We start from the raw sequence: 65,578 nt of genomic DNA on the forward strand, positions 1-65,578 counted from the left end.
TCATTAACGCAGTAATTAAATCCTTCCCGTAATTAACACACCACCCAGCAGAGCGGTCTGGCTTCGCAGCCCCGTTGCACCGGGGGAGAGGGCTGCACGGGGAGCGGGGACAGAGCCAAGCGTTGCTGCCCCGGCGCCGGCGTTGAGTCCCCCCAGCTCACCACGGCCGGTGGTTCCCGGTGCCCGTGGGGGGGGCCGGGACCCGCGCCCCCCCTTCCCAGGGCCACGGCACGGCTCAGCCCAAAGCCCGCGGCGTCGGAAGAGAAAGTCATTTCTCAAAAGCAAGGGCCTCACACGACATTTATTTTTATTTTATTATAAAAAAATACAGAATCCAAATGGGGCGGTGATCCGGTTACCATCAGCACGACGTCGAGGACGAAAGCGGCGTTGTCTAAGGACGAAGCTAGGCGGAATGGAGACCAACACGCAGAACCAGCGCCGACGATGGGCTGCTCCCGAGGGACAGCCTGGCCACAGCAAAGCACCCCCAGCCCTCACCACCCCCTCGCCTCGGCTGCCCGCCCCTGCCTGCCCCTGCCAGCCCCGCTGCCGCAGCCGCCCTTCCACTCTCCCACAGTCGCTGTACACAATATAGATATTTATATATATAATCTATATATATATAAAACACAGACCGAAGGCCAGGTTTTGCAGTCGCCGCTCCCCCAAGAGCCGGCACCGTGACGGCGGGCAGGTGCTGCCGGCTCCTTGCCGGAGCCTGGTGGGTGCTCAGCACCCGGCTGGGTGGGTGCCCTCCCTCATTCCCTGGATAAACACAGTGCTTTCACTCGCCTTCGAGAACCACGACCTGGTCTGGACACACAGGGACGGGACAGGAGGGAATGCAATTTTTTTATTGGGTGGTTTTCTTGGTTTGGTGGTTTGGTTTTTTTTTTTTTGTATTTTTTGGATGGTCGAGATGAGCTTATTGCGAGATTTCAGCTTCCTAGTCTAAAAAATAAAAATAAAATAAAAATAAAATAAACCCTTCCATAAAATTCATTCTCAACAATACATAAAAAAAACCGCTCACAGTATAGCGCTGTATGTACAGGGATGGAGCCCCCACCGGCCCCCCCCCCCCCCGCTGCCGGAAGGGTCTGGGGTGCGCTTGGAAAAGGCGCCTGCAGAAGGGGCTTTGGCCGGGTCTGAGCCCATCGCCGTCATCCCCCGGGACCGCTGACCCCCCTGGAGTGTGGGGAGGCTCTGCGGGCCCCCCCCCAGGGTGGGACAGCCCCAGATTTAAGGCGAGGAGGGGTCGCTGCAGGGGAGGGACCCCTCCTTGGGGACCTGCCGCCCCTGGGGTCAGGGCCAACCTCGGATCAGGGGCTTGGGCGGGTTTTTCTTATTAATGCAAAGAAGGAAAGGGAAAAGATCCCCAAGCCCAGCCCGGAGCCCCGGGGACACTGGCAGCAGACGGGGGACAAAGGGGCAAGCGTGGGAGCGCCGCGATGGTCCCGCACGCGGCTGGTGGCCCCCTCGGGGGGGGGGCTTTCGCACCTTCAAGGCATCGGGGGGGGGGGGGGGCGCGGTGCAAAGCAGAAGGCTGCGGAGAAGGAAAACCTGCCCCGTGGGCGGCCGGCACGCTCCTCCTGTCCCAGCGAGATCAGCCCTGCTGAGGACGGGGACTCCAGCCCCAGCTCCAGCCAAATGCCTCAGAGCGATCCCAGCTGCCGGGCGAGCCCGGCCCGCCAGCTCCCAGCGCCCGGCGGTACTCCACATGCGTCCGGGCATCCCCAGCGTTCCCGGCACCAGCCGGGGCGCCCCATGCTGATCAGCCATCCCCAGTGCTCCTGGCAACAGCCGGGATCCCCGGTGCTCCCCTCGGGTATGTCCGGTTTGCTTTGCTGCCTGCGGAGCCGCCTCGGGTTCCCGTGGGGACAGCGGTGACATCCATGGCAGGAACGGTGGGGACAGGGTCACCCCAGTGGGTGATCAGCGGGGGCTCACGTCCGTCCGGGCCCCCTGTCCCCGCGCCTCCGCGGCACGGGCGTGGCAGGGGAAGCGCAGCGGGGCTGGCGCCGCGACGTCCTGCTGCCGGGGTGAGGGCCGGGCTGAGAAGGAGTCTGGGACAACGGAGCCGTTGGCACCATCGCTGGCGTCTGTCTCTCCCGGTGCCGCCCGCGGATCTGCCCGTGGCCGGGCGAAGGCAGGGTGCTGCAGCCACCCTGGCGAGGGGCTCTGCAGGAGGGGGCTGAGCCCGGCCCCGTGCGGGTCAGTCTGACACAGGGAAGCCCGGACTGAAACAACTTGACAAATAAAAATAAAAATATTTTTTCTTTAAAAAAAAAGAAAATAAAACCAAAAAACAAAAAAAAACCCAACGAGGACTCTATATTTGGTCTAGAAATGTAAAAAGCGACATCCGACGGGATGGGCTGGAGCCCAGTGAGCCGCAGCGCAGGGACGGGAGCCTTCAGGGTGCGCAGCCGGGATCCGTCCCGCGGGGCAGCCCTTCACCTTTCCCAGCGCAATGCCCTGGCGCAGGCGGCCGTGCGAGGATGGTGACTTCACACGGCGGCAGGATCCGGGCAAGCTTCTTGCCGGCAGCGCTGACCCTCCACGTTGGCGACCTCCCCCGGACGCCGTCCCGCTGGCGCAGGAGCCACGGCTCGAACGTGATTCGGGGCGGTCGGGATCCGTTCCCAGGCTGCTCCTTCCCCACGGAGCCGCTCCCCGGAACGTCGGCATTGGCACTACGAGGCCAGGAGCGTCCAGACGACCGGCACCACCACGAGCACGGTGTGTGGGACCCTGAGGCTGCAGCAGGAGTTGTTGCTGGTGAAAATTGGCTCTGGGGACTCGTAGAGGGAATCGTCTGCAGAAGGGGAGGAAGAGAGGGAGGCGTGAGAGGGAGGCGTGAGCCGGCAGCAGAGCCGTGCGGGACGGCCATGGTCCAGCGTGGATCCTGCTCTGGCAGAAGAGGGGTGAGACTCAGCACCCTGGGGAGGGAGGGTCTGGATGCTGCTGATGCCACAGCATCCCCCGTGGCAAAGAGCCGGGTACCAATCTGCTCCCAACCCCTGGCACTGTCTGAAGAGTAATGGGATTTTAAAAAAAATAAAGGACTCGGGGACTCCTGGCTTCCCCGAAGCAGGGACACCGGCGTGCGGTTCCGGCAGCCCCCTGCCACAGGGGTGGGCAGCACCGGGACGCTGCGGGAAGGGGGGCTGCGGGTGCCCTCCGGCGCTGGAGGGTGCTCCGGTTCCTGCCCTCTCCATGGGATTAGGCAGCGTTTCATCCTGTCCCGTCCCCTCCTAAGCTCCCCAACAGAGGGGTGCTATTGTGCCTCGGGGACCCCCCAGGAAAAGCAAAGCCTGATCCTGCCCAGGGACTCTCCGTCCCCCCCCCGGGGGATCCCTGCCTGGGGTCACCCGAGACCAGGGTCCCCCTGTGCCACGCGCTTCCAAATGAGATTTCAGGGACTCGTCCCAAGGGCTGGACCCAATCGAGGGGTGCCCAGCCTGGGACGGCCCTCGGGGACCCCCTGGGGCAAAGCGCCTCTCCCCGAGCAGCACAAAGGCAGCCCTTCCCCTCTACGGGGCATCGGCGTAATAAAATCCCGATATTATTAAAATACTAAAAAAAAATATCGGGAGAGATTTTTTTTTCCCCCCTATTATGCCCTAGTCCTGAACAAAACAGAATGATTTTTTACAGATGGTTTCATTATATTGGGTTTTATTTTAAAGCCGTGCAAATAAAAAAAAAGAAAGACATCCTTTTAAATGGTGACATTTCACAGGCACTCAGCCCTTCCCCAGGGAGAGCTGCTGCCATTTGCTAATTACACGTTAACAGGAGAAGAAAATTATTAATTTGTTTTTTTAAATGGCTGAGTTATTTGATTCTGAAAAGTAGCCACTGTGCAGAGATTTTTTTTTTTTTTTTCCTATCTGAAACTCAGCAGCCAACGTCCACCACGCCAGCGACGCACCCGCCGCGATCCAGGCGCTGCCGGGATGGCTCCGGCAGGGCTGCGGGCACTGTCCCCATCGGGGTGCCACGCGAGTCTCCCTCCATGGTCCCCACTCGCCCGGGACCACCGGCCCCCCCAGAGCATCACCCTCGCCCCGTGGCCCCCCGGGGCTCCCCCCAGCCCCAGCTCACTTACTTGTTGGCCGAACATAAACCTTCAGCTTCAGGCAGGGCCTGTCCACCATGTTGGGGGGGGAGGCGGCTGCAGAGAAGCAAAGGGGAGAAAAGGGGGTGGGTTAGGGGGGGCAGTGGCTCGGCCCTCACCGTGGGGATGGAGCAGAGCCCGGCGCAGGGCGGGGACCCACCTCGGGGTCCCCCCAGGGTCCCACGTATGCCATGACCCCTTGCGGCATCGCCGAGATGCCCAGGGCGCGGCGGGGAGATGGGCGGCCGCATCCAGCCCCGCTGCACAGGACTGGTGATGGCGGGGGGGGGTCTGAGCCGGGAGGGGTCCAAGTCCCTGCATGGGGTTTTCCAGCTCATGGCGTCACCAAACCTTAAAAGCTGCCACGGAGGCCGCCCTGCCTCCGGCAGCAAACCCTGCGTGCCGAGCTGCGCGCCGAGCCCCGTGTCACGCCTGTCACACCTGTCACGGCAGCGGGGGATGTCCCGTAGGGCCGAGCCGGGTCCGTGTCCCCTCCCGGGGTCACCTCAACTAATTGTGGAAGCAGACTGAAACGCGGCTCCTAAGGCTGCTCCGCCGCAGAGGATCCCCGGGGGTCACCGGGGGTCCCAGCACCCGCCTGCTCTGGGGAGAGCCCCCTGTCCCGAGCTGGGGGGGGTGCCCACATCCTGCGGGGAGCCCAGAGGAAACGGGGGGGCGGTGAGTGAGCTGCCCCGCAGCAGCCCCAGCACACCAGAGCCCTCACCCCCCCACAATCCCCCCCCTCAAATTTCTAGTGGGAGGGTGGGCTGGGGGCAGCAGCCCCGTCCCAGGGAGCCCCGTAACGGGTCCCTGGTGGTCCCAGCACAGCTGGAGCTTCCCTGTGGGGACAGGGGACAAGGGCTCGCGTGGCTTTTGTCCCCTCACCTGTGTTGCAGAGGGCTGTGCGGCTCTCCCTGAACAGGCAAAATGAGGATAAAGGCACAGAATAAAAATAATACTCATTGGGAGAGAGAAAGGGAGTAATTGCAATAATTATCTTGGTGAAAGTCCCCTCTCAATATGAGAAAATGTGATTTTTATATATATGTTTTTAAAGGAATTTAATTTTCTTTTTTTTTTTTTTTTTTTTGAATTAAAGCAGGGAAGAGAGCATTATTCGCAATAAAGTTTAATTTCCGATAGAAGAAGGAATTGGCAGAGCCAGGAGCAAGGGGCCAGCCCTGCCCGGGCACACGCAGTCCCCTCCGGCCGCACCGGGCCACCACCGCCCCCCCACCTCTGGCACTTAGGGAGGGACACGGGGGGGCCCTGGGATGGGTGGTGACACGGGGGGCCACTCCCCGCTGCTCCACAGGACCCATTGGATTTATTTTTACCAAAGAAAACCATGGGGCAGCTGCTGAGGGTGTCCCCCCCCAATCTCCACTGGCCCCTTCTGCACCCCAGAGCCACGCACCCACCGTGCACCCCAGCACCCACCCGTGACGGGGATCCCTCGACGGCTGCATCCTGCCCCTGCACCGGGGTCAGAATCTCGCCCACGCCACCGGCGCTCCCGCGGGAACGCTGCAGCCCCGGCACCGCTGGGCACGGCCATTTTGGGGAGACGGCCGGGGATGCTGCAGAGCCTCTGTCATTTTTTAAATTTTTTTTTTTTTTCACCTTTTTCTTTCCCTCCCCGGCTCCGCACCCCACGCGGGGAAGCAGGAGGCGACGCCAGCTGTGCCCGCCACCCGCCGCGCCGTACCGCGGGCATCCCGCTGCGGCTCCGTCCGCCGGCTCCATCCCCGGCTCCATCCCCGGGGCCAGCCCGTGCCCTTGACCCCGCATGGGGAGCACGAGCGCGTCCCCGTGCCTGCGAGGTTAATGGCATTCCAATTTGCGAGCTCGAGGAGGAGGTAATTTCTTTTCTTTCATGTCTGCTAAATACGGTTCCTCAAAGAGGCATAATTTCTAATGTTCCGCATGACATGAATTCTAACCGGTTTAGCAATGATCAGCTTCACCATTTACTTCTGTGTAATCTCTCCCTAACGACATTAAAAATAAAAAAAAAAAAAATAAAAAAAATAAAACGGGGTGGGGGGGGGAAAAGAGAGAGTTGTAGATGCAGTTATTTCGCGAGTGACATTTTACAGGGGGAGAGGGAGAGGGGGGAAAAAATGGTAATTTAATATAGATAAAAGGAACAAATTAAGTGGGCTGAAAACAGATGCTTTAGGAAAAAGGGGGAGAAATAATAAGGAAGATAAGCGTGCCGGCTGGCTCCTGCGTGAGAAGAGAGGCGTCCCTGTCTCCCTGTGACACCGTCGAGTGCTTGGGGGTCATGGTTTCTCATTTTATTTTATTTTTTTTTTTACCCATTATCGATTGCCAGACTCCCAGCGCCCGATCCGAGCCCCATTAGCTTATTTTTCCATGGCTCCAGCAGGCTCCCGAAGAAGCCAGCCCGGCTCCTCTCCCGCTCCTCTGCCCCGGCCCCCGCGCCCAGCCGCTCCGCAGATGGAAATTCAGGAAGGGGCCCGACCCACCCATCCCTGAGGGACCACGTCCTGCAACCAGTGCCCGGGCGCCCGCAGGAAAGTTTTCCCCGGAGTGGGTCGGGCAGCTTGGGCTTCACGTGTTGGGTGAGAAAGGGGAGCGCAGCCCCGGGAGAGCACGGGAATGCATGAGGGAACGCGCGGGAGTGTGCAGGATGGCACGGGAGAAGTGTGCAGGATGGCACGGGAGGAGTGTGCAGGATGGCACAGGAGTGTGCAGGATGGCACGGGAGCAGACAGGGCCACTGCTTGGGGCTGTGCCACCGCTTCGGTGCAGCACCTTTACCAGTGCCTGGTGGTGGTCCCACGGGGATGAGACCAGTGTCCCCATCATCCCACAGTCCCTGCAAAGTCCCGGTCACTCTCGTGACCACCCACGGCTGTGACTCAGCCCTGGCTTTCGACACCAAGCGTGCGCTGGCTGGGATCTCCACCTTGAGCCGGAGACACCGGTGCCGCCAGCACGAGGGCACGGCCGAGTTTGGGGACTTTGCAGTATTTTGGGTCACCGATGCAAACCGAGCCTCAGCTCAGCATCCGGGTCCGGTGCGCAGCACGAGGCGACGCCGGGGACGCCCAGACCCCCGCGTATCCGCACCCCACCGTCCCCACGGCGGCCCCTACTCACAGATGTAATAGTACTCGTGGCCGGGTCTGAACTCGAAGCCCAGCGAGAAGGGGGTGAAGAGCTGGAACTTCTCCGAGAACTTGAGGGGCCCGTTGGGGGAGTCGGGCCGGTTGCACTCCCAGCGCTTGAAGCCTCTCTGCCGGTAGTCGCAGGACGCGTGCCCCTCGTAGTTGACCATGTAGAGGATGTAACGCTCCATCCGCTCGGGCAGCGGCTCCTCGTAGTGCGGGCAGTAGATGTCCAGGTAGTCGTTGATGCTCACCTCCACCGTATAGTCCCCGCGGTGAAACCTGTGGGAGAAGCCGGCGTCAGTGGGACCACGTTTCACCGTATCCCGCCAGCAACCCCGGGCACACCGAAACCTTGGTTTGACTGTGACCCGGGGCCTGATCCAGCCCAGCTCAGCCTCGCACCGCTCTCCTCTCCCCATCGCCCCCCCTGCAGGCACCCCAACCCCCTGCACGCCCCAACGCCCCCCTGAACCTACAAGATTAACCCAGAGCCTCTTTGTTTTACACCCGATAAACCGGCACCATTTGGTAGCAATTCACAAAAAAAATCATTATTCACGGCGATACCGTCGAAGCATTGGCATCGCTGCAGCTGTGCGCTGCAATCCCAGTGTAATTTGCGTTTCTGGCACTGATTATCTGAGAGATTAAGGGATTAGCGGCGTTGGAGAACGCCGTGGCGCACGCCGGCAGCTCCCGCCGGCAGCCGCTCCCCCCCGGCTCCTTGGGGCGACTCCTGCGACCCCCCCCATCCCCAAACTGCCCCCCATGGTGGGACATTGCAGACCCCTGGCACTCCTGGCGCTACCAGCACCGCAGCCGATGAAGCTCGCCGGCCAAACTCCCCAGGAGCCGACCTAGCAGCTCGGCTTTTTTGCCTCCCCCCATGTCAAGCGCGTTTTCTTTGCTAATTAATTTGAGGCTCCTGCGGCACGGCCAGCAGAAAGCCCCCCCTGTCCCGGGAGGACCAGGGCTGGGGGACACCCCGCGGCTCCGGAGCCAGCGCTCCCAGGCCCTGCAAACATCCCTGCGGCTCGACCCCCGGAGTGGTCAGTGGCTGGAGGGGTCAGGGCGACCCTGCGCGGGATGGGGACGGTGGCCACGGCCCCCCCCAGCCACCCCGAAGCAGCGTCTCGGGGCTCCCTAACACCCCCCGCGCCCGCCTGAGTCTCTGGCAGCTGCGAACAGGGCTGAGGCTGGCTCAAACTCATCACACGGGACGCCCCAAGCACGCATCCCCACATCCCCGCATCCCCAGGGCGGCCGAACGCCGGCGGGGCAGGTGGGGACAGCAGCAAAGCACGGTGACCCGAAAGGCACCCAGCACCCAAAAAGGGAAGGGGGGGACCGAAGACAGGAGGCGGGCGGGAGGGGAGCACACTGGTCCTCCAGCCTCGCCGGAGCAGCTGAGCATCGTTGTCCAGCCCCCATCCAGCTCATTACCTGCTTCATAAGCACTCTGATCACACAGGGAAATACGCTAATTAAGGAGCAGGGTTTTTCTCTCTCTCCTTCTCTCTCCTTTCCCGAGTCAGTTGTGCCAACCCTGCCCCTGGCAAGGTAACATTTTAAAATGTAAAATTAATACAAAGGGCCGGGATTTACTGGGAAACAATTTTCAAAGGCATACAAAACAATAAAAAAAAATTAACACCCCCCCCACTCTTCTGCCTTTTATTTGAAAAAATTATTTATTTTAATGATTGTTATTAAAGCCCAAGCAAAGGCGATTGTAACAGGAAGGCCCGAGCTTATCAGGGGAATAATAATAATAATAATAGTATTTTTTGGAAATAAAAAAATTTAAAAAAATCAACTAACTCCAAGGGCCTTCTCCAGACTGACAAATTGCTGAATTAAAGCTGATTAGCTGTGATAAATGGCACAGACGGAGACGGGCACTGGCGCGGGCTGCGGGGAGGGGTCACCCTGTGCTGAGGTGGGCGGCAGGTGCTGGGGAGCCACGGGGACCCCTGGCACGGCACCCCAGCCCACAGCGGGTCCTGGGCATCCCCCAGCCCCGGCGAGCAGGAGAGAGACCCCCCCCGCGCCCACCCGGCACCCCCGTCCGATGCCCCTTGGCATCCCCGTCCCCACCATCCGTGAGCCCACTCAGCCCAGCACTATCAGGGTCACGAGGCACGAAGTTGGGTTGAAAGATAAGAACAGGTTTTGGGGGGATGCACATGGGGCAGGGGTCTCCGGAGGTCCTTGCAGCCCTCCCCCCCCACCCCGGCCGGCCGCCCCCCAGCAGGGCTGGCCAAGGGACGGTGGCACCCGCCACACCGATGCCCTGTCCCCTTCCCCATCCCTGGAGACCCCTCGCCGGGGCCGGGAGCGGCAGATGGTGCCCAGGCGGCTCTGAACGGATGAGCCGGGGTCGGGGATGGCGCGAGGCGTTACCTGGCCCCGGGGGACTCTGAGCCGGAGTCCAGGACAGGGCTGGACCGGGCATCCCTGCCGTCGCACAGACTGACCCCAGCGGGACGAGACGGGCAGGGGACGTCCCTGCCTGCCATCGTGAGACGCCCTCACCGCAGCCTGGACCCTCCCGCGTCCCCTCGAGCACCGGGGAGGGCACCGGGGCTGCCCAGACCCCACGTCTGGGGAGCGGGCAGGGGCCAGGCGCTGCCACCCCCGGGGCCGCGCTTCCCCAGGCACCGGGTGACTTTGTCTCGGCTCTGTCCCGGCTTTTCGTTGCCGACGAATCTTTATTTATGTCTCCGTTTCCCCTTGCTGATTCACCCCCTCCTATAAATATTACATTTCTGCCTGATCAAATATTCCCTCCCGGCAGCTCTGCCGAACACCGCGACGCGTGCGACCCAGGGGCCCAAAGCAGCCTCTCAGCGGGAGCGTGGCCATGCCGCGGCACCGGGCACCACTGCCTCAGCGCACTGGGCAAAGCCCAGCGCAGGCGGCTCCATTGAGGAGGGAAGGGGCTTATTTGGAGGTGCCGCCGCCTCATCCCGGCCAACTTCGGCTTTACATCCCTCCACCACCATTCTGGTAACCGCACCGACAGCCCAGATCTGGTGGTTAGCGGGATGGGGTGCTCCGGCTCTCACACCCAGCCCCCATCCCGCCGGTGGTAACCGCTTGTAACCAGCTCCGGCGGAGCGGCCGGCACTGTGGTGCTGCCAGGACCCTGGCACCAGAGCAGCAGGGATGGAACCAGCACGCACCACCCCGAAAGCCACCCCCCCCCAAAGCAGCAGCGCCTATCTGAGCACCGGCCGGAGGCACAGGGCACACCTCGGCACAGAGCGGCCAAGCGAGCGGGGAGAGGTGCCGGCGCTCGGACACGCTCAGATAACTGAATTTGCTCACAGAGGCGCGTGGCGGAGGCTCACACCGAGCCAGCCCCGCGCGCACGCATGGAGCCGTCTGTTAATTTGTTATCGTTTAAGTCATTCAGTTCACAAAATGTCAACAGCATTTTAAAAACCCGCCACCTGGAAAGCGCGCTGTCGCCCCGTGTAATACCCGCAGCAGGGCTGCCAGGCCGCGCTAATTAAAATGAGTGGGATTTGAACTGTCTAAACGAGGCACATCGCTAATTCGTCTGCTTCAAAATAGAAAAAATAAAATACGCCTTTCAGGCGGGCAGGGAAGGGCGAGCGGCCGGGGCTGAGCCGGGTGCCAGTGCCCCTCTCCCGCTCCCCGTTTCAGCGCGTTCCCGGCGAGCGGCGGCACGCTGGCAGGAGCCGCAGCTTTGCAAACCGCGGCCGGGCGCTGCAGCAGGCGCCAGGGCAGAGCCCCGTGCCTGGCACATCCCGCTCCGGTGCGGCACACACTGCTCCGTGCCCAGCCTGGCGCACCTTTGCTCCACGCAGGGTGTGCGCCGCTTGGGCCGGTGCGTGCTTGGAGTGCCCGTGCCCGCAGACCTGCGCCCGTGGCTCGGGGTCTCCCCTTCCCTACGGGTGCCGGCACAGGGCGAGCAGGACGAGGAGCCCTGTCCCCACCTCCGCTGAGCCCTGGCGTCCCCCAGACCCGGGGACACGAGGACAGGGCCAATCCCCGCAAGGGTCCACAGGGAATCGCGGGAAGCGAGAGGAGAGACGGCACTTTGGCACGCCAACATACGCCAATTCACGTTTTCAAGCCAAAGGAAAAGCTCAGCTTTGAGCAAATCCAGGTTCCTGTTACTCCGACTGGAGACGCGCAGCCCGAGCCCTTCTTGGCACAGGGACCCCGCGTCCCCCCGCCGCAGAGTCGGGCAGGTCCCCCCCGCTGCAGTGCCGGTCCCGGTGGCAGTCAGTGATTCTCCACCCAGCACCCATGGGGTAATTACCGTCTGCTCAGCAGCTCGCGATGAAACGCTCAGGAAAACAGAAACCGTGGCTGTGCTCCGGAGGACGTGCCGGCGGCAGGGCTGCGCCCCGGGGCTCACCGCAGCACATCAGGGGCCCGTCGGGGACCAACAGCGGCATTCTGCACACTGCGCCTCTGCAAGCTGCACATGTCCGGCACAGAGCGGCCGCTCGCCACGGTACAGCTTTGCCGGGAGGGGGGGCTGGGGGCTTCCCCTGCTCCCCCGCCAGCCTCCAACGCTGGATTGCTCAGTGAGGGGGGGTGGTTTTGCCGGTGGGGGTGGGAGCCCACCCCATGTGCGGGGCTGGCAGCAGCTTCGGCTGCCGTGTCTTCATGCCCTGCAATGCGCAGGAAAATAAAAGAGGAGGGTGCTGGACCGCACAGGGCTGGTGGGGTGCCTGGGGGTCACCATGGTATTGGGCGCAGGGCAGCCCCCGCCCCTCCAGGACAGACGCCAGGTGGGTGCCGCAACCAGGGTGATGCACGCCATGGGCCACAGCCGATGCCATCATCGGGGCCGATTCCATCGCTGGGGTCGATGCCACATGCCGGGGCCGATGCCATGGCCCACCACGGCTGCCGGGGCCGCACAGGCGGGCACGGAGCTCGCCCACCGCCAAAGGGGTTAACGCGGGAGCTTTGTTTTTCCCTGACAGAGACGGATGGAGCAGCGTCCCTGCTCACCCCGGCGGGATGTTACACTTGACAATTGACTACTCGCAGCTTTCAGCTCTGTCAGCTGCTATTAAGGCTGGGATCCCGGCTAATTGGGTGCTTCATTAGGGGCATTCGTTACTGTTAGCGCTGCCTGACAGCAGGGTCTGCTCCGCCGGCAGGGCAGGGGACAGGCAGGCTGCTCGGTGGGGTCGCACGCCCCATGGCCCCTCCGCTGCCCCCCATGCGCGGGGGCTCTGGCAGCGGTGCGGAGGAAACCCCCCCGCGATGGCCACGGCTCCCGCCGGACAGCAGCACCGCAGAGCCAGGGGCGGCTGTGCCACGCTCCCACCCCCAGCACCGGCAGCCGCCCCACTCTCCCCTGGCTCCATCTTGGTTTGCGTTTAATTGATAACTTTCCCAGCGCCGTCACGTGCCTGACCCTTTGCATGACAAGAGCAGGAATCCATTGGAGTGAAATTGCCTGGAATAAAATATCAGAGCTTGTGAAGCTGCTCCGCCGCCCTCCCCTCCTCCCACACCGCGGCAGCACCCAAACCCTGCCCGTGCCCCCGTGCTGCACCCGGCAGGGCGGCATCTCCGTGCTGGGAGCCCATTGGCTTCCAAAGTTTTCAGCTCTCGGATGTTCACCGTGGAGGATAAACCCTTCTGACAGCCTGTCCTGCAAACCCGGGCGCCGGCGGCATCCTCAGCCTGAGACCCCCGGTTGCCGCGGGGCAGAGCCAGCCGGGAGAGCAAACCCTGCCTGCGCCCAGACCCCTGCAGCTCTCCCGGCCCCGGGTCTGGCTGTTGTGAGACCCCGGTCACCCCCACCACGGCCAGTGCCTCAGTTTCCCCTCCGGGTAGCAGCAGCCTCCCCTCAAAACTCCCCAACAAGGGCAGCGACCCGGTGCAGGAACAAAGCGTGTTTGTCTCTCGGTCTCGCTACACCCTGCAAGACCAGCCAGTGTCCCAAGGGTTAAATAATTCAGATTTTTCTTTCCTGAACAGCTTGAAAAGAGATATGATTGCGCTCGCCGAAATACGTGTGTGTGGGGAGGAGGTATTATGGATGGAAAAGAGCTATTTAAGCTGAAGAACAGTGTTGGCACATAAACAAATGGGTATAAAATGGCCATGAATAAATTGAGGTTGGAAATTAGGAGGTTTGTAACCGTCGGAGGAGCGAGGGGCTGGAAGGGGCTTGTGGTGGCAGGGGCAGGAGGCGAGGAGGGGGTTTGGGGCAAGGTGCTGCTGGCGCAGGGGTCTCGGGCACAGGGGTCCCCCACCTCCAAGGGCACCCGTCCTTGTGGGGCCAGGCACCGAGATACTTAAAATCTCCCTTACGCTTTCATCTCCTGAAATCTCCTTCATTCAAATAGTCACAGCGTGATCAGGAGTAATAAGCCTATTACCGAGCAAAATAAAACACAGCAGCCCCCCCTCCCCGCCCAAACCAGCCCCCAACCTCGCCTGCCGCCCTCTCGCTGTATTTTAAACACAACCTGATAAAAATTCAGCTGCGGAGCGGCCAACGCCAGTCCCCCGCCAGCCTCCGGCGCGGTGTCGTGCCCCCCCCACCTCGGGAAATAGGCACAAAGCGGCTCCTTGGCGCTGGGGGGGGGGGGGTGGCAGGGAATGGCCCCCGCGGGAGGAGACGTCCGCCCGACTCCTTTCAGTGGCGTTACGGCTCTTTTCTCCATTAATCCTGTTGCTCGGCTGGCTCCTGGCATGTCGGTAGCCAGCGATGGACTTCACGCCGGGAACGTTTCAGCTGGTTTTCCCATCTGTTTCTCTTTCTCCTTGGACAGCCGGCGCCAAGCACCGTCCCGCGCGGGATGCCGAAGGCAGCACTGGGCACGAGCGGCAGGAGCTGGATGGGGCCGTTAGGGGATTTTGGCCACGTGTTGGTCACAGCGTCCCAGAGGCAGACTCCATCTCCCTGCTCGAGAGCAGTCGCAGCGCTCCGGGCAAAAGAGGCAAAAAAGCCGCTGGTGGGGCTGGGGGGGGATGGAGCTGGACGCGCCCGGACGCCTGGCTCCATCCAGCGTTGGTCCGGCAGGGTCGGGCATCCCCCTGCCCTGTCCCACCACCCCACCAGTGCCGAGGTTTATTTTAACTGTGTTGGTAAAATGTTTCGTGCAGCCGGAGAGTGAGCACAGCCACCCCGGCAGCGGCACCAGCACGCTTTGCCTCTCAAACCTGCGCCGGGCTGTGCCAGAGGATCCCAGCATCCCAACCCGGCCGAGCCCCGGCACTTGCAGGAATGAGATGATGCTCGGGGTTACGGCAGGAGCCACCCCGTCCTCGGCCTCGTCTCTCCCAGCCCCACAGAACGGAGGCGGCGATGAGCCCCAGTCCCGGTGGGGCCGTAGAGCACCGCGCGCGCTCCAGCAGCGTCCCCAGCGCCACCGCGGCGGGGCAGAGCGGGGAAGCGCGTCTCGGGCTGCGGCTCACCGTACGCCTGTAATGCGGTCCTGAGGGACCCGCCGTACACACGCCACCTAAATTATTTAATTTCTCCAAACTGCTGCACCTTTATAAATCATTAAAAGCTCCTTTTGATCTGTGTTAATGAGGTTTCCTGAGTGCGGTGGTTGGAAACGCACTTTGGCGCCAGATAGCGAATCAGCTAATTAAAAAAATAAAGAAGGAGCGAGCAGGAGCGCGGCGGGGCGGGAGAAGGGACGGGCACCGGCACGGGGCGGTGGGTGCCAGGGCTCCTGGCACGAAGGGCTCCCCAGCCCCAGCCGGGCGGTGATGGGGGGCAGGGGGTGCTTTAGGGATGCCCATTATATTTTTCCCTTTTTCTTTTCGCCAGGGACAGGCGAGTCGGCGCTCAGCTCTCGCCGCCCGGCCCCACCTTGCCACGTGCCCCAACGGCCGAGCAGCCAGCCCGGCAGAGTAGTAAAGGCGTCGCCAAGCGAAAATCGGCAGGAACAAACCGAAAGGCAGGGGTGGTGGCAGAGGGATTATATTCATTTTTGAGTTTCCCAAGTGTTCGAGCCCCGTGCTCGGTGGCTGCTGCTGTGCCAGGTCAGCCAGGCTGCGGGTGACACCCCATGGGCTGCAGCACCCATCACCCGCTGCTCCCCCTTTTTTATCCTTAGCAATAAACCTCAAGCACATCCAGGAGCTTCCCAGCCAAGGTCTGGTCCCAGGAGCAGCCACGTCACCTGGAAATGCCGGTGCTGGCAAAACACGGCCAGGGCAGGGGTTGTTGGTCCTCCTGATCGCTGCTGCGGGGTGTGCAGGAGCTCCCTGACCCCCCAGGGTCGGGCAGGCGTGAAGAGAGGGACGCGGGGACTGTTTCGGTTGCGGGTGCCATCCCGGCACATGCTGCACCAGCCCGGAGGCTGAGAGCCCGGGGTCGTCCCTTTGCTTTGGCGATGAGCCACCAACTCGGACAGTGCTCCGGGGGAAAATGGGCCCCTCTCTTTGGGGAGCGGTGGGATGGGATGAGCCCCCCGGGGCCGCCAGTGAGAGCCAGGGCCGTGCAGAGCCGTGACCGGCAGGAGCTGACGGGTCAGGCAGCGAGATACCGGCGGAGCGGGTGTCAGCGTCACTTCGCCAGCCCTGACAGCTTTAATATCAATGTTTATCTCAACTACAAAACTCCAAGCCCAGCTACATATTCAGCAGCTCGATTACAGTTATCTGGAGTGACGGCGACGGCTCCCACGGATGGGAGGTTAGTTTGGGCTTAATGCCGTTTGACAGCCCCGGCGCAGCCATGGCCAGCAGCCGCGTGGCACGGATGGGGACTGGGACGGGGATGGGGATGGGGACCAAGACGGGCAGCACCGCCTATCCCCATCACCTGAAACAGAGAGACCAAACTCGAGCCTAGAGCTGCCGGGCCGGCAGCAGGACGTGCAACCAGCCGAGCGCGGTGTGAGCGCCCCGGGCGCCCCGCAGCCCACCGAGCCCCTTGGTGCCCGTTCTCCCTGGCAGCAGCTGGCACAGGGCAGCACACGCGTCCTGCCCGACCCTGCCTGCCCCGACACGCCCCCGCGGCCTCTCTCCACACGCGCTCGCCTCCTTAGTCACCGGGGTCCGGCCCGGCATGCCCCGACTCAGCTTCGGCATCAGCCTCCATGAGTCACCCCCAGCCACGTCCCGTGCAGCCCACGGGGACATCGCGTTCTGTCATCAGCAAATTGTTAATGGATTCATCATTAGTGTGTTTTTCCACCCAGCATCCGAAGGATGCACAACCTGCAGGGGAAGACCCTGAGAACCAGGTGGCTCTGTTATTTTTTTCATTTTCCTTAAAACCCTGGCAAACCACGGGCTGTGAGCCTCTGCACCGGCCGCCGGTCTGCAGGACCGAGCGGCGGTTTCACCGAGCGGCGGTTTCACGGCACAGGCGGTTCCCCGGCGGGCACCGTGCCCGTGGCACAGGGCCAGCTCTGCTGCAAACCCCAAACTTGCTCCTTCTAAAACCTGCTTTTTTCCAACTTTTTGGGAACGCCGCAAAGGCCACTGGCTCGCCCACACTGGCACCACGCTGTTATGGCAAGCCAGAGCACGTCGCAGGAGGACGAGCCAGCACATGCAGCCTCCCGGCAGACTGGGGAAGGCAGGGCTTTGTGGGTAATGTATGCAAATTCCTATGCAGAACCGCCACTCGCCGACCAGCGAGCGCTTTCCCCAGCCCCGGCACCCCTTGAGCCGGTGCAGGCTGGCACCAGTGATGCCGTCGGTTGAGGACCAGTGTTGGCCCAGCCGGGACTGGGGAGCAGCAGCCCCAGCGGCTGGCTCAGGCTCACTCCGTCATTTATGGATATTTCCCTCCTTTTAATGTAAATGACAAAGAAACCCACAGCGGCGACAGACGCGGGAGAACCGAGGTAACCTCGTCCCGAATCGGCCACGTTCCCACAGGAGACAAACAGCTCCCGTTACCTGGGGCAACGGCAGGGAAATTATGGCTGGCATCTAAATTGCCATCATTATGCACCAGAGCCAACACTCCCCATTTACACTTTATTGTCATCTTTTGCTTTAGGGAGATGCTGAGATATTACAGGACCGGGTGACAGAGTGGGATGAGATGGGATGCACGATGAGATAGACACAGAGATAAATGGGTACACCCGGAGCTATTATTTCAGCCTGTTTGCAGATCTAGAAAAAGAGCAGCAATCCTCACTCCCCCGGGCTAAGGGGAGGCTTTATAACAGAGAAGAAAACAAAATTTGTTTAAATGCAAGCACCAGCCTGCCAAACCAGCAGCGCTCGGCGGCAAAGCGCCGGCACCACGTCCCGCTGCCGCTCCCTGGATGCATGGCACGTCGGAGAGCTTTCCCACCAAACCAGTGCCGAAAACACGGCCGAGGCAGCCCCGGCCCCCGCTCCCACTGTGGCGAGCGGTCTTACGGCAGAGCCTACCCGGTGCCAGCTGTGTCCCATTGTCGCTCGGCGAGGCAGCACTCGGCCACTCTCCCTTCTCGAATACTCTCCAGACGACACGCTTATCTTACAAGATGTGTCCTCAACCGTACCGATTAATTTGGAGGCAGAATCACGCCGGCCGACTCTGGGCATACCGGGCAAGCGACAGGGATCTGGATGGAATAACTCTTCTCACGCGTTTTCGTGTACGAGCTGCTGCTCGCTGGCGCCAGCTGGGGCTGGTACCCCACCGCGGGGCTGGGACCCCATCTGCAGGGCCGCCCCCAAGGGTACTCACGGCCTCCCCCCCAAAACAAAACTGCTCTTGATACTTGAAAGACCTTGGTTTTTTTTCCTCCGCCTCCCCTCACTTTTTGCAAAGTTGCTTAAAGAAATGGAAGAGCCAGTGGGAAAAGCCAAATTTCAGCATCGTTCCTCCTGCACTGCATGGGAGAGCTGCTAGAAAAAGTGGAGGGGGAAGAAACTTGGTCTTTCAAGTATTTTCAAGGGAAAAAAAAAAGGAAAAAGCAAAGGAGTTCAAAAAATGAGAAGCTTTTCAGGAAAGACCCAGGGCTGTTTCGCCTCCCTGGCCCCGTGCCAGGCTCCAGGCTGCATTTCGCCGTGTGCAGGGATGGGAACCTGCCATGGATTTTGTTTTCTGCCTCCCGAGATCCCTTCCCACCCGAACACCTCGTTACAAGGGAAGCCGGAGTTCGGGATCAAATCTGACCAGCCAAGGCAGAGCTTTTCACACAAGCGCTGATGAGATGGGAGCTGGCTGCTCCGTGACGACCAAGTACAGCATGAACGAGCCGGGTGGACAGATCCTGCCCGCTGCTCCTGTGATGCAGGCACGGACCAGCCAGGTTTTCCTTGGGTTCACAAGGTTATACTCACTTTCCCAGAAAAAAACGCAAGCACCCATCGGAAATACGTATTTTTGGCACAGGAATACTTGCAGCAGCAGCCCCTTTCTTGGGGTGCTCTACCCTCGCCCCCCCAACCAACGCTCCCTGGAACCACACCAGCTGCTGCACTTCACACCACTCACCCCTCATTAGCATGGATGCTCGTTAGCCCAGCACTGAGACTAATCAATACTGCCATTAACAGACTATCCTGAATTAATGCATTTTAACCTGGCAGGCCTTAGGATATCGGTCATTTTTCCACTTAACCTGGCAGGAGGAGTTTTTTCCTTTGCCGGTGCCTGGTGAGCATGGCAGCGGCTTGGGGAGGGACATGGGGACAGTTTATCCCAGCCAGACCTGTGTCATCCCCCCCACCCCGCAAGATGCTGCCGAATGGGAGCAGGACCCCTGCCCAGGAGCCCCGGAGGGGACGGCTGCATGGGAGGGCTGGAGGGCCACCGTGCTGGGAGCCCTTCTTCCCCGGGGCCATGGCCGAAGGCAGCACTCAGCTGCCAGGCCTTCGCTTCGCCGCCAGCTTTCGGTCAGCCCGCGGTCGCCGGATGCTCCTGAACCTCAGGGAGCATCATCAGCGCAAGGGAAGGGCAGCCTCTGCCCCACGGGCTTGGGACCCCCGAGAGGGGCTCTGTGCGCTCCGCCGCAGCACGGGGACCCCCGGGTCCTCGACCGTCCGGTGCCGCTGCATCTCCCAGCCCGCCCAGGCCGGCCCATCACCGTGGCCTCAGGTCCCAGGCCGCTGCGCCCCCCCCCCGGCCCCGGGGCAGTAGAGGCCAAGCTGTTTTCCCCCAGGCACCCCAGAGCCACCCTCCCCTGCTGCTCCCGCCTGCCTCGCAGCGCCTCTGGCTAAACAGAGATCAGAAATGTTAGATCTTTCTTAACATCTCCTGCCAGCACTGTCAGTGGCCCTCTCCAGAGTACCAGGGCCCTCTGTTATGTAAACACAGCACATTCTCTGTCAAAGATTAAAAAAAAAAAAAGCTCATTTGCACATAAAAGCAGCCTCTGCACTAGTTACGGGCACTGTGGCATGTAAGAAAGACTGTAGGTTAAACTCAATAATAAAGTGAGGCGGCGCAGCGGTCCCCGCTCCAGTTCCCTGTCCCACAGCCCAGCCATGACCGCTCCCGGCCGGACTCTGTGGCCACTGAGCGGTGCCGGCCACGAGCCCACGGGATGGGACTGGCGAGGCACAGAAACCCCGCGGGGCGGGATGTGGGTGAATGGCCCCGATGCCCCTCGCTGCACCGTGCCCAGACACCCTGGGACCCCCACCCTGACCTCCCTGCCCTGACGCTCCTCTGTGGCCCCTCACACCAGCCGCTCGCCTGCGGCACCCCCAGACTCCGCCGGATCCACAGCCCAGCACCGTCTCCATCTTCTCTGCTTGGCATCCTGGCCAGCCCGGGGCACGCTGCCCCGCATCCCTTCCTGCCTGCTTTTGGGAGCTCCACGAGTGCTGGCACGGCTGCAGCTGCGAGCGAGTCTGACTGCTGCCCTCACGCCCCGGCACGGCTCAACCAGCGGCACCACCGAGCATCGCCGCGGGAGCAACTCCTGGCTAACGAGGCGCAAGGAGCCGCTCGCCTCTTTAATTGGGAACGCGACGACATGTCTTGCTGCCAGCCCTCGGTGCAGAGGTGAAGCGGTGCCTGCTCTGCTCCTCTCCAGCGGGACGGCACCGGGGGGGGGTTTGCGGCCGCCCCTCGCCCTCCCCGGGGAGCGCCTGCGCCCACCCGGCTCCAGGGATGGCGGCAGACAGCTGTATGTGCAGCCAGGGTCCGTGCAAATTTAATCAGATCAGAAATTTGTTGTCGGGAGAGACGGCGGCTGGAAAGTGTAACGGTAATTGCGTTAGTGCCAGCAGTCCTGCCGCCTCGTCTTGCCACGCTGTTCCCAGAGAGGCACGGGGGCACGGCGGGATGGTTGCGGCAATGCTGGGGCAGGGAGCTTGCGGGGGGGCCCAAAGCCCCCCCCGGTCCTGGCAGGGAGCGAGCAAAGACCGAGGGTCCTGGAGAGAGGGAGGGAGCAGGGAGAGGGCCGGGGAGGGCGAGGGAGCTCTGCAAGAGCAGGCGGCCAGATGGCTCAGGAGGGCAGCGCTGCGGCGGCAGAAGGTGTTTATGGTGGTGGCTGACAGCAAAGGTGAGAGGGGCACCGGGCTCTGGCGGGGGGACGAGGGGAGGAGAGGCTGCCTGCGCTCACAGTCTGCCACGGTCTGGTGTGCGTGCAGCCGTGCACACCCAGCCCAGCGTGCATGCACCCCTGACCCAGTACGTGTGCACCCGTGCACACCCTGTCCTGCACACACCCAGTCTGACACGGATGCACCCGTGCACGCCCTGGCCCGTGCACGCCCTGCCCCGTGCACACCCACGCACGCGCCCCACTCCCGTCCCCCAGAGCCGTGCAGGAGCTCCCGCAGCCATCGGGGCCGACACGTAGCTTCCAGCCAGACACGTGCCAGCCCGTGCACGAGGCCACGCGTGCTCATACGTGCTCCGGCTGCTCACGCTGAGCGCCCTAATTAACACGTCTGGCGACGCGGGTGGGCACTGATAACGGGCACGGGACGGGAGCTGCTGGGGGTTATCTGCCGGAGGCAGCCGGGCCCCCCACCGCCCGCGCCGGCTCCGCGCCGCAGCCCGCCAGGACAGCCAGATCAAGGCGCCCGTTTGGGGGTCTCCTGCACGGGGACGGGGTAAACAGCCCCCGGGGCTGACCTCGTTAGCACCGCCTCGCCCCAACACTCATTAAGGCTGGCCCTGGCACGCTGCGGGCAGAGCCCCAGGCTGCAGAGTCCCCAGCACCGCAGCCACCAGCGCTCGGCCCCACAGCACCATGCCAGCCTCTCGTCCCAACCGCTGTCACTTCCTTACCATCCCGCAGCCATCGCAGGGGCAAGGGACGGGCCTTCCTTGGGGCGCCCGCCCTGCCTGCCCCACTGCCGTCGGGCCAGAGGGAGACGCACAGAACGTCCCACCGGTCCCCGCCGGGTGACAGCCACCATCTCGCCTTTCCCTAACGGCCACCACCGCACTAACCTGCAAACCGCGTTAGCTGGTACTTGGTGCGCAGTGCACACACCGGTCCGGCAGCGTCGGCACTCGTGCCGATCGGCTCACAGAGCAGCGGCCGGGGCACAGCCGGGTGCCGTGAGGGCCGGGCGTGGGGACGGGTGGTGGCAGCACCCAGAGCCACCTGGCTGCAAAGGGCACCGGGGAGATCAGCATCACCCCCGGGTCTCTGAGCCGAACCAGCCGCTGCCCTGGTGCTCCCCAGAGCCATTTGCAGTGGTGGGAGCTGCCGATAGCATCATCCCTGAGCCATGACCGGGACTTGGCACAGACCTGCCGTGACACTGGTGCAGCAGCCGCTGCTTCCGTGCCTCAGTTTCCCTGTCCCAGGGTTGGACCACCCTGCATGGCATGGGTCCACCAGCACGAGCAGTGAACCGGGAGAGCCTTCCCTACCCCACTTGGTTTAAGACACACCAATTAATACAGATAAACACATATTATTTCATTATTTCAGTCATCGGCCACTTTATTTTCCGTCAGTGTCTCGGTCCCAGGCGGTCACAGGGGCGGGGGGGCAGCAGATTGCACGGGTGACTCTTTAACCTTGCAACACTTTAATTCGCAGGAAATTTCACGCGAGCGGCGGGAGCGATTTCTGAGCGTGTTTGCTGGCAAGCGCGGCCGCAGTAATTTGATCGGCGGGAGCCGGAGAGAGCGCCAGCCCCGCAATCACCGCAAAAACGCCGACGAGGTGGAAATCGGCCGCCCGACACGCCGCCGGCAGCCCAGCGGGACGCCACGGCAGGGACAGGCGGGTGCTCGGAGGTGGACAGAGGGACACGGCTCAGAAGGACGGACGCAGCAGGCACAACTGCGGCATGGGGCAGGGGCCTGCCCGCTTGCCCCCCCAGCCCCTCTCCCGGCCCCTCTGCCCCAGCCCCGCGGCCCCTGCCCGCCCTGTGCCACCCCAGCATCCCCGGGGGACGCCAGGCGGGATCCAGACCCACGGTGACCCCCCATCAAAAGGACAACGCAGGACTTTTCCCCCCAGCCCTGACGGTGACGTGCTGCGGAACCAGCGGAGCCGTAATTTATCACGCCAGTCCCTGACAGCTCCTTTTGACGGGGTCCCCGGGGGGCCGAGCGATGCCTTTTGTCTGCCCAACAATTAATTATTTCCTGGCTAATGATGAACTCCGACTTGCAAAGCAGGTAGCGGCTGTGTGCAGGAATGAGAGCACCGTTCCCTTCACTCCTCTCCTCGCCCTGCCGTGCCCCCTCCCCATCACAGGACACCCCCCCATGGTGGGCTGGGGCAGAGGAACTTTGGGGGACAGTGGGGGATGTTGGGGGACGTTGGGATACCTGGGGCTAAGGTTGGGCTTTGGCACCCCCTGCATCCCACCATCCTTCCCAGGGTCATGCTGTCCCCAAAAAAGGGTACCTCAAAACCAGATGGCTCCATAAGCGAGACAGAAGGCGCCAGTTCGAAGGCACCAAGCGTGCCGGGGAGAGGACGCCGGCAGAGCCGGGGCGGAGGGATGGAACCCACTTTGGTGGTGCCGGCAGGTGGGTGCTGCGCTGTGGCAGCAGATGTTGGCCACGCCAGCGGAGAGCACTTTAAGTGCCAGCCGCTGCGACCGCAGCCCCAGAGCGCTCTGCGACGAGGAGGTGATAACTGGATGATGGCTCTGCGTTAATGGAGAAAATCCATTTAGGTTCACTCGATACTCTCCCACAGGCTTTCATTACACCTCAGGGGTCCGCGGCGCACGGGGCCCTGATACGGCCAAGCTGCAAGCCCAGATCACATCTCTGCCGTTTATCCGCCTCACGGCAGAGGCTCGGGCGAGATGCGGGGAGGGATGCGCATGCGAGGACGGACGCGTGTGCGGGGAGGGATGTACGCTTGAGGGCTTCAGCCCCGAGCTCGTGAGGGATGGGGAGCAGCAGGCAGGGCAGGGCAGGGCAGGGCAGGACAGACTCTGGGGGTGCAAGGGGGACCCTGCCCCGGAGCGGCTCCCAGGGAGCCCGGGCTGGCTCGGCGCTGCGGCACGGGCAGGCGCAGGGACCCCCGGGGCTGCCGGCAACGGGGAAGTGCGCTCGGGCCGGCCCCCCGCAATGGTAAAAAGCGACGGAGCCGTGAAAAGAAGTAAAATAATTATCGGGAGCTCCCAGCTCGGCCTCCCCGCCTGGTGCTTTCTGTTTAAGGCTAGTTAATAGCTAGTGTTCTCTGGTTAGGCCTGAATGACATTTCCAGAGTTATAATAACTGAGCTATTACTTGCCGTATTGATGCATTCCCCCTGCCGGCAGCCTGCTCATCCCGCGCCGCGCTGCCCGGCCGCCGAAAGCTCCTTTAGTCAATAGCACTTCTATTTTTCATTACTCCCTGGAAATGTGGCTCTTGGAAGCTCATCCGTCATTCAATTACGCCCTGGTTCAGTCCTATCATACACGTGTCATAAAGTTCCTCAGATCTGAACTGCTGTTAATTTTCTGCGCCATCCCAAGGGGATGCCCGGGACGTGCCTGGAAAGCAACCAGGCAGCCGAGGGCATGCCGGGTACGGGCGCACCGGGGAGCGGGGGCTGCGGTGGTGCCGCCGGGTGCCTGGGCGCGGAGGGGGCTCTTTGCCGGCCGGCTCACTGAGGAGCTCAGAGGCTGCCCCCTCCCCGCACGGCAGCGGGACCGGCAGCTCACGACCTTGGCAGCGCAGGCAATTTATTCCTCCGGCTGGTTTATTCTTTTATCAGGTGTTGGTTTAACAGGGTGAGCTCCCCCCCCTTCCCCTTTAATCCTATCGGCATCTGTGTTCAGCACGTCCGTACACAGAATAATCACCTGCCTGGCAGATTTGTCACTTCACCAGATGTAATCGGGGAACTTTTTTTTTTTTTTTTTTTTTGAAACCCTCCTTATTTTCTGTTTCTTCGAAGCTGCGGCTCCCGGGCAGAGGCAGCTGTCGCAGGGGGTACCCGCTCCCCTAACCCAAGGGTTCGCTTTGTTCGGCTTCGCTCTCCACCTGCATTTTGGTTGAAGTAAGCAGGGAGGACGGCGGGGCAGCGGCACGGAGGGTGGACATCAAATGCCGTGACGCTCCCTCCGTCCTCCGCTGCCCGCGAGCTCTCCCGGCCGGGCACAAACCCAGGGGCTGGGGAGAAAAACAGGCCCAGGATGAGGCGGGGGCATGGGTGAGGGATGTCAGGGGACGGCAGGGGAGCTCGGTCCGGACATCCCAGGTCCCCTCTGCTCCCCAGGGTCGCTGTGCAGCAATCTGCCGGAGAAGGGACGGGCACGGTGCTGTGCCAGCACTGCCCTCGGGGCACCGGGCAGAGCTGGGGCAGGGCAGCAGTGGGCATGCACACCGCCGCGGGGGCACTCGCCCTCTCCGGGGGGTTGCAGAGATTATTCAAACAGGGAGGAACCGCAGGCAGCCCTGCCCGACGCATCCCTGCATGGATGACGAGGACCTGCAGGTCCTTCGCAGGCTTAAAAATTCAAGCCGGGAGGCACGTTCACCCTGCTCCCCCCGTCCCCGCCAACCCCCGCGGCACCGCTCCTCCTGCCTCCCCACGCTCCCGCATCCCGGGATGCCCGGTGCCATCTCCCAGCCAGGGCTGCCCACGCTCCCCTGTCCCTGAGGCCGAGGCAGGGGTCCCATCCGGCCGCAGCATGGCCACCTGGGTGGCCTCGGCCACGCCGCGCTGCCTCGCATGCCTCCCAGCCAAAGGACAATGACTTCGCCGCCGTCCCGCTCCTCCGCAGGCCAGGCCCCGCGGGGCCTCCCCCGGGCTGCTTTCCCTAAGCCGGGACAGACACACGCCCGGGGGTTTGCAAATGTCGCACGTCAGCTCCCAGGACAGCCATGCGGTGCCCCTGGCCACGCTTCTCCTCATCCCCTTCCCGCTCCTTGGGACAGCCGTGGCCACGCAAAAGGGCCTCCAAAGTGCATTATAAACAAATGTTCCCTGTCAGGAAGATGCTGCTGCCACGCAGCCAGGGACAACCCCAGCCATGGGGCTGCCACAAGGCTCTCACCGCCCCTGGGACCATCACTGGCCCCTCGGTCCTGGCGGATAGAGCCTCTATCCTGGCTGCTGATCTGGGAAACCGAGGCACGGAGCAGTCTGCGTTTGCTCCGGGTGAGACGCAGGTGCCTGGCAGCTCTCAAAGCATCAGGGTGCCATCGATGTCCCCACTGCCGTAGGACGGCGGTGACCCAGGGGAGCTGCCCCAACTGCAGCAGGGTGACCCTCCTCAGCAGCTCAGGGCAGCAGCAGTGGTCCCAGATTGGCACCTCCTGCCTCCTCTTCCTCCTCCCAGCCCGGGCATTTCCCCATTCCCCTTCCACCACACCGAGACTCATGCTTCGCTCTGGGGCATGGCTAATGACTGGCCTAATTGATCTCTGACGAGGCTCTGCTCCTCGCCGGGAGATCGATGCTGGAACCCGCTCAAGGCTCTGCAAAAAGCCATTTCTGCCTGCCTGCCCAGCCGGGCAGCACCGCCCCTCGCCTGCGGGGAAGCGCCCATTGATCGGGGCAAGGATTGATCGGATGGAGAAGAGGATGGAGGGGAGGGCAGCCACCCCCGTGGAGGGGCCCGGGGAGGGAACAGACCCCCGGCAGCCTTCGCTCCCACTTGGTGCAACCCCGGGGTGCCACGGGCGAAGTCAGCGACCGTGTCTGGGGCTGGGGTGATGCTCCTGGCCACGCCGATGGGGTCTCTCGCCTTCCCGAGCCTCCTCCCGACAGCAGGCAGCTGCCAGGCTCCTCCTGCACAAGGACGTGCTTGTGGCACCACTGATGGCAACAGGCACGGCCAGTGCCGGCTGCGCGAGCCCACGGCACGCGTGCGCGGTAACAGCTGCCACCGCCCATCCTGCAACGCACCGCACTTTGCTGGGTTGGCCCATCCATTGCCCCTCCCAAAAAGCCCAGGCGCAACCCCTGTGGAGCAAACCGGTTTCTGCTGGAGCAAAACGATGTTCACATCACAACCCGTCCGGAGGGGCCACGGGCACGGGCTGCAGAAGAGGCACCATGTGCCACCACCCGACCCGGCACACGCCGGGAGCCGGATAGATGGGAGGGCAGAACCTGGTCTGGCACAGCTCTGCCCGTGCCGGTGGCTGAGCCTCACCGCAGCCTGGTACCTCCACCCCGTGGGGCTCAGCTCACGCCTCTGGCTCCTCTCCGGCACAGCTCGGCTCTGCCGCTGAGCACCGTGGGCTGTGCCTGGGCAGCGTGGCTCCCCGGGGAGCAGAAGCAATCGATAGCAGTGACCAGGGAGACACAGCGTGTCTCACCGACTCGCCGGCACGGTGGTGCCCGAGCCACGCTCGCCAGGTGAGGGGCTGCCACCAAGAGCGCCCCCCTGCACCCAGCTCAGCTCGGTGGCACGCCAGTGGGTCCCAGGTGGGGGCACGGGGAAGCCCCTCGTCCCCATCCGAGGAGCGGGTGACGGCAGGGCGCGGGCAGCAGGGCGGGGGGCTCCTCCCCAGCACCGCCACCACTGTTTGAGGCTGGAGGGGAGCGGGGACCCCGGCCCCCCTGGGCAGGGGAGGGGGCAAGCACCCGTGGCAGGGGGAGCCAGTGGCCACCTTCACGAGCCCGGAGAAGGTCACAGGGCCAACAGAACCACACTCGTTTCTTCGCCTGGCTCTCCCCCCTCCCCTATTCCTTCCCCTCGTGTTCCCCTGGCCAAATTTGACCTAATTTGGCAAGATCAGCCAGGGGCTCCACTTCTCAGGGCATGACGGCCCCCTCGCCCCTCCCCGCTCCTTTCACGGGGTTTAAGCCTTTTCGCTTTGTCCATTCACTCCAAGACTAATCAGATTAAAGCCTCACCCGGGGTGCTCCCCCCTCCCTCGCCCCGCTTCACCCCCTCATCCCCTGGAGGCTTTTGGCAGCCCGACCTCAAGGTCCGGGCACCGTCCAGGTCCTGGCACCGCCATGCCAGGGGCCGGCGGTGGCACCGAGGTGCCCCCGGAGAAGGGTGCAGGGTGGGGGGGCTGCGGAGAGGGAGCGACCAGGGGTGGCGGGCTGGGGGTGACAGCGGCGGGGCGGCGGCAGCTCTCCCGCCAAAGCCATCCCGCTCTTCGGGGAATCCCTCCCCTTTCTCAGCCATGCCTCACGTCCCAAGGCAGGCTAAAGGAACATCTAAGAACAGAATAAATTTAGTAAAAGGGGTGTTGTTTTTTTAATTTTCCCCCTCTTTTTGCCCAGGAGGAGTGCACCAGCCCTGCTCCAGCAGCACCCCACGCCCAGCCTTGCTCCTCAGCAGCCGTGGAAAGGGAGTAATTCCCCACTAGGAACTTTCTGGCCCCATCCCACTCACCTCCCCACGTGCTCCAGCCTCCCCCCAGCCCCAAAAATCACCAAATGTCCCCCCATAAACCTTAAAAATTGATTTCAATTCACTTTGGCCCAGCTCTGCACACAAATGCATTCGACACGGGCACCCTCCCCTGGCCAGGATTGTATGCAAAGGCAGTTAGGGGTCAATGAATAATTCATACTCCGCTGTCTTTCAGAATTATACTGTGGAAAAATAAATCTGAGACTATATTAAAAAAAAAAAAAAAAAGAAAAAAGGGGCTGGGGGGCGCAGAGAGGCAGCTCTCGCCCCTTCGCCCCCTTGGCCAAACTCGGACGCGGGGATGAAAGCGTCGGCGCGCCGGCATCTCCTCTTCCATTGAGCAACTCGACATTCAGGTCTGTGTGGAAACCACCTAAAATCCTTCCTGTGCTTTGTTCTGCTGCCTTTTCACCCGAGTCTTACCGAGATGGGGAGAGGGCGGCGGCGAGGGGGGCAGAGAGGTCTTGGGGGGGTCCCTTTGAAGAAACCCACTCATCCGTTCGGCTGGTTGAGTTCAAGGGGCAGCGTGCTGGGGCGAGCGAGGGGGCTGTCCCGGCTGCAGGGGTGGTGGGGGGTGGCGTGCCCCTGCCCCGGCTCAGCCAGGACCACCCCCCCCACCCCAGCACCCCCCTGCCACGGCCACCTCTTCCTCCTGCCAACAGACTTTGCAAGCCCAGGGAGATGGATGGAGGCTCTGCCCCGTCCTGAGGGGTCCCACGGGGCCAGGCTGGGTTTTGGGGTGCCCAGACCCCCCCCCACGCACAGAGCACCAGCGCCCAGCCTGAGACCAGCCAGCAGCAGCCCCATCAGCTGCATTTCCCCCCCCCCGCCCCCAGCTGGCAGGGGCCATGTGCTCGCCGCACGATGTGCTAACGGGGAGGAAAGGAAGCGGGAGTCACTTTAATTTGGCTATTTAAAAATAAAGAAATAACACAGGCTTTGAAAGCCCGGAGGGGTCCCAGTGGAGAGACCTCCATCTCCCCCTTCAAAGGCCGCCTCTGCTTTCTTCCCCCCGTCAGCTGCACACAAAGGTGCACGAGCACTTTCGTCTCTGTGGAAAGACCTTTTTAATTGGTTCCAGGCAGAAGGTTAAAATCTCTCCCCTTCCCTGCGCGCTTTGCTAAGAGGGGAAAGGGAAGGAAGAAAAAAAAAAAAAAAAAAGAGAGGCAGAGGGGAGGAGGCAGGGAGGAGGGGTTGTGTCGAGGCAAGGCAGTTTTGCCTTGGAGCGGCCAAGCCGGTGGGGACCTGGGGCCAACGTCCCCCCGCCGTGGGGTCCAGGCTGGCTGAGGTTGATGGTGATCCTTGGCAAGAGCAGGGGCGGCCAAGGGGGCCATGCCGGGGCAGCGAGGGCTGGTGCTGGGCTCTGGCGCGGGAGATGCTTGCGGGGAAAAGGGAGATGCTTGGCATGAGGATGCTTGGCACTGCTGCAGGAACGCGGGTTTCGAGGGTTTCTGCAGGGATTCCCAAAAAGAGCGGGCAGAGACATGTGGGGAGAAAGCTGGGCAGAGCAGGAGGGCACACAGAGGCTGCAGAGCCCCTTGGGCACATCCCCACCCGCCCCCGTCCCCTGCGAGGAGCACAGCGCTCCCACGACGCCATCCCCAAGCACCACGCGTGGCACCCCAGCAGCTCCCCTGTCCCCACCCCGCCGGAGCCACCGTCGTCGTCCTCCTGGCACTTGGGTTTCCTTTCACGGAAGGGGGAGCTGAGAAAAACGCATCAATTATTGAGCCGGGGCGCCGCGAGCCCGACGCGTCCCCCTTGCTAATGCCGCTCAGGTAGAGCGGCGCGGAGCTGCAGTCAGACACCTCCTAACACGATTAGCTGCAGGGCTCTTCCAGCGCGCTTCAAGGTCAATTTTTCTGAGGCTGACAAAAGGCATGGGCGGGCAGCGGCTCCCCCTGCCACGGCCTGGCATGGGGCAGCAGGACACCGGGGACAGGCACCGGCAGCTCCGAGTGACGCCACCCGGCCAAGGGGACCCCCAGGGCGGGACGGCGGGGCTCCTGGCCGCAGGACAGGGACCCGGCGGGTCCCTCTGCAGCAAAGCAACTGCCAGCACGCCGGGTGGGAGGAGCGGGTCCGGCCCGGCCGCTGCACATGGAGCAGCAATTGGATCCAGATGTTTCCCCCAGCAGCCGGAAACTGTTTTCCCCCACCCGGAAAGTGCTCGGCAGCCCCATCCCCCGCCCCGCACCGGCTTTGGTGGGAAGAGGCAGCGTGGGCAAGCCGTGCCAGCACAGCTGTGTGCCGCTGGTGCCAGGGCAGGGATTGACCCCAGCGCGGCGAGGCCGGGCAGAGGGATGGGGCAGCTCGGCAAGGCACAGGCACGGCAACGCCAGCTCTGCCATGGCATGAGGTCTCGGGACACGCAGCAACGGGACCCCTGGAGTGGCCGCGCTCAGGCTGCACGTCCAGCTCCTCCAGCCGGGCTGGCACACGGTGCCGGGCCACTTGCCACGCTTCACCCCCTGCTCGTCCGCACGTGCCTCTTCCAAAACCACCCGGGTCTTCTGCGCGGTGAAGGAGGGAGCTGCAGCGGCAGGTGGGGAGGACACCATCCCCTCCACCACCGTCAGCTGCCTCACAGCCAAAAGGAAAATGGGAGACGGGCATCCAGGGCTCCCGAGGGCTCATCGAAGGGGCAGGAGCCCACCGATGGCCAGTGCGGGGGCCAGGATGAAGCCCCTCCGGAGCTGCTCTGCTCAAGACGAGCCATCTCCCTGCCCCAGGGCTTCCTCCTCTGCAGACAGGGCATCACCCCGCAGCCGGAGGTTTGCTCCAACACACCAGCACCCTCTGCACCACGGCAGGAGCAGGGCTGGGTGCCCACCAGGCTGAGTGGCCACCGTACCAGGCAGATGGTAGCAAAGCCAAAAAATCGCCCCAAAACCTCAGTTTGGGAGGACCCAGCTGCAATATCCAGGTGCAAACGGGTTGAGAAAGGGCTGGCAGGCGGCTCCAGGCGATGCTGGATGCAAGTCACTGCCAAAGCCATTCCCGAGGGGTCTCCTGAAGGACGCCACGACCCACAGGTCCCTGTCTGCGCCCCCCCAGTCACATCCTGCTTTGCAGAGGGTGCCCAGGGCAGCGTTTCCCCGCACGGGGCAGGGATGCATCTTTCTGGTCCCTCCAACCTCAGAGCAGAGCGAGGAAAACCACAAGAAAACCTCAGAAACCCATCTGAAGAGCCAGAACCCAAATTCACCCACTCTCACGTTATTTAAAGCCCACCGCAGCTTCCAAGTCCTGCAATGATGCGAGAATCTCAATTACCATTAAAAGAATGCATTTCTGCTCTTTGCGTTATGGAGAAAAGCCTGAAAACCAACCCCTGGGGATTAAACAACTCCAGAAAGAAGAAAAATAAAAAATTCATGTAATTTATATTATTTAAAACCTGGCAGTTGTCAAACCAGTCCCTCAACTGGTGGGAACTGGGGCCGTTCACACCTTGCAGGGAAAGCGGGGAGATTATCAGGGCTGGAAACCAGGATCCCAGCCCCGCGGCCACGCAGAACCCAGTACCACCCCTTCCGCACCCCGCACCGGTCTGACGGCAGGATCTGGCTTTAAATGGGTTTTTAAACACCTCTGAGCTTGTGGGATGCAGCATGCTGCAGAAGGACAGCGTGTTATTTTTATCGTTGCATTAGTTCCAGTTTAATTGCTGGGATGTTATTAACTGCACGGAGCAGGGTCCGGGCTGCGGGGACACTGCTGTCGGTCTGTCCCGCCTCAAACCCCCCCGGATACCCTCGGCGGAGCGGGGTGTAAGACCCAGCAAGCTCACCGCACGCCAGCATGTGCCTCTCCTCGCACCGCCACTGCTCCGCGCTGCGTTTGGTGACAACCAGGACCAGGAGCCATCGGCCAGCGCCGCAGCCTCCCAGCTAATCTTCTCCCACCTCCTCCAGCCTGGAAGCTCCTTCTCCTCCAGCTCCGTTCAGCAGTGCCGGGCAGCAGGAGGGTGGCTTCCCCCCATCCTCCCTCCTCCTCCTCGCTCCACCGCAGGTCCCAGTCCCCTCCAGTGCTCTGCAACTGGGGACACTCCCACCGTCATTGATTCTCCAGCCCCGGGGGGGGCTCCATCGCACCCCATCGACCCGTCCCTCCCGCGACCACACTGTCCTCCCACAATCTCCCTCCCACCAGCCCCTTTTTGGAAACCACATGTTTCCCACATGGCAAAAAGCCCCCGTTCTGTGCCAGCGCCCCCGGCAGGGCCCCCCCCGGCCGCGGGGAGCCCGGGAGCACGCTCAGCTCTTGCAGGGTTGAGCTTCCCTGGCTGCTCCCACGCAGGAAACCTCCCACCAGCGACGCTCCAGAGATGCCCGATACCCTCCCAGCACCACAGCTGAGCTAACCCTGGGTTTCACACCCAACATCTCAAACTGTCCCCCCCGGGGATGCCATCGCAGGGACCCCTCCACTGTCGCCCATCCCCGGCAGCTCTGTCCCTGCGGCTCCAAGCGGCGGAGCAGGAGGGAGGCAGGAGCACACGGCAAAGCAGAGCCGCTGCTGAGGAATCGTCTCGGAGGAAACAAAACCTGCCAGTCAGCGATCTGACTAATGGCATACGGGAATTAAGATACCAGAAAATGCCCTCCTGCGCCTGCCAGCAGCTTCCCAGGCAGGTGTGTTCACAGCAACTTATTTTCACGGGGAAAGCCGGGTTCGTGCCTGTGTTTGGCTCACACCTCTCCCAGCACAGCGTCCCCAGCCCTCCTGGGACCCAGCCACTGTCCCGGCTGGTCCCCACAGCCCTGCTCCAGGCCCAACAGCCCCCCAGATGCTGGGCACGGTCGGAGCCGGGATGTGGGATTTGCTGGGGGCGCGGGAGGGGGACAGGAGCCTCCGAGCAGCTCAAGCCCACTGGGGACGGGGGATGCCAGAGGCGCCCAAGCAGGCTGGGCAGGGACAAGCAGCATCCCAGGGAGGTTTCAGCAGCGTAATCCCAACGGATGAACCGCTCCCAGCAGGGAAAGCCTGGCAAAGGAGAGGGATCAGGCCCAGGAGGCCGCACTGGGGAGCCGGGGTGCGGGGCTGCACCCCAAGCTCTGGGACAGCCTTGGTGGGACGGCCACCACGGAGGGCACCCACCCCAGGGACTCCTGCTCAGCCCCGCTCTCCTCCTGATACCAGTGGCCTCCCAGTTCAGCACTGGGGAGACGATGCCTGCCGGAGCCTGGCGACATCCCCGGGTAGATTTGCTTTATAGGGTCACGGAGGAAGGTACCAGCGCAGAGATATTTAAGTGGCGTTTTACCATTGGAAAAAATTAGAGTCACAATATTAATTAATCCTCAAAGCACTTTACGAACATTAACTAATTAAGCCTCCCAACCCCTCTGCGAGGTGGGAAAGGTATCATTGTCCTCGTTTTACAGCTGCAGAAAATGAAGTGTGCAGAGGTGACGCGACTCACCCAAGGACGCTGCGAGCCGGGCAGAGGTGGGGGGACGGGGACCCCAAAATCTCCCCTGCGCGCCCCTTGCCCCTCCTCACATCCCTGAGCAGGACGGGACCCAGCAGCGCTTGGCACCACGCAGCACCCCAAAGCCCCCCTGCAGCCGGCACGTGTCCCGGCGCCCCGAGCCAGGTCCCAGCACCCCAGTCCCCACCCAGGGAGTCGGAGGGGCAGGAGCTGGGACCTGCTGCATCCCCGCCAGCCCGCACCCATCGCGACGGGCAGAGCCCCCCGACACGCAGCCCCAGGGGAAAACTGGCCGGAGCCTGGGGCAGAGAGTTAAAATAGAAAATGCTGAGGGGTTTTATTGAAAGCACAAACGACCCTGCGCGGTTTAAAAGCGATTAGAGGCCCCGGCTGGGTTATCAACCGGTGTCTCAATCACGCAGCATCGATCCAGATAATAGCCGGCAATTGTTCAGATACAATATCATAAAGTCGCTTTAACTACAGCCATAAAGCTTCCCCTGCCTGCAGCACTGCCAGGCGCTCCCCGCACCGCGCTGGGCCCCGGGGGCTCACTCGGACCGGATGGCAAAGCCTCATCACCATCCAGCGCCGTAAGCGCGTTTGGCTCCGAGCGCGGCAGAGGATGCCGCGGGGGCCGTCGCCAGCCCGTGGCTCCGTGCCGGGGTGTGAAGGAGCAGCCGTGCCTGCCCAGCAGGGTCCCCACCGCACGGCATCCCCCAGGGATCGCCCCCCGCCTCGGCTGCTCTCCGTTGCTGCGCCAGGAGCGGAGGGGACCGGGAGGGGACGTGGAGCCCCCCAGGCCTCCCCTCGACACCGTTCCTGGGAACCAGCGGCACATGGCGCCGGGGTTAGGGGAGCTCAAAGGCGGCCGCTGAGATTCGCCGTTTCAAGTTTTAATCCATGGGATTTACGGTAGTTAGAAGAAAATGCGCGGTGACAGCCCCAGCCCCCCATACGGTGGTGGCGAACCCCCCCACTCCCTGGGTTTGCTCGTGCCCCCAACGAACACGAAGCTCCCGACCGCGCGGTGCCGGGACCCAGCTCCTCTGAACGCTGGGGTGCAGGGCTTCCTACCGCCAGCCCCCCAACACCAGGGTGATTCTGTGCCCCTGGGACAGCCACGTCCCTGCCCCAGCTCTCAGCTGGCAACCGTCGGCTCCACTTTCCAGCTGGAGGCCGGCGGGGTTTCGGTCACCAGCAGTCCCTGGGGACACCACCGGCAGCCCGTGCCCGCACTGGAGAATGCCGCTTCCTCACTCGCTGCTTCCCACTGCTTAATGAGCACAAAATATTTCCATGTTGCCAATTACTTGGTTCGTTTGTGCTGCTGTGGGCAGCGCTGGCGCAGGGAAAATCCCCCTGGAGCTGCTCCAGCCTCAGGGAGCGGGGAGATCCCCGGCGGGGTCCCCCCAGCCCTTCCAGGGCCGAGCATCCCCATCCTCGCCACGGACCCCCAACACCCCCCCAAGCCCCCTCTCCGTCAGAGCCGCGTTCGTTAGCGGCTGGCTAATGGCTTTCCCACGTCCCCAGCGTGACACCGATGCTGTTGCGGCAGGAAAGTGAGACCTTCCCGGGATTTAAACCGTCCTTTGAGGGTTACGGTGAAGTCCCCCCCGGGTTGCGCTGGCTGCAAGACCCGGCTCTCCCCCTGGTCGGGCTCCGTGAGCGTCCCCACGCTGAGTCACAAACGTCCTTGGGGTTCGAGGCCGCCACAGCCACCCCGACGTGACGGAGCCCCAAAGGGCAGAGACCCCTGTTTCCAGCTGCCGGACGGGGCGGAGGTGTGAACGCAAAGTGCAATTAAACAGGCCAAGACGCCCATTTCGCCCCTTGGAGGCTGGGGGGGCTGCTCACCCCGGGGGTGCTGACCTCCCCGAGCATCACAGCAGGATCCGGCCCCGTCGGTGCCTGTACAGGGTATGAGAGCGGGTCCGAGTCCGAACTAGCCCAGGGCACCTGCGGCACCTCGCAGGGCTCCATCCCTTGGGAGCGACGCCAGGAACACCTCAGCTGGACCCGCACCCACCCCTGGGCTTCGGAAACCCCCTTTTTGGCTCATCAGGGGGCTGAGCCCTCCCCAGTTTCACCGTGCTGATTTACTCCAGCAAAAGGTGGTTTGGGGTGCAACCTGCCGCCCTACCAGCATTGCCACCCCTTCCAGCATGGAGAAAACCCCGAGTGGCACCGCAGACATGTGCCGGACCTCGCGCCATCCCAGCTGGGTCCGTCCCAGCCTGGGGACCGAGCCCCGGCAGTACCGCCCACGCAGGATTTACAGCCGGGTGAGACCTCTCCCCTCGACGAGATGGCTGCTGCAACGCCGTCATTATAAAAACATTAAACCGGGTCGGTCCCCGGGAATGGCGTTCCTCTCGCTGCAGCTACACCTGCGCCCATAAATCCTCCCTCTCCGAGGCAGCCAGGTGGGGTGATTTATAAGGTGAAATAAATATTACAATGTTTAAGAAAAAAAAACACCAAACCCACAAAGCTGGGCTCCCCTCCTGCCGAGGACGGGACTCCCGGCATGAACTGGGGACCCTTGGTGACACCAGGTTTTTGGCCCCTCATAGAGCAGCAAGGGACCCCCCGGCAAAGGGCTATGTCTGCGGGATGCCTTCGGGCTCCGGCACTGCCAAACACGCTCAGCCACACGACGCACGCCGGAGCCAGCCGCGGATCTGAGCCACCGCGTCCCCGGCACGGGGAAACCGTGTCCCCACCGGTACCCCAAAGCGGCCCAGAAGGAGCCGGGGGCTGCAGCCTGTCCTCGTGCCCCGGGCCCCACGGACATGGAGGAGAAGGCGTTTTGCAGCCGACGCCATCGGCACCACTTGCTGCGTTGGCAGAGTTGCCGTGGGGACGCTCTGGCTCTCAGCTGAAATTCCCGGGTCCAGCCACGGAGCAGGAGGACATGTGGTGCAGCAGGGTACGGCGCTGGGAGAGCGATGTCCTTCTCAATCTCTCCACGTAGTCTACAAATATTAATTGCTTAATTTAGCCTCTGGCAGCGATCCTCACCTTAACAGCGGAGAAACTGAGGTTGGGAGGGGCAAGCCCATTTGTCTCCATGTAACGAGCTGGAAACCGGGTCCAGAGCTCACACCCCAGCTCACTGTCTTAATGATGAGAGTATCCCTTATTCAAAAGCTTTCTATTTTAAAAGACAACATTATGATTTATTATTATTAATCAGCTTTGAAATGTTTTCTGGAGTCCAGATACCTGCTGCCGTACGCCCACGTCTGGCCCCCGACACCCCCCGCTGCCGCCCAGCCCTGCCAGCGCTTCACATCCCAACGCCGGAGAGAGCTCCGGGAAGGAGCCAGGGCAGAGAACGAACGACTGCGGATGGCGGCGGGGACGGGCCCGGCTGCTCCAGCAGTTGGGCCGCTGAGTCCAAGAACCGGCACAGACAGGGACTGCAGGCAGGGAAAGTCGGGAACAGCGGGCAGGGAAAGTCGGGAACCCAGCCCCAGGTCCGAGGCGAAGGCGATTCCTGGCGATAAACGTTAGGCACGCCTGCACCAGGGGGGCTGGATGCCACCTCCGGAGCGCACATCGCACGGCGGTCCGTGATCCCCATTCCCATCTCTGGTTTTATCCTTTAATTCCACCTCGCGGGGCCGGGCGGTGCGGGAGCAACGCTAGGGCCGTGGTGCAGGGGGACCCCAGCATTCCCCAGCACCCGGCACCCCGCACACCTGCCCAGCTCCAGCCAGGACCTGCAAACCCGACACAATCCAACGGAGATGACGTTGGACGGGGCTCAGAGCCAAAAGCCGTTTCTATTCTGGACGGCGGTTTGGATTCTCTGTTGGAAACCAAACTGGGAGCACCATTTTGACCAGCAGCTGGAGCTGGTGCCAGAATTGTCGCATGCTGGTGCCGTATCCGATGGCGGTTGTACAACCGCCACACAGTGCCGGTGGCAACGGGACAGCCCCCACCCCAAAATGGGGAGCGCAGAGCTCGCCCACCGGCAGGAGAGTGGCCAACAGACACTGCACCGCGACCGCGCCGAGGGCTGGCACGCTGGCTCAGGCACAGGCAGCTCCGCTGTGGTGTCCGGCAAATCATGTTGGTAAAAATAAAAGAAAATTTGCAGAAGAAATGCAAGAGGAAGCGTGGGTTAGCAAAGCACTGAAGAACGTTTGCGTGATGGAAGAGGGGAATTCAAGCTGGACGGCTGGAACGTAGAAAAAGCTGAAACTCATGGTGCGAGCGGGGAGAGGAGGCTGCGAAAGGTTCCTTTAACCTAGGGCAAGGGGAAAATAACAACTATTTAGCAAACGTTTAGGTATTCTGTTAAACCCCCTACCATTTCAAAATAATGCTGAAATAAAAGTGCCTATCCCAGAACTGGGGTCACTCCACCATACGCAGCCACGACAGCTGCCCAGCGCCCCGCGGAGGGGGGACGGACAGACAGATACAACCCCGGCGACACAGCCACCCGCACGGCCGACCTGCCCCTCCGCTGGCGCACAGGGACGGGACACACGCAGGCATGGGGCAGCAACGTTCCCGTGCCCTGAAGCCATCTGGGGCTGGACCAGCATCCAGCATCGCTTCAGAGGCTGGGTCCCCCCAGCCCAGCCTCGCCGTCCCGGGGGGCTCTGTCCCACGTTTTTCCACTCAATTTCCTCCCCGAGTCGGCAGGAGATAAATCCCTCTGCCGAGGCAGGCGGCCGGAACGGCAAAGCCAGCGGTGCCAAGTTTAATAAGCAACCCTGATCGAGAAACCAGATAATAATTGGGATTATCGAGCTGGCTGGGAAAGAGCTTCCCCGGCTCCTGACAGCCCCCGGCAGCCGCTTGGGCTGCTCCTGACCACCCCAGCACCCCACACTGGCCCAGGCTGGCAATGTCACCTGGGGGGCTACCAGCAGGACTGGGATGGCTACTGGGCACGGCGAGGCCAGGACACTGCCAGGGAGCAGCGCTAGCTAATTTATAATTAAAAAAGGCTAAACAATAAACCCCTTTTTGGATGCACCATGTGCGGTCGATACCTGCAGCACAAGGGACCTGGCCACTGCCCGTGCCCCCCCCGGTCCCGTGGGAGCACCCAGGGACCCCAGCTCCCTCCCCACCTCTGCATCCCGGCTCAGGGGAACCAACGGCGCTGCCGCCGTCCCAGCACCCACGGCTGCAGAAAGCTCAGCCGCCAAAATAATCCCGTCGCGGTTGGATTTTGTGCAGGGCGTGAGGTCCAGGGGCTTTTTTTCTCAGTGGAAATGGGATTGGAAAAAGGAAGAATTGGGATTTTTCAAGTTCTCTACAGGGTCAGGCTTGGCAGATTTTATTTTACTGCAAATATAAATAGGGCTTTTAAAAAAAAAAAAAAAATTAAAAGAAGAAAAATCAAGCCAGCCTAAATAAAAACCCACTAGAAGACACAGTAAGAAATCCTGCTGGAGGACAGGCAGAAATATCTGTAGCCAGGCTGAGTGCTCAGAAATATTTGTATTTGCTGTCTAAACACTTTATCTGTTTCCTAGCACATGGGAGAGTTTTGCTCTCCGTGTAATGTTAAAGAAAAAATAAACCGATACAAATAATTTCTCCTCTTCTGCAGGAAAAAAAAAAAAAAAATCCTACAAAACTTGGTTGCAGACGCACCAGGGGAAACAGCAAATATTTCCACTGAAATTAGGCTGAACGCCACGCTAATCAAATAGATGGAGGAGACAATTCAGATGTATTGGGAGGAGGAACGGGCTGGGGGATCTAACGGGTCTTTCCCATCTCCAGTCGTTACAAACCCCTTTTGCAATCTATTCGCCTTTTTGCCAAAGCCGGCGGCCCCGGGGAACGGAGCCAGGGGAGATTTACGTTTTGTACGAAAGATCTGAAATACAAAGTTTAATTCTTGGGGGGATTTCAGGGTGGTGTGGGGAAGGAGCTTAAAAAAAAAAAAAAAAAAGCACATTCCTGTATTCAAATAAAAAGTATTGAGGGACGGGTTTAAACTCCGCGGATCCTGGGAACGCTTCTGCGGTGCGTGGTGGGAATACCGGCGGTGCCTGCGCGGATGCCTGCAGACTCGCGGCCGCATCCCGGGGGACCGGCAGCATCGGCTCCGGGCCAGCATTTGGTGGGACTGACTGCACCGGCGTTTGCACCGACACACACGCGTGTGCGCAGAGGTTGAGGGTGCAGGAAAGGAATGGAAAAACCTCACCAACGCAAGGGAAGGCCAGGGCAGGGGAAAAATGCCAAGAAAAGCAGAAAATTGGCAGGTCAGGAAGAGCTCGTGCACGAGGGAGCCCACGGCCGCATCCCGCGGGATCCCACCACGGCTGCCCCTCTGGCACGGCCCCGCCGGGACGTGGCTCAGCTCCGGGGCTGGTCCCTAGCCCAGCGGCAGTCGCTGCTCTAACAGGAAGGTGTTGGAGAGCAAACACAGGAAGAGAGGAAAAATTTAAAAGGAGGAAGAAGAAAAAAAAATAACGATGTCTTAATCCTCATTTCTGTCTGTATCCCTCTCTCTCCATTAATGACCCGGAGGAAAATGTCAAACGGATCCAAGCAGGGCTCGGAAACGGGAGCGCAGGTCTCACCGGCCCCAGCGCTGATTGGCTTCACCGGAGGCCGCGAGACATCGATAGCCATGCTTTGTGGCATTTAAATCACTGCCGGGGATCGATACGGCAGAGCGCCGCAGGCCCCCACCACCCCCAGCCTCACCGGGCAGGCGAGTCACGGGCAGCCGGGGGCACCGGGGAGCCCCAGCCGAACCCCGAACCCCCTCTGGACACACATATCCAGCGCCGGCTGCCCAGCCCGCTCCTGCCCCAGGCCGGTCCCCACCAAAACGCCGCATGGGTGAGACCCACAGGTCTCCCCTGCACCCCGCAAAGCCAGCCCCTCTGCCCGGGGGGGGCTGGGCAGGACAGGGGGGATGACCCCAAAGCTCCCACCAGCCCAGGCTGGGCCTTGAGTCCCTCTGCACTTCCATCGGCTCTGACGGGCGCGCTCCCTGCTTTGGGGGCTGCGAGCGCTGGTGGGTTCAGAGCCCCAAGGGCGCAAGGGAAAGGGAAGTCATTCCCCATCTTCGTTATTATTCTAGGGAGCAAATTTTCCTCCTTTGTTTTATTTTTCCCTGCTCTTGTTGCTTTGACCACCTCGTCCCCCTCTGAAGTCTGGGACCCTCCCACCCACACCCACCCCGGTGCGTGGGGACAAAGCCCAGCTTCAATCAGAGCGGGGGGTGGCCAGGCAGGGCGGAGGCGGGTGCTTTCCCAATCCCTTTGGAGAAGGATCATTTCTTCCCCTCCATCATGTCCGCAGCATAGCCATCCGGCACGCGGAGGAGCCGCATGAGCCACCGCAGCCTTGTGCCCGCGGTGCCGCTCCAGCCCCGTCGGCCTGAGGGACACGTGTGACGCTGGGGGCAGAGCCGGGGTCCGGCAAACGCAGACCAAACTTCTGCTCCTCACGCCAGGGGGGATGAGGACCCTCCGCTCGTGCTGCCCAGCTCCCTGCGGCCAAAGCTCTCGAACGCTGTTAGGGGCGAGGGCTCCCGCCAGCCTCTTGCCAAGGGACGGGGTACGTTCAGGAGGAGACGGGCGAAGCAGAGCAGGTTTGGGGCTCAATACGGGACTTTTGGCAAAGCCATTCCCCGGCCACCCTTTGGGGCGAAGCGCCAGGCTGGCAGCTCCGTCGCCGCAGCTCTTGCCGCCACTAACCGAGGAAGCCCCAGCTTCACCCCTTTGGCGTGGCAGAGCCAAACCCAACCGCTGTCCCCGTGGCGGGGGGGCGTCCGGTGACCCTGGCCACCCTGTCACCCAGCACCCTGCCAGGCAGCCTGCCTTGAAAAGCAGCCCACCCCACAGCCTCTACTCTCCTTGGCTTTTGAGTAAGGAGCCTCATTAAGAGGTAATTAGCTCTCGAACAATGGGAAGCTATTTAGCAGCCCAGCCACAGCAGCATCAACAAGCAAAGGGGGAGAGGAGGGAAGAGAAATAAATAAATAACAACACTCTGACCGCCCAGGAACAAGCTGGGACTGTGCGGGGTGGCAGAACCCTGCCCGGACAGCAGCGCGGCACGGCATGGCACTACCCAAAGGGGCACCTCCTGGTGCGCCGCTCTCACAGCTTCATCCCTTCCCAGCTTTCCAACAGCCCCGGTGCATTGCATGGGCCAGACGAGCCCGAACAGCCCCCCGGGCGCTGCCACCCCGATGTAGCTCCCACCCAGCCCCGTGGCGTGGTGGAGAGGGCAACGGGGACCCCAAACCCAGTGGCTGGGGTGAAGGGCTTTGCCGGGCTGCTGGCAAGTAGCCTGCACCCACCCCCCCACACACACACCCCAGTGGAACGCAAGCCCTCTTTTCGGGGTGTCCCTGGCTGCAGAGACACCTCCCGAATTCATTCGGCAAAGACCAAAGCGTTGGCAACGGCCGCCTGCTCACACCGGCGCTGCTCGGGCTTCGGACCCGTTCACCACGGCGGCTCGGCCCACGGTGTCGGCACTGCTGGAAGTGCTGCTTGCCTACCCCGGCGCTCGCAGAGGCAAAACCGGGGTTGGTCTTGGTTTCGCAACAATGCTCCAAGCGCAGGAAAATGGCCAGATTTTGGGCTGGAGGGGTCATGGTGGAGGGGAAAAAAATTTAACCTCCTCTTGGGGGCTGAAGGTAACAACACTAAGATCTGCTTGCCTTCCGTAAATCCCATTAAATCCAATGAAGCAGGGCAAGATCTCTGCCCTGACCGGGGGAAAAAACATCTAGAATAAAAATGAAGCCTCTAAAACTATGATTAATATCTAACACAAAAGAACTGAAATTTTCACCATCAGGAACAAGGAGCTATTTAAAGAACAATTGCTGCAATTTTACAGACAACCCGACAGATGAACCTCGTCAAACGTACGCAGGTAGGGATACAGATAGCCAGCGGCACGTGGGACCTACGTGCGGACGCAGCGAGACAGACAGACAGCTGGGCGAGAAGAGACCCGGACGCCGAGCTCTGCGTTCGGGGCCGTGTAAAACCACACCTCTGGATATCCCTCAGCCCGCAGATCCCACGTGCGCGTAACACGGGGACGGCTACAGGCGCGCGCTCCTGCCTGTAGGGCAGGAGGGGGGTGTAGGTGTGTTTGGGCAGCTGTATTATTTATGTGCGTGGGTAAAGTGCATATATACAGACGTACGTGTGTGTATATATATATACACATATGAAAAGAGTACTTTTAAAGCTTTCCGGTGGTAACTGAAGGCATCTCTCTCCCCTTCACCCTCTGCACCATTCTCACTCCCATCCTTGTGCACCGGGACGGGGGACGCCGGGGGTGCCGGGGAGCGGCTGACCCGTCGGCAGCACTGCGCACCCCCAGCCTGTCCTCGCATTAGGATGCGTCGCATGGCCGGCATTTGGATACCAAATGTGCGACCAGCAGGGAATGTAATTGCGGTCCCTGGAAAGGGACAGGCAGAGAGACAGAGACGGGCAGAGAGAGAAAAATCTTGTCAGAGACACCGGACCTGTTTGTATCTGCTCTCCATTAACTGCGCTCGCCGCAGACCTGGGCTGGTGAAGAATAGCTAACACGGCTTAACGGGCTGGAAAAGAGGGGTGGGAAGGGCTGCAAATGATCTCGGCACAAAGGGAAAATGAAACAAATGAAAACTAAAAGAGCAGTAATTGCACAGGACGTGGCCGAGCGCCGGCACCCCCAACCACCCCGGCACCGCTCCCGGCACCCCGAGCCTGGTGCACCTGGTGAGGGGGCTCGGCCTTCCAGTGACGTGGGAACCACCCAAGGGCCAGAGTTAAAATTCACGTTCAAATCGCTCCGAGGAGGGAACAGGGTGTGTTTCTTGCAGAGGCTGGTGCAGCCCCTGGTGCGATGGCTACGGGAGCGAGGAGGGGGGGCACGCGGGGCTGGGAGCCGACCCCGAAGGTCCCAGCCCAGGCAGCCCCAGTCGGAGCTGGGACACGGAGGTTTTGGGAACCAGCCCCAGGGCAGGGCTGGCACCAAACCCACCCCAGCACGGAGGCATGGGTGGGCACGTCCAGTGTCAGGCACGCTTCCCCAGGGCCGAGCCCTCCCACTCGGCCAACCTCTCTCTGGCACCAAATTCCCCTGGGAAAAAAAACCAAACGTGCATCTTCTTCACTCCCTCGAAGGAGAGCTGGCGCACGCGGGCTGCCATCGTCCTGGCCACCAGCCCTCGTGACTCGCAGGCAGGCAAGCCTGCTCAGGCTCGGGCAGTTAACGGGGAACGGCCCCAGCCCCGACCGGTCCGTGGCTCTGGCTGCCGCGCACCGAGCTCTCGGACAAAGCACCGGCCAGCCAGCACCGGCAGGCACCGGGGCTGCGGCTCTGGGAGACAGCAACGCAGGAGGAAAGCGGCACAAAAGCCGATGGGGTGGGGAGCATGATCCAGACCCCCCCTCCAAGACGTGCTCCCTGCACCCCAACTCCACCATTCCTGTGGCACGGACCCCTCGCCTGCTCCCAAAGGACAGGGCGCACAAAAGGACCCCCCGAAAGTCCTGCTCTGCCGTCACCGCCGTCCCTGAGCATCACCCAGGCTCCCGCCAGCCGTGGTAAATCCCTCTGCTAGAAACCATTTCTCCAGCTTCCCGATCCCAGGATTGGGGAGTGCAGAGGAGCAGAACAGAAATCCCAGCTGTGCTCACAAACCCTCCGGAAAAAAAAAAAGAAAAAAAAAAGAATCAGAAAATAAGCCTTCCAAGGCAGAGAAATGACTTCACAGTTAAATATAGGCCATGGGTAAAATCTAGACCATTTACAGCATTTGTATCTGTACTGTAAACAGAGAGAGGAAAAAACCAAATACTTTGCCCATTTCCCCCTCTGTAGAGACAGAAACACACGGCAGCGCGTGCAGGAATTGCACTTGGCTGCAGGAACACTGTCATTCCGGAATTACTACAACCTGCCCGTTACATAGCTGTAGGTAGAGCGGGGGACGAAAACAAATCTGAAACCCTCCGTCCTTCCTCGGCCTTCCAGAGGTTTCCAGTCGCAGCCCCGAGGCCGCGGGTCAGGTGGTCCCGGGATTGGGGACCCTCCGAGGCCAGGTCACCCCTCCCCACAGGCCTTTTCCCCCGTAGCGTGGAGGTTTCCCAGACCCCCGAGTTTTTGCTGCGCGATGCACTGTAGCGCATCCGAGACGTTCATCCTAAATCCTGCTGCAGCGCAGGGGTCGCATGGGCGAGGGGGGGCCGAAGCCGGACACCTCGACCTCGACCCGCCCGGGCGATGCCATCCGACCGACGGATGCTCTGGAACACCCGACTTGGCCCGCTGTGCCTCTCCTCGGGTCCCAAGGCTGCAAATCCACCCAAGAACCCAACGGGCGAGCGGCTCCCACGCCACCGGCCACACCAGCTGGAAAAGAAAGGGACCGCGCAGCCCCCGAAGACCCCACGGAGGAAGAGCCCTGCCCCAGCCGGACCCCTGCCCACCATGCGGGACCTGGCCAGAGCCCTCCAAAGCTCTCGCGCCCCGCAGTCCTGTCCGCGGGTGCATCGCGTCGGACGCAGAGCGCCTTGTACCCAGCACCGGCCTGGGCACGGCCAATGCATCCCGCAGCCGGGGAGATAAAACTGTGTTAGTGCATCTGTACGTGCCGTAGAGCAAAAATCCACAGTTCTACGTGGGTATCGAAACAGCGTGCTATTATATAAAGGTACGTTCTTGGCTATTTCCAGGACAACCCAGGAGTTACATCCAGCAAAGCTCATGCAACCTTTTCCAAATGCATGCTTACAAAATCATTTAAAAAAAAAAAAAAACCCACAAACCAAAAAACACCAAACCAGAACTCTAAATCCACAGCAAGTGGCTAAATATCTCCACAGTACCAGCAAATTGCAGCATCCTGAGGTACCACTTATTTTTAATTTAGACCCAATTATGAAATATAGAATTATTCTAATCTGGGCAAATCACATTGACCATGAGATTTATTACCATCTTTTATAAAATATAGATTGTGACATAAACCTGAAGAAAAATATTTATCGCCAGATCAGGTATGTGGGTTCAAACAAGCACCGGGCATTTTAACCTTTCATTTTTTTCCCCTCTTTTTTTTTTTTAATCCTTTTTGATTTCCCCCTTTATTAAATGATGGAAGGGGAAAATGAAGAAGGAAAACAAGGGACCAGAAAGAGCATATATATGTTGTTCTTCATTTTTAAGGATGAGATAGTTTTCTAGTAACTCCAGAGACAGACAAAATAAAACCACCGCCGGCTTCAAAAAGGAAAATAAGCAGAAAACTCAATGGCAATTTCTATATTTGCAACATCTAATAAATTGCCTTGAATTCCCAGACCTGAACATACACGCAGGGAACGTACAGCACATCGGCCGATTGCAACACGGGGCGCTCCCACATTGGGAAATTTGGGTCACATCCCGGAGCCCGGCACTGCGGACGTGCCTGCTAAAACCCACCAGCCATTGTCTGCTCTTCCCTCCTATCCCTTCGCACTTCCTTTGCCCTATTTTATTTCCCCCCTCAAAAATATTTTCCCTGCCAACGTCAGATTTCAAAATATAATAATAAGTATAATAAGAATAAAAATAATAATAATAAACCACCTATTTTCGAGGATAAATTCCCCGCCGCCTTCTCCGCGGTGCCCATCCCGGTGCGTACGAGGGGGCGATGGGGACACGGGCGGCTGGTGGGGCTGAGCCGAAGCCACCACTGACGCCAGGTCCCGGGACATCCATCACCCAAGGACCAGGGGCTACTTTTGGCTACCGGCACTGCCGTAGGAACCCTTGGGTGCTAAATCTCAGCCGCGGCCCCAACCGCTCAGTGATGCCGCCTTCATCTCCAGCAGCCGGGATGCCGGAGTTTGACCGGGGGGGGCCCTCACACGTTTGGCATTGGGTTCTTTTCTTTTGTTCTCCCAAAAGTGTGGGAGCTGGGGAGGACCAGGAACTGTAACCAAAAACTTTGCAATGGGAAAAAAAAAAAAAAAAAAAAAAAAAAAAAAAAAACCTGCCTCTTACAATCCCCCACAAAAATGTGAGGGAGATAATAAAATCCATATGCACCGCAGGCGGCCCACAGCGAAGGCACCGCTGCACACAAAGGGACAGGCTTGTCCCAATTTTGGGGCGGTGAGAGGGCAGGAGGCTGGGGGTGATGGCACCCGGCCGTTCTGCCCGAGGGGGCACGCAGCAGACGGACAGACGGCGATACTCACGAGGGTCCTCACAGCCCTGCGCGCATCCCACCGGGTCTGGGTGCCAGCAGCCACCCGCCAAAAGGCAGCCGGGAACTTTAATCAACTGCGATGGTGTCACCAGGACGCTGCCAGGACGTGGCCGGGAGAGGGGAAGGTGCCACCAGGGTCCCCTCCCGGTTCTCCTGCTGCAAGAAGGGAACAGCTTCCCAGCCGGGGAGCGCTGGAGGAGCCGCCTCGCCGGCAGCCCCAGCTCCTGCCTGCTCTGCTGCAGCCACGGCCCCGGCCCTGCCGCGGGGACAAGGGCCAGGCCACGCCACACACCCACACGGCCCCTTGCCCCGCAGGGACCCACGGGGGACAAAGAGACACCCGTTCGACCAGAGGACGGAATGGCCCAAACCTAAAGGCAGCGGGCGCAACGGCACCCACCACAGAAGTGAACTGAGCATCGCCACGCGACCCGCGACCCTCCGCTCGGCTCAGCGGGGGACACTGCTGGGGCCACTTTAACTTAATTAATTGGGGGAAAAAATGGGATTTTGGTGGCAGGTTATTTTTTTTTTTTTCTTTTACAAGAGTCCCCACAAATCGGCCCACTCAGAACCCCGTGGTTTGTATCTGAGGGGAAGAAGAGGGCGGGGGGGTCCTGGTGGTCCCAGCCACCTGAGGCAGGAGCAGAATTCATCCTTGCTTCAAACTCTCCAACAGCTTCTGGTTCCTCCAAATTACGAACAAAGAAATAGAACAGAAACGAAACTCTCACCAAAAAAAAAAAAAATATATGGATGCTCGGGTGGGGGTAATAAATCTAAATTCAAAGGCAGAATCTAAATTCAAACCAACTACGCCGCAATTTCTTCCCCAGGTGATGATGGAACGGGCAGCAGCGGGGTTGGGCCGCCCCGAGCTCCCGGCCACCGGCAGCTTCACCGGGCAGCCCCGCACCCCAGCCCCAACCAGCCCGTTTTACCGTTTCACCCCCAAATCGTTATTTCAAACACTCCCGTGGCCGCCACCGGCAGCACCAGGCGCCTTTTGTCGTATTTCGGGTTTTATTATCGCAGGACCTTCACCGAACTCCCCACGGGAGCGGGACCGGGGCGGTGGGGGGGGGGGGAGGGTTTGGAACGGGACCGGCGGGGAGGAGAAACTTGAACTTCCCCGAAGTTGGGCGCTGAGGGGCTGGGGGGGGGCCCCCGAGCCGCAGCCCCCGCCGCACCGCTTCCCCCACCCCCCCCCACCCCCGAACGCCGGCAGCCGCCGCCGCCCCCCCGCCCCCCCGCAATGCTGCCGGGGAACGCGACCCGCCCGCGGGCGATGGGCCCGGGGCTACCGCAGCCCCCCGGGGACGGCTCCCCCCCGGAGCCTCCAGTGAACTTCGGGGGCGGCCGGAGGAGACAGCCCCGGCTGAGTTGCACCGCCGGGGACCCGCGCCGAGCCCCCGGGGCCGCCCAAAGTGTTTACCGGAGCAAACCGGGGGGCTGGAGCGGGACCCCATCCGCAACGGACGGCGGCGGCCGCAGCCTGTCACCGATCGGGAGGGCGACTGTGGGCCCCCCGGGGGGGGGTGCGTGTGTGTGTGGGGGTGTAATAAAGACTAAAACTTGGGCGTCGCTGCAGCCCGGCCCCAGCCGCCCCGGGACCGGCCCCCGCCGCCTCCGGCCTCACCTGGGGTTGCTTCGGTTCCAGTAGACAGCGTACCGATCCGAGATAACTTTCCCGGTCTCGTCGGTCCAGACGCAGACACCGACGAGCGCGGCGAGCAGCGCGGCCGCCTCCCAGCGCACCATCGTCCCGGCCAGCGGCGGGCGCGGCTCCGGCCGCTTCAGGGGGCGGCGGGGCGGCGGCGGCGGCCAGCGGAGCCCTGGGGCCGGCCGGGGGCGGCGGGCGGGCGGCGGGCGGCGGCGGGCGGGCGGCCAGCCCTCACCATCGCCCGCGGCCCCGGGCGCCGTCAGCGGGGAAAGTTGGGGGCGGCCGCGGTGCGGCGGCGCCGGGGCAGCCGCATCCCGCGCCCCGGCGGCGGGGACCGGCCGGTTCCCGCGGCGTCCACGGGATTCGCCCCGGCACCGGGAACCTGTCCCCTCCCCGCCCCACGCCCGCCCCCGCCGCCGAACTTCGGCCAAGTTCCTCCGAGCCCCGCGGATCAGCCGCCGCCCGGTACCGAGTCCCGGTGCTGTTCTTCCCCCCCCCCTCCCTCCCCCGCACCTGCGGGACAAGGGAGCGGGACGGTGCGGGCTCAGCCCCAGGCCCCCGCGCGGGCTCCTCCGCTCCGGGGACACCGGCGAAACAAAGGCCGGGCCGGGGAGGCCGCTGCTCCCTCAGTGCCGCCGCGCCATGCTGCGCCCGCCGCCCGCGCCCCCCGCCCGCCCCGCGCCGCTCCGCCCGCCGCCCGCCCCGCCCCGCGCAGCCCCGCCCCGCCCCGCGCGGGGCCCGCGCCGCCGCCGCCGCCGCCTCTGACACATTGTTGCCACCGGCGGCCGCCGCGCGCGCCCGGCCCGGTCCCAGGGCGGGGCCCCGCGCGCCGCCTCGATCGGTGCCGCCACCGCTGCGGCCCCACCTCTGCGGGGGGGGGGGGAACAACGGGCACCGGGGGGAGCGCAGTCGGGGGGGGGCTCTGCAAAAGGGGGGTCACACCGGCGGGGGGGGGGCTGCAAAGCGGAGGGGGGATCACACCGGCAGGATCGATGTCCCTTTGCAAAGGGGGGGGTCACACCGGCAGGGCGGGGGGGCTTTGCAAAGGGAGGGGGGGGTCACACCGGCAGGATCGATGTCCTTTTCCAAACGGGGGGGGGGGGTGTCGCACCAGCAGGGAGGGCATCCCTTTGCAAAGAGACCCCCCAGCCCTGCCGGTGTGACCCCCCTTTTGCAAAGGGCGGGGAGGAGGTTCTGCATCACGGGGTGCAGCACGCAAAGGGGGGGGGTTGGGGGAGCTTTACCTTGAGGAAGGGAAGGGCTGACGGGGGTGTTGGGGCACACAGGGGGGTGGGGTTGCTTTGGGTAGGGGGAGGTTTGCAAAGGGGGGGGGGTTACATTAGGAAGGGGCAGCCAGGGGTGGTTTGGGGTTACCCCCACCCTGGCCCCAGCAGCCCCCCCCCCAACATGCATATACATTTTTTCACCTCCGATCCAGGAATAAAATTAAACAATAATTTGCATTAACGTATCGCTTTCCTTTGTCAAGCTCTCGGAAAACGCTGATGTGAATAATATGGCACAGAGCCTGCCTACGCCGCCAGCCACGCCGGCCTCGCGGCCTCGCCGGCCAGGGCCACCGTGTGCCAAGGCCTTCGCCCTACGCGACAGGCACCGCGGTCTGCTGGAGCACCGGCGGGGCCGCGGGGCCGCAACCGGCACCGGGGAGGACAGAGCTCGACCGCAGAAAATAGCCGCGTGGGAAAAGCCGGGGGGATTTTCGGTTGCAGGTGTGCAGCCCAGCCACAGCTCTGGAGGCCACGTCCCTGAGCGAGGACATCCTTATTGGGCTGCCCGGGAAGGCTGGCGCTCGCCGGGGCAGGACCTGCTCCACTCCCAGACCCCCCCAGATCCCCCCAAGTTCAGAAAACTTCACGTTTGAATCACTGTTGCTGCAGAAGGATGAGCAAAACCCCAGGCGGACTCCGAACCCTCCTGCCCTGGGGACCCTGGCGAGCATGTGTGTCCCCCGCACCGGGTGTTTAGGCCACGGAAGCACCCCGAGCTCCCCAGAGCTCCGTAGGTGCCTCCAGATGCAAATACGCATCCAGTTGGATTCACAATAGCAACAAGGTGCCCATTAAAATCAACGGGAGCGAGCAGCCGAGGCGCTTCCGCAAATCCCGCTCGCTGCCTGTCTTTATGCTTCGGCATCTAAATATCCTTGTAAATCTGTCTCCATCTAATGTGCTTTTAGTTCTGAGTTTGTTAGCTTTAAAGGGGAGAAAGAGGTCCATTGTAAAACACCTCCAGTGCTGCATGTAGATAGGTGGGATATAAATAAAATATGGATCATCGTCATTATTTATTTAGCAAATCTATTTTGAAAAACTCAATGAACTGTGGGGCTTGGCATCCCTTCCCCCCGCCAAAAAGTAAAACAAATAAAAGCAGAATTATTTTTGAATAACGTTGCCGGGGCGTCCTCCCGTGCAGCCAACTCCTCATCCTCCGCCATCAAGGTTATACATCTCTTTATCTGACTCCCATCAAGATATTTCTCTGTCAAGCCACCGACAACCAATCTTTCTCCCTGTCAGTGGGAAGCTATCATAAAGCTGTCCACTTGTCTATCAAGTTTATTTGTTTTCATTTATCAAGCCAAGCCACTAAAAGCCTTTCCGGGCATGCCGACAGGGCCAGCGGTGGTCCCTCCCCGGCGCGTGGCTGTGGCCGGCACAGGGAGCCGCAGCAGAGCCTGCGCAAACAGCGCGGTCCCAGGAGGAGCCCGGGGGGGACCCCCAGAAGGGACCTGCAGCTCAGCCAAAACCGGCGCTGACACCACCCCCAAAGGGGATGTTCCGGGACTCGAAGCCCCTGGCGCTGGAGCACCAGAAGAGTGCTGTGGGCGATGGAAAACCCTTGTCGTGGATGCTGGAAGAGGTGTTTCTGGGGCGGATCCAGCAGGAAGAGGTGGACCTTGACTCAGACCATCCACGACGGGGTTCACACACGTTGCGCCTGCATTTGGTTTGCTCACGGCGAGGGTTGTGCTGGGGCACAACTGCTCCAGGGGCTTCAGCTGCCCCCAAAAACCAAAGGCAAACATCCCGAAGGAGTAACCCCGGATAAGCTCCCTAATAACGCTGCTTGAGATGCTCCTCGACCACCGAGCTCTGTGGCCACCCGTGGACGTCTGACACTGGAGGCAGGCAGAAGGATGCTTCTCCTCAGGGTACTAGAGAGGTGCCCACCGCCCAGCATGAGCAGGACCACCAGCAAAGCACGTGTCCTCCACTGCCAAACCAGTGCGGGAGCTGCTGGGGAACTGGTTCCTACTCCCTAACACTAAACCACTGCGCAGCGGGATGGTGGCTGCTGGCAGGAGATCCACAACTGCCAATTAAGATCAAAAAAAACCTTAAATTTCAAACATAATTGAGAAAGCCTAAGAGCGGGAAGGGAGCACGGCCCCCGCGCGCGGGCACAGAGGAGGCTGCAAGAGCCCTGAGCGCTCCCAGCCGGCCACCACGCTCCTCGCCGGGGGTCCGAAAATCAGAACAACGGCAGCAGGAAACCTGCAGCAGAGGCCAGGAGGATCCACGCAGGCTCGGGAATCCCTGCCTGGCTCAGGCCACCGCATCGAGGAACTGAGCCAGATTTCCATCACCTCCAGGCTCCATAGCTCCAGGCTCTGGATGGGGACGGGCGATTACTTTCCCTCCCCAAAACACAAGGTGAGCTCAGGGCTGGGCTCTCTCGGCACACCCAGAATCCAGTTTTTGCCTATTCCTCCTCATTTAGGCTGCCTGTTTGAGCGCTGGCAGCAGCAATGCCAGGGATGCTGTCTGGCCAGTGCAGCCTGCGGGACACCCCCCCCCACGCCCCCCCCCCAGCTCCTGCAAACTGCCAAGACCTCGTTCGGTCCCAGCGGGATCACAGGACTGCAGCTGGCGGGGACCTGCCACCCCTCCATGCCAGGCTCCGTGTCCCTTCCCTTGGGCGCTCGGGCTTTTCAAAGAAAAGGTCACTAGAATATATTAAACACAATTTAAAAAAAAAAAAAGTGTCCTTTTCCCAAGCCTTGTTCTTTGAAATAGCTAACCAAATTTGGCTGGGATTACAGGAAAAGAAGCCTCGACTGAGAAATTCAGCCCAAACAGTAAAGTCACAGGCAGCTAAAACACCAGGTTTGCAATAGCAGGATCTGCTCCAGCCCTGCCTAAAACACCTTGGGCAAGGCTTGCCGGGAGAGGCAGTGCCTTTTATTAGACCAACTGATAGAGCTGGAAAAAGCAGATAAGCTTCCAAGCACGCGAGACGCATTCCAGGTCCCCGGTCCAGGGAACGGCATGGAGCTCGGTGATTCTGCCCCGGGGGCAGTGGGGTGAGGGGCATGCGGGGACCTGGGGACCCCCCTAGCACACCGTGTCCCTCAGCCCCCGACACCCCACTGCTGGGGGGGGGGGGAGGCGGCCGGTGCTGGGCTACCCAAACGCTGCCGAGGGTCCACAAAGAGCTTTGGATCAGGATCAGGCCCTTGTGGGGGGAAATACCTTGAAGTAATAATTACTAAATTAATCAAGCTTCACCATATCTCTCAAGACTAATCAATTCCATAGTTATTTTGTGGAGCGAGAAACGGAAACAATAAAGAGACCATCGCGCTGCCTTCGGTGGCAGCTATCAACTTTGGTCGGCCGCAGTTCGGGGTGCCGGTTCCCACCCGGGCACTCGCCGGCGGGTGAACCCGCAGCTCTTCGGCAAAGCACGGCTCCGCAGAGAGGCTGCGGCTGGCGCCGAGTCCCGCTGCTTCCCCCGGTGCTCTGCGCAGGTTTTCTCTGCCCGTGCAGGTCCCCGCTCAGGCGGTAAGCCCAGCTCAGCCTCCGCTGGAGCTATGGAAGGTCACGGATCAAATTCATTGGAAAATGGGGAGAGCACAAGGAAACAGCCCAGTTAATCCTCGCCATCCAGCTCCCCGGCGGGTGTTTGCTTCCCAGCCCAGTCCTAGTTTAGTTTCTACATGTCTCTGCCCGGCACGGAGCCCAGCGCCAGCTTTGCATGTAACGACTTTTTCTTCCCCCCTTCTTGGGAACTGGAAGGAAAACATTTTCTATGGTTTTTCTTGCCTTCTTTCTAACAGCACCGGGTTGTTTTTCTAACCAAACAAAAACAACTGTTTGCCTTAATTATTGCAAATCCTCATATTTCCAGCCCCTAGCTAGTCTAGGGGGGAGAGGTTGATTGCAGGGAGGTATAATTTACACCCATCTTCTTTAACTTTAATTGTATCAGCCTAGAAATTATGGAAAATATTTGCTACCGAAAGAAAAAAAAAACTTCCCACTTATAAGGTGAAGAGCCACAGCAGAAACGCCCGGGAAGAGCCAGCGCAGAGGCAAAGCCTGCTGCCTCCTTACAAAAGCTGGTTATAATTTAGCTGCAACAGGAAAAAAAGGGGCCCAGGCGGGTCCCTCGGAGCTTTCCCAGCCCGAGCACAAACCCTCATGCAGATGCAGGATCCGAGCGCGGCGCCATCCCGGCACGCAGCGGGTCCGTCCGTGCCGTGCAGCAGTACCAGGGTCATGCCGACACCCCGGCAGCCCTCAGTGTCCGCCAGCACCGACCCCCCCAAACACCTAAGAGGCCAGAGAGGGGGAGGTTACTGTTTAGCGCTTTGCTGCGTAAGTAAGGACACACACATGTGAGAAATTAAGGGCTAATTTACAGCTGGTCCTGGGCAGCCACTGGCAGGGGAGGGGAAGGAGGTGGGGGGGCAAGAGACAAATCCATTAACTGACCCAAATGTCAGAAACCCCAAAGTAACAAACAGCCACGAGCACATTACTGCCGGCTCATTAGCAGCCGCTGTCAGCTCAGGGCCTCTCCGTTCCCTCGAACCACATCGGCACCGATGGCAAAGCTCCTGACCGCGTGCAGCCCTGCCTGCACCAGGGCGTGCGCGGGGGGAACGGCGGCTCCCCCCCAGCTGGGAGGGAGGGGCTGGCACTGGGCCGGCGAGCGGGCAAGAGGCGGGCAGACGCACGGCGAGGGTGACGAGCACGGCAGCGAGCTGCTGGCAGCGACTCCTCCGTCTCCCGGGGTGGTGGAGCCAAGCGCCGCGGTGGCTGGCTGAGAGACGGGCCTGGCTCTGCCCCAGCGCCCGGCTCGGAGGGAGCTCGTACAAGGATGCCGAAACTCGCCGCTCACTTCGTCTCCATCCGCTGGGCTGCCTGCAGCGGGGCAGACTCACACGAGCCCCCCGCTGCCCAGAAACCATCCTGACAGGCGGTGAGAGCGCGCTGGAGCTGTTTGCGAGCAGCCGACGTTGGCCATGCCCAGAGACACCCGTCGCTTTGGGTCGAGCTGCCCCGGGAGGAGCACGGGACAATCGCTCCGGGCACGTGGCTGCTCTCCAGGGCAGGTGTGGGGTGAGCAGTGGGGACCAGATGTTCTGCACAGAGGGGCCCATCCTGAGGGGTGCGCGAGGGGGCGGGATGACCCCAAGTTCACAAGCATGGTGGGCTATCCATCAACGTGGCCGGACTGAGGCACGGCTTGAGCACCTGGGTTTTGTCAGCCAGGAGAGGCCCCTGGAGCCCCCCCGGGGCTCCCTGAGGAGTTAGGAAATCCTTTCCAAGTAAGCAAACCACTGCAATTATAACCCAAACCCGGCTGCGCCCCTGAGCCCAGAGTTCCTGTGCGGGTCCCCCAGGACCACAGACACTGTCTCCCCTCGCACAGAAGGGTGGAATAGCCCCAAACCACAGCTCAGGGCGGAAGCCCAGCGGAGGGAAGCGCGCAAACCTCTCCCGCACCCTCCACGCACAGACACGCTTTGCCCAGGGCCGTCCCAGGTGCTGCCTCCCTTGCAGCAGACACACACCTTTGCCCCAGCAGCATTGGGCACGTTTTGCTGCCTCATCTGATGCATGTTAAAGCCCCCGGCCCTGAAATCCAGCTGCAGATAAAGCCTTCCCCAGCTGCTGAGCCGTCCCACGCCAGAGCCGTGCTGGCACGAGCGAACGCGGCTCCCCTTGTCTCGGGGAGCGCGGTGACAATTTGTGCCCGCTGCGGCCGCAGGCCCCTGCGAGACGCGAGCGCTCGGCTGTCGGGGACGCGGGCACTGCGAGCATCCATGCACCTCTTGCAGCAGCCGCCTCAAAGCAATTTGCAAACATTAATTAAACCACAGCCCCTTCGCGAAGGGGGTGGGAAATGACTGCAGAATGTCACCTGGATACTAATGCAGCTGACACCTCTAAAACCAGCCCAGTAAAAAATGCTCCACTGCAGCATGGGAAACTGAGGCACACAGGGACGTCTCTCAAGGTCAGACAGAGCTGACCCTCACGGGAGGAGGGAGCAGAGCCCCGACTCACAGCCCAGCATCGCTCAGACCGGGCACGCGCTCCCTTTGCAGAGCAGCAGCAGCATCCTCCCCACTCTGCCCAGGGTGGGAGCGGGGCCCTGGAGCTCTGCTCCGAGCACTGTACCCTCCCTCCCACGGTCACCTCTGCTGTCCTGCCGGCAGCGCCGGGGGAACAGGGGTAGCATACATTGTGCTTATTTTTGCAGCAAGGCTTGCCTGTCCTCCCCAGCGCTCTGGAAGCCCCCAGAGCTCAGGCAGGAGGGAGCGCTGGCCACAGCAGGCAGGGCTGTGCCCCCTCCTGCCCGCAGTGATGTCCCGGGGTGTCACAGCCCAGGCCCTCCCTACACGGGCACATCAGTTTGCTCACGAATTCAGTGGACGGGCAGGGCGTGGGCAGCTGCCTGCAGGACAAACCTCACCCTCAATCCAGCAGATGGGGGATTGGGGTGCGGGTGAGGACCTGGGGATGGCCGGGCTGAGCCCTTGCTCTTCCCGGAGCCCAGGGGTTTGTTTAAGTTTCCGGAGGAGCCAAGCTGAGTTTAGCCAAGCACCCCAAGTGCCTAACTGCAGGGAAGGCAACAGCTCTTTGTGAAGAGCCTCCAGCTCCCCACGCGTGCGCTGGCAGTGAAGCCTTCCTCCTGCCTCTACCTGGAAACGCGCGCTGTAGCCCCAGCACCAGCACAGAGCCCGGCACCGGCACGGACCCCAGCGCCAAGCAGCCACCGCAGCCTGCCCAGGGCTCGTCAGGGGCCGGACAGACACCCGGCCATCCCCTCTGGCAGGCAAACAGCATGCGGACAGACGGATGACCCCGTGGCACGCTGCGAAGCGAGGAACAGCTTGTGCAGATCATATCTGCAGGCGTAATGACTGCGCCCTGTTAGCAAGCAATACGGTCTGTCCTCGGGAAGAGCTGCACCGCCCAGCTGCTGATCTGCCGACGCCAAGTCAGGGAGGGCCCCTGCACGGGCACGTACGGAGATAACACCACCGGCTCCGGCACCGACCGCCGCTCCCACGCGGCTCTGCCAGTGCCACGATGCAGCGGGATACGAGCCTGGGCCAGCACCAAACCATCAGCCTCACACTGGCAGAGGCGTATTGCAGTCCAAGTATTATTTTGCCATTATAATAATTATTTTCTAACCCCTGGTCAGGGTTAGACCCGCACAGGACAACCACGGCAAGAGGGTGGCCGGAGCTGGCACCACCCAGGAGCAGCGGGGTGGCCGTGGGCCCCCCTGAGACCCCTCACCAGGCACTCCCCCCCTCTTCCCACGGCCGACCCGCAGTGCATCGGGGACATGCAAAGGCTGCCCGGTCCCCGGGTAAACACCCAAGGTCCAGAACTCCAAAATCTTATGGTTTTCACCCAAAGTTGAGGCTGGGTGTGCAGCAGCAGCAGCAGCAGCAGCAGCAGCGTGGAGCTGAGCGGCACCTCATTGCTTAGCCAATACCCCCCCCTAGTGCCGGTGCCCCTCCGCGGGCTGCCCGGGCCGGGGGGGGGCCGCATCCTGCCGTGCCCTGTGCCGCTGCCATGCGGGCAGGAATGCGGCGGCCGTCACCGTGGACTCAGCTCACCTGTAACAAGCCCAGTGCCGTGGGTTTGTCTGGGGAAAATGTTATCACCCGGGAAAAGAAGCAAAGACCCCCAGACCACAGCTCCGCAGCCCCCCCAGCCCTATAGCCCCCCAGCCCTATAGCCCCCCAGCCCTATAGCTCCCCAGCCCTATAGCTCCCCAGCCCTGCAGCCCCCGGTCCCGCAACCAGCTGGGAAAAAGCAGCAGCAGCTCAGCTAAATGGCTGGGGGCTTCACAGGGGTCTGCAGCCCTTCGCCCCCTTCCCTGCCAAGGAGGGGTGGCCAGGACCACCCACCCCTGTGAGCCCTTCCCAGAAGTGTCCCACTGACGGCTGTTAAGGACATGGTGCAATGCCACGGCCATGGAGCACATGGTTCCTTTCCCAGTATTGCCACTGACCCCGCACCAGATCCCCAAACCCACCCAGCACCGTGGCACCGAGCACACCATGCAGCCCTTGCTGCCGTCCCGGCGAGCAGAGCCACCCCACGGGTGCCTGACTGCACTTCGGGAGCTTTTGAATATGGAAAGCGCAGGGGAAAAGCGTTTTCTGTTCGGCCTGAACCCACCCAAGTGGAATGGGAAGGGGAGGAGGGGAGGGCAGCCCAAAGAGTTAATCCACTTTGAATTGCAGCGTGGCTCCAGCCAACACGCAAACACATCAGGGCTGACAGCTTGACAGAGATGGATTGGCAGCTCCCGAGGTGAAACATCCCGGCCCGAGTCATGGAGCCGTATTAAAGCCCATCTTGAAGGGGGCAGGTTTCATTATGTCGTTTTCCACAGAGGAAAAATAAATGAAATAAATAAAGGCGAGAGGGGAGGGAGAGCAAGGAGCTGGAACAGGCCTCGGCAGGGGGGCACAGCTCCCAGGGACCCCCTGCCACAGGGACCCCCTGGGTGACTCTCCAAGCACAGAGTGGGAAACGCGGCTGCTCCCCGGGGTTTGCAGGGCTCCCCTGCGCCGGCATGCTCCCCCCACGCAGCCCTGGGACACCCAGAGCATCGTCCCCAGGCTCCCATCCCCAGGCTCCCGTCCCCGGGCTGAGCTGCCCCCCGGGGTGGTGTGAGATGGAGGCTTCCCCAGCTCCTGGCAGGACTCACGCAGGGTCTTTGCGCACTTGACAGACCCCGGGGGAGATGCTGAAATGCTGATAAATGACAAACCAGGGCGCAACAGGAACCAGCGCCGCACAGCGATGCCCTGCACAGGGCTGCGCGCCCACTTGCGCAGGTGACACGGGCGAATGCAGCCCCGAGCAGGGGGTTAAAACCCTTCGTCTGTCAGAAAAGGCATTTTCTAGGAAAGAAAGAGCTGGGGAAGGCGAGGCTGGCTCTGCCCTCCCAGGGCCGCCTGCCTGTCAGCAGGCAGGAATCACTGATCTACGACGGATGTCTCCGAGGGATGATAGGGCAGCGACCCTAATATTTTCTGCAGCAAGCACTCCTGTAAGCTACCTTTGTGCTGGAATGATAGGAATTCATTACAGACCACCCCCCCGCTGCGCGCTGGCTCCCAGGGGAGGAATCCGCCAGCTCTCTCCAAGCCTAAATGGGATTAGGTTATCTCCCGGCACGGAAACCGAGACATGCCCAAACCGGGGAAGGTCCCAGCGCATCCAGCTCCGCACCGGCAGGTTCTCACCGGAGGGTTTCCTCCTCACCAAGACACCATGGCACCCGCAGGGACATTGCCACTGGTCCCTCGGGATGGGGGACAAGCCTTCCAGATGAGGATTCGCTCCAAAACGGACACAGAGGAGAGATTTAGGGATGATGCCGGTCCTGGGCATGTTCAGTGTCGCTGTGCATTTTGGGCAAATGTCACCCCCCGTTATCTGGCAGTCACCAAATAACCCTCGCCCCGTTGTCAGTCCATTCAGAAAAGCGGGGTGCAGGCGGGGTGCATGTTCCTCAGCAGCTTTGGTCCCCTCAGAGAAGCACCGTGATGGGACCCCGTGCTCAGTTCAAGGTTGCCGCGCACGGGAGTGGCACGAGGAGGCAGCCGGACGAACCATCGCTCTGCCATGCCAAGCCTTCGGGAGGTCAGCGCAGCTCTGCCAAGCCGTGGCACCTCTGGGACCAGCGACGCTGTTCCCAGCTGATCCACCAGCAGCTGCTGCAGGTGTGACCATCCCTAGGCAGGGCTACAACTGCCTAAACCACTTAAAACTCCAGGTAAGGTGTTTGCAAAAACACCCGGTGATTTGAGGTAGGAGCATCCTTACTCTCCAGACAAGGCTGCCCGCTCCGGAGACATCGCTGCTGCCTGAACACCACCGTGCCTGTGACCACGTCCACACGGATCCCAGCCCCACAGAGCCCGGATGGGGCCCCCCGAGCTCTCCCGGCACCCACCCTCGGTGCAAGGAAACCAGCTGCCTGGGTTTTGTTTAAGCGCTGCTGCATTTGCAACCATTTTCCTCGCTCCCTGCGGCTGCTGGATTCCCTCTCAATCATGTCAAACAAATCCAGAGAAAAACATGTTTGACTGCATCAAAGTTCAAACCTCCACCTGTCTGTGTCCCCGAGCAGAGGCCCTTTAATGCTGCAAAGATGTAAACTCCCCCAGGTCTTCATTATGTCTTACAGGCCCGATATTATATCAGATTATGGAATCATTAAACAAAAAATTGTACTCCTCGCTGTCCAGAGGGGCCTCTAGTTACCTTGTCTAAATATAACAGCATCATTTTTAACCAAGGAGCTGGTATGGTCCCTTGGGCCTTCATTATATTTCATGGGCCTGGGCTGGAACATCGTCTCGCTCACGCGTTGGAGAACTCATTCTGCACTTGTGCCGAGGCCAAGGCGAGCGGCCCCGGACCCCCCGCTCCACAGGGCACCGCATCGCACCACGCCGGCCAGAGAAAAGGCTGCGGCGCCAGCACCCGCTCCGAGAGGAGCCAGGCGGGGAGGCGCGCAATGGGCTGCCGAGACGGAACAAAAGACGAAGAAAAAGACGATGAAGGGAGAAAAGCAACAGGGAGGGGGGTGAAATCAGAGCTAGGTACGCGCCCAATTATTTTAATTGCGTGTAGGTGCCGTTTAGGGCTCACTGATGCATTGCACATCATTGTTTACTGCTCCGAGCAGAACCAATTATGTTTGAACATCGAGGGGCTGAGAGACAGCAAATAAACAAGCAGGCGTGCGGTGGGATCCACTGTACGTAGGTTTGCACCCGTCCGTCAGCGACCAGCCAGGCATGGACCGGGAAAAGGGGGGGGGGGGGGACAGGAGGTGGCTCTCCCCCGCGCCCGCCACAGCTCCCGGGATGGGGTTTTGGGGCAGGGGAGCCCCATGGCACTGCACATCTGCCAGCAGGAACACGGCATCCAGAGGGAGAGAAAACAGATCTGTTTAGGAAAAGAGGGGAAATAAATAAAGACGTAAAGATATAGTTTCTTGTGGGGTTTTGACACGAGTTGTCAGAGTTGGTGGTGCGTGTGCTCCTGTCTTTACAGTAAATAACTGTCAGCAATTAGAAGGTGTAGGTGTTGTGGAGGGGAGGCAGGCAGCTCTGGCACATCAATCACGGGGCGATGGGGAGCGGGGGCCATGGGCAGCAGCCTGGGGCTGTGCTCCCCCCGGGGCAGAGCTGCCTCTGGACTGCAGCTTGCCCGGGGCGCAGCCTGCCGTCAAGGTTCAAACTCCCCAGGGCTGCTCAAATTCCCCAAGGGACGTGCCACCCGCCACTGCTGACAGCGGGGACGGTGGCTACCGCAGCGGGGACCAGGGCCACCACGGGATCGGGGCTGTGGAGGTACGTGGTAGAAAGCTGCACCCAGAGGCTGTACAGAAAATGCCCTTTTTTTGGAAAAGGTCACTGTCCCCCGTTGCTCATCACGGTCCTGTGCCAGGACGATGCCAGTGCACAGCGGCCAGAGCCGGGCTGTTCTGCTGGGAGCGGTAGGAAGCCCCTCAAGCAGCACCTTGCTGCTCTGCTGTGGGCGATCACCTCCCACCCGGGCAGCGCCATCATCCGCATCCCAAGTGCACAAGGCATCTCCAGTGGAGACCCCGGGCTGCACCAGCAGGTCCCAGAGCCCGGCCAGCTGCCTGCACGCTGCCCACCGCATTAGTCTCAAAAAAGTACCTGTTTGGTGCCGGGCCGGGCACCCGTAAGCTCAGGTGCTCAAGTGATCGAACCCCCAGCGAGCCGCCCCACGTGCACACCCCCGTGCTCTGGTCCAGGAGGTCCAGCGGGACTGGAGCCCCCAGCTCTGCCCCATGGCCCCGCAGGCAGAGCCGGCTGGGGCTGGGGAAGGCGCTCAGCAGGAGCCAGGCACAAACTGTTGGATAGGGGCACTGCCTGCCCGGGGTATCGTCAGGAAAACTAGCCACAAGGTAAAGCCGAAGCTTGCCCCTTCCCTCCTCCCGGTTTTGAACTCCCTTCTGCTAGGAAGAATGTAATAGCAGTTTAGCCTCTCAATCTGCAAGTTCTTTGACACCAATAACCTCTGCCTTTGTGCTTCCCGGCTCAGACAAAAACTCTACCTTTCAGGTTAGCAGCAGCCTGCCGCGGAGCGCGCCGGCCTTGGGGGCCGTGTAGCCTGGCCTTGATAAGCCAAACTTCAGAGGCTCATTAGAGCGCAGCCCCAGGAGCTGGGTCCCGGGGGAGCGGGGCGCGGGGGAGCCCCGGCTCCCGTTCCTATGGCGACCGAGGATGCCGATGTTGCAGCCCGAGGCGGTACTTTTGGTACTTACAGATCAAACAGGCAGGGCAAGCGGTGCCGGGGAGGAATACACCGAGTGCAGGAAATTTAATGACTTGAATTAACAACAGGAGAGCCGGTGACTCCCCTCGGCGCTGGCTGGGAGGAAACACAAACTTTGCCTTGTTGGGGTAAAACTTTGAATCTCCCTTTTTCCCCCTGCCCTTGTCCTCTCCCTCGGTTTAGCATCTGTTCGGGAAACACACACACACGCCAAGGACAGCAAGCCAGGACCCACGGTGCGGGCTGCGAGGCACTTATCCTGTGGACGTTGGCCCCATTATCCGCACCGGAGACCAAAACAGGGCTCAGGAAACAGCCAACAAAGCCCCAGCTTCCAACCCCCCAACGCCCCCTCCCAGGGTCCAAAGCAGAGCCACAGCCCGTGCCTGGCTCCAGCGGCCCGGGGACCACCTTCTCCCCATGCAACGTGCCCACTGGTTGTCGGACGGAGCCCGGGAAGGGCTGGGGGACGAAGAGCGAAGCACAGCTCTTCCCTGGGGCAGCAGCAGAAGCTGGGGGAACACACACACCCCCCCAGCATCCAGCTGCCTTCACAACAGCGAGGACTGGGTATGTGCAGAGAGAGAAAGGGAATAGATGACTTTTCTCTGGTTTTGTCTCTCCTCGCCGTGTCTTTTCTTCTTTTTCCATCACCCTCCTTTCCCTCGCATGCTCTTTCCGCTCTAGAGCATTTTGTGCTTTACTGGGGCATTAAGAGGCAGCATCTCAAACTGTTTAGTGAAGCATTAAAGGGGCATGAAAACACTCACATTGCATCTCAGCGCTGAAAGCCCTGAAGCATCCTCAGGAAAAAAAAAAGCAACCTACCAATTCTGTAAAATAAGACATATTTCTGTGCACAGCAAACCCGCTCGCAGTGCCAGACAACATCCATATCTCAGCTATCTCCAGCTTTTCCAGCCCCATTTCCAGCCCGGCCATCAGATGTTTCACGGTTCCTGAAGTCGATCCCTTCCCGTTCCTGGCCGGGTCACTCGGGAGCGTTTGGGCCATTAGCAGCAGCAGCCACCATCTGCCACCATCCAGCCCCACACCAGGCTGCCCGGAAAGCGGCCTGCCTCCACGAGTGCATGCCCAAGACCAGAGATTCACCTGGTTTTACACATGTTAAAATCATCACAGCTCGGGCACGCAAAGAGGAACCAACTCCTTACTCTCCCTCCCTACCAAAATTGACAGTAACCTGCCCGCACCTCGGGCCCTAAAAGGGGATTTTCCCCCCACGCCCCGTTTCACTGATGCCACGGGGTCCGATGAAGGGTTCAGAGCGCAGGTGCCCCCCTTGTCCCATCCCACGTGCCAGCTCCAAATGCAGCATCCGACCTGTTGGCAGCCCCGAGGAGCTGGAAACCAGCCCAAAAACCGGCCGGTGTCCGACTGCTCCGTGGCCGGGGAGAGGGGCTGCCTGGGGGGCTGCTCCATGCAAGTCCCTCAGCAAGAGATTTTTTTTCCCTCCTCCTTTAATCTTCTCACTGCGATGAAACCGGACTCTTTGACTCAGCTGTTCTCCTCCTGTCCCAGCCTGGGAGCGATGCCCGCTGGCTCAAAGGGTGAGGAACCAGAGAGGGTGGGTTGGCTTCACGTAGCAAACCGGCATGGCGGGAACGAGATCTGGGGCGTTACCTGGTAGACCCCCGTCCCTTCCCAAGCTCATAAATGGACCCCGGGAGCCCCCACTCCCCACCGCAGAGCACATCCCTCTGTGGTCCCCAGACAGGGCAGCCCTACAACCGCAGGGCTTCGACACAAGAAACTGGACGAGCTGGAGAACGACCCCCAGGGATGCGGCGTTCCCCGGGAGCACGGCTGGGAGCAGCACGGCATCGCACGCCGGGCAGAGCCGAGCACGCATTCCCTGGCCGAGGCACACCGACCCGGGCAGGAGCGTGCACCGGCACGATCCGGGCGTGCGGGTTGGTGCTCCCGACTCGGCGAGGTTGCTGCTCCACAGGCAGCTCTGCAAAACCCGCCAGGGCAATCGCCCCCATTTAAGAGGAACGAGGCAGGACCGGTGCTGCTCCGAGATCCGTTTCTCCCCTCCCTTCTTCTCGCGGATTTGCATCTCTCTTTTGGGCAGCTCCCGTTTCCAGCACAGAAAGGGCTCTGTTGAGGTCTCCCCCCTCCTTTCCCAGCAATTGTTATGTTAAAATCCCCAGGACATGTTTCTGCAAAGAATTAAAAGAGGGTGAGGAAGAGATTGTTTTCGTTGGTGTCTCACTAAGTCTCTGACCTTGAGCGTGAATAGAAAACAAGAAAAAAGGGACTTTATGCTAATATCAGTCACTAAGCACAAGGGGGAAAAATAATAACGGCAAATGAAGATTATGAATGCAAATCAACTTAATAAAGAGACAGGGTCTGTGCATGAGTCTTGTTTTGCTCTTGTATAGATGACTTGCATTGTCTGGTTGCGCTGCACCCCAGGTCTAATCATTACAAATTATATCAGGATAGGAAAAGAAAAGAACCGGAAAGGTTTAATTCTCTAATTATGACATTGTTAATTTCCCCTCCTCACGGCTGTTCTTTTCAAGAGGCCTCTCACACCGGCCCTTCGCAAGCAGCTCAAAACTCACCTCCCTCAACTTAACTTCCAGCCATTTACCATCAGAAATCAGCCCGTCACCACGCAGGTCCAGCTGTGCCAGAGCCGGACCCCAGGCTCGGGACCCCGGTCCCGCGTTAAGGGGGTGCAGCTGCTCCTGCAGGTACAAGAGGACATTGCATCCATGCTGCTGGGAGCCACGTCTCCTCCCCAGCCCAGACACCAGCAGGAGAGAACCATCACCCGGGGCCGGGGCCAGGAGCCGCGGGACCACCCTGCTCTCCAGCCGGCCCCTTCGGCAAGGCTCTGCCTCGTGCGCATTTCGGTTTTTTTTTTTTTCCTCCTCTTTTCCATTCTCTCATCAGCCTTTTCAGCCGAGGCTGCCGCGCTACGGCATGGGGACTGGCTCTCAGCATCTGTGCGCAGAGCATCCAGCATAACAAAGCCCTGATCCTGGCAGGGATCTCGGGCACTATCATAACACCATCATAATAGCTTTAAAGCAGCGACAGCCCTGACAAAGAACACAGTCACGCCAGCCTTGTCCACATTCAGATCAAGAGCGGCGGTGGGAACCCGCTGGCTTCTTTTGAGTGGGTATTTGTTTACACGCAGGGAAGTTGCGATGAAAATGGCTGGGGCTGGTCCTCGCCGTAGCATTTCCAAGGCTGCACGAGTCTAACTGCCTCTTTCGACTCTCCGAACGCTCCTTCGCCGTGGGTACAACGCTCCTAGACAAAGCTCTGCTTTATAAGAAGCGAAAACCTGAGCTCAGACCCACAGGCATTAAGAAAGGTCACTACCTTGCTGGAAGATGCTGAAAACCCAGGTCCACGTTAAAAGGTGATCCCACAGCTGCTATCGTGTCTTCCCAGGAGCCGTTAAATCACACACACACCCCCAGGCAACGTTTGGGGCACAGAGGGTGCTGCCCCACTGCAGGTTAGGAATGGTTTTCCTTTCTTCCACAAAAGAAAAATCAAGGTCAATTCTATTTAAATGAGGCTTACACTGGCCTGGGAGCTGAAATTGGGCCCCAATTCAATTTAAAACTGATGCCCTGCTCACTACAAATCCCACTGGGCTAGCTGAAACCCAGGCAGAATTAATTTCTGAACTGCCAGGGCCTCCAGCACCC

General features: G+C 61.1%; 1 protein-coding gene across 1 annotated transcript; it reads right to left on the bottom strand.

Moving 5' to 3' along the window:
* Positions 1–295: 295 nt before the first annotated feature.
* On the bottom strand, positions 296–48,733 carry EFNA2 (ephrin A2). Its single transcript, XM_054805390.1, has 4 exons — positions 48,238–48,733; positions 7,256–7,545; positions 4,118–4,183; positions 296–2,821 (listed from the first exon to the last, which is right to left on the bottom strand). Exons 1-4 carry the CDS (start codon positions 48,357–48,359, stop codon positions 2,700–2,702), a joined length of 600 nt encoding a protein of 199 aa, XP_054661365.1. The 5' UTR covers positions 48,360–48,733; the 3' UTR covers positions 296–2,699.
* Positions 48,734–65,578: the final 16,845 nt, after the last annotated feature.

Source organism: Grus americana, chromosome 28 (genome assembly GCF_028858705.1).
Source record: "Grus americana isolate bGruAme1 chromosome 28, bGruAme1.mat, whole genome shotgun sequence".
NCBI classification, from domain to species: Eukaryota; Metazoa; Chordata; class Aves; order Gruiformes; family Gruidae; genus Grus; species Grus americana.

What these genes read in the sequence shown, in the direction of transcription:
- EFNA2 (XM_054805390.1), bottom strand. Translation starts at nt 48,359, where the DNA reads ATGGTGCGCTGGGAGGCGGCCGCGCTGCTCGCCGCGCTCGTCGGTGTC. An exon ending in TGGAACCGAAGCAACCCCAG is followed by an intron (nt 7,546 to 48,237) that starts GTGAGGCCGGAG and finishes CTTCTCCCACAG; the next exon opens with GTTTCACCGCGGGGACTATA. An exon ending in GGTTTATGTTCGGCCAACAA is followed by an intron (nt 2,822 to 4,117) that starts GTAAGTGAGCTG and finishes CCCCTTCTGCAG; the next exon opens with ACGATTCCCTCTACGAGTCC.